This window comes from Topomyia yanbarensis, chromosome 2 (assembly GCF_030247195.1).
Source record: "Topomyia yanbarensis strain Yona2022 chromosome 2, ASM3024719v1, whole genome shotgun sequence".
NCBI classification, from domain to species: domain Eukaryota; kingdom Metazoa; phylum Arthropoda; class Insecta; order Diptera; family Culicidae; genus Topomyia; species Topomyia yanbarensis.
This window is the reverse complement of record NC_080671.1, coordinates 398,534,174-398,606,262: the sequence shown is the minus strand read 5'-3', so window position 1 is coordinate 398,606,262 and position 72,089 is coordinate 398,534,174. Positions and strand designations below refer to the sequence as shown.

Sequence of the window (72,089 nt, the reverse complement as noted above, 5' to 3'; positions counted from 1 at the left end):
CATGTATATTAATTCTAAATGGTTTACCTCGATTGAATCATTGTTATAGCGGTGATCCAATATTTCTTTACAAATATTGTGGTTAAATAAGTAACTTTTAACTTTTTTTGTGGTTAAATAAGTAAAACTTTTCAACACGTTTTGGGCGTTGCGTTTCTTACTGTGAATCCACCTAAACGTACTAAACATTTTTTCTACTGTTGCTGATGTAGTTGATGCCGAAAGAATTCGGATTGCGATTTGTGAGAGTTCTGATTACTGTTCATACTAAAGACGAATGTCAAGGCCACTCGCTTTCTGCATATTACTCACTTTTACTTTTCACCGAACTAAATAGGTATTTTCTAAATTTTGTGTGAATACCTACCTTATTTCGCTAAAAGTATAGCAACCCCTAAAATGAGTAACAAGCAGAATAAAAGTAGTTGGGCATCACACGATAATTCTAATTTTCACTAGTCAGAGTAACAATGACTATTGTTCCCAGTATTATATGAAACAAGTTGGAATATGGAATGGACCGAAATTAAAGTCGCAGGAACAGAAATTGCTTCGTAAAACCCGTTATAAATATACTAGAATGTGAAAATTGGATTTGAACTTCAAGTTTCAAAATCGGACAGGAGCTTTTCGATTAAAAATTAAAAATAAAAACCGTAAAAAAGTATATCCGGTTCTTACAAAGGATTTTTCTTTATCCATCTTAATCTTAATCATCTTAATCTTGAATGTAACGTTGTATGGAATTTCCTGTGAGCGAATTATACTTCATACTTTGTAACCCGCCAGGGTAACAATTTTGCACTGGGTGGAAATATACCCTTTTTTTTGCGTATACACTCCGTAGAGTGTATTGTTTACGTAAAATTATGCTCACCGCTGTTCGGTACCGTTCACATTTAGTTGTAAATTTTTGTTCATTTTCGCGTTTGTGAACGGTTTTATTCGTACAGATAGGTTAGATAATTTTTGTTTTATGTTTGTGAATTAGTAACATAGGGCTTAGGTAGGCTACCGCTCTCCTCTTGCAAAAATTCGTGTGTACTGGTTATGCTGCTCATCGTTGACAGCTGTGCGACAAGGCGGTTGGCGGTTTGTGATAGTCGAGTGCGGAAGGCGGCCATCGTGTTAGAGTGGACAGAAAGTGACGGACCACGGCATCAAACAGACGTCCAGATAATTTTTGTCTTTTCGGGACAGTTCCCCGCGACTAGAAAAACGATTCAGTGCGCGCGTGTGACGGCAAGCTAAGACCGTCGAAAAGTGCCGGCTCGTGGTTCGGGCACAGTGCATTGTGTGGTGTCGGTTCGCCAAAAGGGGATTAGCTAATTGCAAAGGAGTTCTTTCGCTACCCCGGCTAATTAACAAGGAACCGAACATCAACCGTTCTCGCTATAGAGGATAAGTCGAACGAGCCTAGCTCTCCTCTATAGCTAATAGCCAAGGAGAACGAAGCAGGGCGGACAAAGGTTCCCCCTGGGAAGTTTACTGCGGTAACTCCCGGGATCGTTTACGGCGAGTAGACGATCCGGCGATTCGTCGCCAACGTCGCTAGGGAGGTTCCAACAAAGGAGCCAAGCTCACCTCCCTAGCTAAACGCCAAGGACCGCTGCCGGAGCAGCCAACGACCAAAGGAGAACGCGGCCGTTGTTGTCCCGGCCGGTCGGAGGAAACCGCCCGCCTTTCCGCCCGCAGCAGTGAGCCACCCGCAGCAGCAGTGAAGTGGAGAGTTCGAGGACAATAAAGTCGGTAAATTTAGTAATTTATTTTGTTTTGTTTACCCTTTTTTTGTTGTTACGAAAATCCGAAATTCTGTAGAGGCACCTAGGCCGCCCTGAAAAGAAGGGTACGCCGGGCAAACAAGAACCCGAGTAGTGGGCAAACCCCTACTTACATTTGGCGCACAGCGCAAAACACACTGAAAAAAATATTTTCCTATTTTGGAAAATATTTTTTTCTTCCGGAGTGTGGGGTGCTTCTACTAAATAGAGGATTTTCGTAGAACAGTCGGTGAGGTTTCTTCCGCAATATTGTTCCGCGGTCGTATTATTTATTTATTTACATTTTTGGTATTGTTTTTTGATTTTTGCATTTTCTTTTTTGTCCGAATTTGTGGATTGCGTTGTTTGTGTTTGGTCTGCCGGACGAGTAGTTTGAAGGTTGTTGTTATTATTCGGTTGCGGTGGCCAATCGCCTTGAATTCTCAATCCGGTTTGAGACATTTTTGGAACAGCTTGATTTCCTGAAATTTTAAGGGAATCGTTAGTGGGCGAAAAATCGAAAATAATACCGTGTCAGTACTTACATGCTTTGTGTCTTGGTGATTTCTTCCAATATAGCGCAAGTTATGATGGCGTTTGAGAAATTCAACCAAGCGTGTGTGTTCATGCGCGTCGATCATTTGCATTTCGATGAGCTGGATTTTGAGTTGCTATCTCGAAGCATTTTTATCTCTCCTGATTCGGATCTTTCGGGTGTCCGGCGGCAGCGGCGTCTTCGGGGAATTTTGTCGCATGAGCGGTCGTCTCGGAGGGAATTAGTACGCAATTTCCGGGGTGACGTGGGTGAAGAAAAGGAGATCTGCCTTGGTAAATTACTAACAATCAAGGAAGATCTCCAGTACCGGTGCCCAAACAAGGAGATTTACCGAACACGGTTGCTTCATTTGGGGTCTAGGCTCCAGGTTATCCGAAATTATGCGGCAGGGGAGGTCAACCAGGAAATTTCGGGGTTGCTGGAGGAAGTTCTAGCAGTTTATGCCAGTCATTTCAGCGACGAACAGGCAGCACTTCCTCCCGACAACCAAGAAGGGGAGGATGGAGAAATTTTGGGAGATTTGCTGAGTACAGACGTAGCTGCAATTCCACAGGGATCCAATCCTTCCGATAACGAAGGATCTCTTTCCAAACAGCTCGTAGGAGACGACCTGTTGCGTGTCTTGTGCGAGATGAGGGACGAGATTCGACAATTGCGACAGCAATCCGACGATAATAAAGCCCTAGCGTCTCAGGGGTCTGATGCTTTTTCAAAAGCTACCGAAACGCTAATGGGCGGGATTGCTTCACTGACAACAATTTCGTCAGTTTTGAGAAAGACGGTTCAAGAAGTTGTCTCACTTCGTGAATCCGTGAATGAACTTCGGGCACTAGTACATCAGAAGGAAAGTGCTTCCGAGAAGGATCTGCAGACCGATCTGGAAGATTTGCGTTTGATGGATGTACCCGATTCATTTGATGCACCAGAGATTCCTCGCCCAACACTGGCGCCCAGTCCCGATCAATTTGTGTTGAAGCGAGGATTCTCGGGTCAACAAAATATACGCCCATCACTTCCAATCGAGAAACCGAAACAGAATACCGAATTCACAGCCCCGTACCAAACTCAGAACCAGCCTCACGTTCCTGAATGGACCGAACAGCGGACGGGACCATCCTATCCGAACTTTTCAATATCTACCAACGCGGGAAACGGATCGATGGCAGCCCCAAGGAATTACTCGCGTAACCCGCAACGCGTCGCTGACTGGAAAATTCGGAAGTATGCTGGAACTGATGAAGGAACGGGACTAAATGAATTCTTGGACACCGTAGCGAGTTACGCTGCGTGTGAGCAAATGTGCGAAGACGAACTTTTCAATTCTGCGATGCATTTGTTCACTGGCAATGCTTTGACCTGGTATCAGGCTATGCGTGCGCAAAACCGGTTGTTTAACTGGAACCATCTTGTTTGCGAGCTCAAGGTAAATTTTGTTCATCCTGAACTTGATGCTACGCTCAAAATGAAGGCTCTCCAGCGCCGGCAGATGCGTAACGAATCTTTCCAGGAATATTTCCTGGAAATGGAGAAAATATTTCGTGCTATGACGGTTCCAATGGCACCGAGCGAAAAACTCGACGTGCTCAAGCGGAACCTGAAAGCCGACTATAAACAAATGCTTATCCTCAGGCCAGTGAACACGCTCTCAGAATTGATGAGTCTTGGTAAATCGATCGACGCCTCCAAGACGCCGATTTATCAGAAAGTTTTCGGTTCTTCTCGGGAAGTTGCTGCTTATTCTGATAATCCACCACAAAACAAACAAAAACAAAACAATCAAAACCAAAAGAGAAGTGGACAGAATAACGGCAACGCAAAATCCAAAACGTTTTGGAGCAAGAATGCCAAACCGGCAGGTCTTGATTCAAACAAGCCTCCTGACAACCAGAAAAAGAAACAGCAAGGGAATCAGGATGGCAAGAATCTCGAGGGAAGCAATCAAAAACCGATCGAAACCTATGATGTGCCTAGAATATTTGGTGGAAAAGCATCGTCCTCCAGTGCTCGGCGTCTGCTACAATTGTGGCGACAAAGGACACGAATATGAGGAATGCCGGAAACCAAGGCGGGTCTTCTGCATAGTGTGCGGATTTAAAGGTTTTGATGTTTCTCGTTGCCCTTACTGCCTAAAAAACGGGATCAGAACCAACTGAAGTCGCAGTTGGCAGTAAAACAGCGCTCCAAACAACAACTCATTATTAACCCCCAGATTTACGACAGTTTTCGACCGGCTCGTGATGAGGACTATGATAATTCGTTGTCTGTCGAAATCATCGTCCTTGACGACCCGTTCGATAACCGTGCATTTGCAATTGTTGCAGTGTACGGCAAATCCTTCAAAGCCTTGCTCGACAGTGGTAGTAACGCCACAATTATAACTAAAAAGCTATACCGAAAGTTTTCGAAAAGTCCCTTGAAAAAGTTGGAACGACCATTCGAACTACGTTCTGCAAATGGTCAATCCTTACCAATCATTGGACAAGCGTATATCCCGTATACTTTTCAAAATTTGACAAAGGTCCTATGCACTCTTGTAGTAGAGCATCTGACCGTCAACTCCATTCTAGGTATGGACTTTTGGCGCGCCTTTGGGATTTCTCCTGAGATACAAAACTGTGCTCTGTTGAACTCAGGTCAGGAATCAGAAGACGATGAAGAAGATGAAGTACCGCGTGAGTCGATACTCACTTCGGAACAGTTAGTGCGCGTAGAAGAAGTAAAGAAGTGTTTCCAGGCAGTAGAGCCCGGAAAGCTAAGCCCAACCTCATTCACAGAGCACAGGATTGTCATCAAAGATGAATTCCAAGGTGCGGCACCCGTTTGCCGATATCCTTATCATATGAGCCCAAAGAAACTGTCTAAGGTCTGGGAAGAAGTTGACCGATGGCGGTCTATGGGAATTATCGAGGAGTCTGATTCGGATTGATCGCTTAATATTGTGGCGGTCACGAAACCAGACGACTCAATCCGCCTTTGTCTAGACGCTAGGCCTCTCAATGGGCGTACTGTACGGGATGCATACCCTCTGCCCACCCTGGGCGAATATTGGGCGGCTTACCCAAGGCGAAGTACCTGTCTACCATAGACTTGAAGGAGGCCTTTCTCCAGGTACCCCTGGCTAAGGATAGTCGCAAATATACCGCTTTCAGTGTTCCCGGCAGGGGTATGTTCCAATTTACCCGTCTACCATTTGGTCTCGTCAACAGCCCCGCTACTCTGGCGCGACTGATGGACCAGGTTCTAGGACGAGGTAAATGGGAACCTTACGTTTTCGTCTACCTAGATGACATCATCGTGGTAAGCGAAACTTTCGAGCTTCACATACAGTTGCTCAAAGCAGTGGCCGATTGTCTAGCAAGAGCCAATCTAACCATCAATTTGGAAAAATCCCGTTTTGGAGTCCCCGAACTAAAGTTTCTTGGTTATTTGTTAAATCGGGACGGACTCAAGGTCAATCCTGACAAAGTTCAGCCGATTCTCGACTACGAGAGACCGGTTTCCGTGACGAAACTTCGTCGTTTCCTCGGTATGTGGGGTTATTACCGCCGCTTCATTGATCGGTTCAGTGAGGTCACTGCTCCCTTGAGCGATCTGCTCAAAACGAAAACCAAGAGCTTAGTTTGGAACTCCGAGGCAGAACTCGCGTTCCTTAAAATTAAGGAACTTCTAGTCATTCCTCCAGTTTTAGTCCCACCAGACTTCTCCAAAGAGTTTATCCTTCAGACAGACGCTAGTGACGTAGCAGTCGCTGCTGTTCTGGTGCAGGAGTATCCCGAGGGCGAGAAAGTAGTTGCTTACTTTTCGCACAAACTGACCACTCCCCAAAGGAACTACCATGCAACTGAGAAGGAAGGTCTGGCGGTGATAATGGCGGTTGAACACTTTCGAGGTTACTTGGAAGGTTATCATTTTCGACTGGTCACTGATTCGTCAGCGATTACATGGATACTGAAGACTAAATGGAAAACCAGTTCACGTTTGAGTCGTTGGAGTTTAGAATTACAACTCTACGACATGTCTATTGAGCACCGGAAAGGCAAGGACAATGTCGTTCCTGATGCGTTATCCCGGGCCGTAGCAGCCGTTTCAGCTTTGTCCACCTCAGACTGGTACTGTTCCATGAAGTCAAAAGTTATCCAAAATCCTGACGACTATGCCGACTTCAAAGTAGAAAATGATCAACTTTTTAAGTATGTCAACTCAAAAGTTGTTCCGTGCGACTCGCGGTTCAGTTGGAAACTCGTCCCAGCACCCGAGTTCCGTCAAGATTTGATCCAACGTACCCACGAAAATTTGCTTCACGTGGGATACGATAAAACGATCCACGAAGTGCAGTTGCGATACTACTGGCCTCGTATGGGATCGGAAGTACGAAAGTTTATTCGAGAATGTGGGACGTGCAAGGAAATCAAAGCTCCTTTCGTCCCAGTCCAGCCCGAAATGGGTCAGTCGCGTGCGACTAATGCACCATGGCGAATGGTTTCTGTGGACTATATTGGTCCTCTTCCAAAAAGCAAACGTGGCAATCAACACTTGCTTGTCGTCCTCGACGTCTTCAGCAAGTACGTCATGTTAACCCCCGTTCGAAAAATCGCTAGTACATCACTCTGTACGATACTACGCGAACAGTGGTTCAATCGCCATGGTAGCCCGGAAATTCTGCTAAGCGACAATGCCTCCACTTTCACCTCGAAGGAGTTCAGTCAATTCATAAAAGAAACCAACGTCAAACATTGGCTGAATTCCCGCTATCATTCGCAGGCTAACCCAGTGGAGCGAACAAATCGCTCGATAAACACCGCAATCCGGGCATATGCTCGAACCGAGCAGCGCAACTGGGATGTCCACATCACCGATGTGGAGCGCATCCTAAATACTACCGTTCATTCCTCCACTGGGTTTAGTCCTCATTTCATTATACACGGGTGTGAAATGGCATCTGCCGATGACTTCAGCAGGATTTCCGGTGAGGGTGACCTAGAAACAAGACACCAACAGATAGACAAAATCCGTGAGATTGTGGTCAAAAATTTGGCAAAGGCAAGCGAGGGCATTCGACATCAGTACAACTTGCGTCATCGAAAGTTCTCTAAACCTTTTGAAACGGGACAAATGGTGTACCGTCGAAACATGAAGTTGTCGAATGCACTCGAGTCTTACAATGCTAAACTTGGACCACAATACTTACCGGCAAAAATTGTCTCAAAAAAGGGTGTATCCTCCTACGAGCTGGAGGATTTAGCAGGTAAAAATCTCGGAGTTTGGCCAGCAAATCTCCTTAAACCAGCATAAAAAAAACTTTCCGTGCCGTTTGTGGACTGACGGTATGCTTTTATATGGATTACTCACTTGGGAGTTTTCCAAAAGCAACCGCCAGTTCCCGACGGCAACAACAACAACACGGACTTTGGTCCGAATAAAAAAACAATAAACATTTCTCCGTCTTCTCTATTTTTATTGTGGAAGACCAACTCTGCCGCGAGAAGGTTCTTCAACACCTTCTTGCAATTTTTCAGAGCCACACTCACGCAGTGTGGTAAACAAACACTCGCATGAAATATATGCTCCGGCCCCGGTGACGACTATGGTAGGGTGGAATACTCTACTAAAAAAACACTAATCTTATACCGTGCCGTTCTTCCGGGCACCGGACACATCTAAATACACTACCTGCCGTGTTCGGCAAACAAATACAAAAAAATTCTTTTGCGCCCCACTCGCGCAGTGAGGTAACCAAATTATTCACTAATTTGCTTTGTTCCGGCGGTCGAGACGGTTACGGTAAACAAAACTTTCTTACCAAACCAGTACCAGTGTTTGGAAGAAACAAAACGAACCTATCATACCGTCTTTTCACCGCCGGATGCATACACATCATTCTTCTGCCGTGTTCGGCAACATAAATTTTTTTTCCAAAAACCCCTCTTCATGGGGAACACTCGCACCTACGGGTGCACAAAATTATATATAATTTCCCCTTGTTTGGGGCACCAGAACATTAAAAAAAAAATCACCAATCCCTTCTTCGGCAGGGACCGTTAATTTCGCGCCACTAGTTCCCAACCGGCAGGAATCCCGCGACACGAACGAACGGGTTAGAAACGCGAAAACAACACATCGTCCACGGCGATTTCGCAATACCGAACTTGTTTTGATTTTGGTTCATTCATCCTGTCGATGGATGACACCATTATCGATTTTGACATTTTCCCCGATGTTCGCATCAATGCTCTGCATCATGCAGGTGTAGCCCGATTTGGATCAGAGTGGTGTAAGTGGAAGAGCGAATGGGGTAAAACGGTACCGTGTCTTCGATTTCGGGTCGATAGATACAATTTTATTTCGCATAATATTGGGTTTGTGGTTAAACCTGGGATGGTTCGTTTGATTCCGGTGGGAATCATTTTGATCTGTTTAAATTATGCGAAAGACATTCTTTGGTCCCTCTCAAACGTTTCTTTTGCCATGTAGGAAGCGTTTTGAGGCGAAAAGGGACGAATATACAAACTTTTTGTCCGGAATGTCTGTGAGTGGGAGAAACGATGACGTGTTAAGCGGTATGGTATGTGTGAATGTATGAGTGCAGAATCGTATTGAAGGAATGTGTGAATGATCAGATAAAATTGTTTTGGGGTCAATTCGAAGTGCTTATCGGAATGTGAATGATCGAGTAGGCCACTGATTGAGGATGAATGAATGAGATAATTGTATGAATGTATTTGGATAGAAACCCCAACACAAGCGTATATTACTGGTACCGTTAGGACACGAAAGACATTTCTGGACAGTCGATGATAAAACGAACAATGTAATGCCGACAACCGTTCCCCTGCAAGTTGAAACATTGAAAATTGTCAATGCCACTTGCAGAATTTTGGGAATTTCGAGTTGTTACCGATCTTGTTTTCAGATTGGATTTAGGGTTCAACCCATAGCCGAGTAATGACGATGGCTGATAGCCTCTCGCTTCGCGTATGCTGTCAGTATTATCAGACCAAACACAGGCAAACTTTTCACCAATGAGGACCGCCGGTCGATTAGTTTTTTTTTGACATGAATTATTGATAAATTGCGGAAGAAATAATTAGGTGTAGTTAGTTTTTCTTTGTTTATTTATTTATTCATTTCGTTCATTATTATTGTATCGGTGTTAGGTGTTAGGTTAGAAAAAAATTGTTTCCAATTTTTTTTCCACCCGGTGTGGGCGAGATTGTAACCCGCCAGGGTAACAATTTTGCACTGGGTGGAAATATACCCTTTTTTTTTGCGTATACACTCCGTAGAGTGTATTGTTTACGTAAAATTATGCTCACCGCTGTTCGGTACCGTTCACATTTAGTTGTAAATTTTTGTTCATTTTCGCGTTTGTGAACGGTTTTATTCGTACAGATAGGTTAGATAATTTTTGTTTTATGTTTGTGAATTAGTAACATAGGGCTTAGGTAGGCTACCGCTCTCCTCTTGCAAAAATTCGTGTGTACTGGTTATGCTGCTCATCGTTGACAGCTGTGCGACAAGGCGGTTGGCGGTTTGTGATAGTCGAGTGCGGAAGGCGGCCATCGTGTTAGAGTGGACAGAAAGTGACGGACCACGGCATCAAACAGACGTCCAGATAATTTTTGTCTTTTCGGGACAGTTCCCCGCGACTAGAAAAACGATTCAGTGCGCGCGTGTGACGGCAAGCTAAGACCGTCGAAAAGTGCCGGCTCGTGGTTCGGGCACAGTGCATTGTGTGGTGTCGGTTCGCCAAAAGGGGATTAGCTAATTGCAAAGGAGTTCTTTCGCTACCCCGGCTAATTAACAAGGAACCGAACATCAACCGTTCTCGCTATAGAGGATAAGTCGAACGAGCCTAGCTCTCCTCTATAGCTAATAGCCAAGGAGAACGAAGCAGGGCGGACAAAGGTTCCCCCTGGGAAGTTTACTGCGGTAACTTCCGGGATCGTTTACGGCGAGTAGACGATCCGGCGATTCGTCGCCAACGTCGCTAGGGAGGTTCCAACAAAGGAGCCAAGCTCACCTCCCTAGCTAAACGCCAAGGACCGCTGCCGGAGCAGCCAACGACCAAAGGAGAACGCGGCCGTTGTTGTCCCGGCCGGTCGGAGGAAACCGCCCGCCTTTCCGCCCGCAGCAGTGAGCCACCCGCAGCAGCAGTGAAGTGGAGAGTTCGAGGACAATAAAGTCGGTAAATTTAGTAATTTATTTTGTTTTGTTTACCCTTTTTTTGTTGTTACGAAAATCCGAAATTCTGTAGAGGCACCTAGGCCGCCCTGAAAAGAAGGGTACGCCGGGCAAACAAGAACCCGAGTAGTGGGCAAACCCCTACTTACAACTTGTCAACTTTTTCGCGTGAGAATATTCTAAGCGATTCTCATGCTCAAGGATCTCTGTCCGATTTTTACGCTTGATGTTTATATTCGATTTTTACATGCTAATATATCTGGAGTGGGTTCTAGAAAGCATGTTTTATGCTTGCGACTTTTATTTTAGGTCTCTCAAATGTAAATGCAAGATTCTTTAACCCTCCGGAAGTCGCACTTATGGCCCACTGAACGAGCAGCCGCTGGTGCCCTAAGACGATTTCGCTAGATTTTCAGAGCAGCGTGCACTCAGTGCACTGCCGAAAAGTCAAAAAACATTAAATGAACATCATACATTCGATAAAACGAAAAAACCCATATTTCGTCCGGGTTAAAATGATTTGGGAAAAAAACCCGGTTAAAACCCAAAAATAAAAACCCGGGAAGATGGAATTTTTCCCATCGGTACATCACTGGTTAGGACTATCAGAGAGAAGGATCAGTTTTATATGATGCAAAGCATCAAAGCTTACCTAACGAAATATTCTCATCCTGGTAATATACTGGATAAAATTAACATAAAGACAATAAATAGTGTTTCTGAATGGTCCTTTGCTGCTCATGTAGAACAGGATGCACTCAGTGCAAACTTGTCTACTTCATCTGACCCGGTAGCTATGCCGCTATACTATATGGGATGCAGATTTTTACTACTCACAAATTTTACTTAGTTCTGAAGAAATTGATGTCTTTCACTGACACCAAACAAGCATGGAAACAGAGAAAGGTGCTCTATGAGGCGCAAAAAAGCTACTAGCTACTATTTAAAAACTCCTACTCGTCTTCTTCTCACTGACACTTCCCAATGAGCCCGATATATACTTTCCTCTCGTTATCCAGAGTTTCATGAATTTGAACCATGTCATAAAGGTTTTGCTTGACTTAAGATCTGGAGAGCGTTGATAGACACGAGTGGCACGATCTTCAGGAAGTCCGTCCAGCTTCTTGGCTTCGCCGACGACATTAACATAATGGCACTGAACTTTGAGGCGATGTCGGAAACGTACATCAGACTGAAAGCTGAAGCCAGCAGGATTGGACTTGCCATCAACGTTTCGTAGACAAAATACATGAGAGGAAGAGGTTCTAGAGACGACAATGAGAACCTCCCATCCCGAGTTCGGAATGACGGTGACGAAATCGAGATGGTCGACGAATTCGTGTATTTGGGCTAACTGGTAACCACCGACAATGATACCAGCAGAGAAATTCAGAGACCGATCTTGGCGGGAAATCGTGCTTATTAATGTAGAATACATTTAAGGTTTCAATATAGGGGTCCCGTTTCAAAATATCGGCTGCGGTGCCGCGTCAGATTTTGAACGTTAATAACTTTTATCATACTTAACAGAATGATTTGATTTTTAGGCCAATTTGTTGCAAATATGTTCCTCTATGCTGTATTAAAATTTGAAGTATGTATAACATGTACTAATAACAAAAAAATGTGTTTTGAAAAATCTTTCGAAAACGACTCGGAAAAGTGAAAATTTTCAGCCCATCCCGCACAGAGCCGTCGTTATGGTAGACCAACCGAACAATAAAATAATGAAAAGTTTATATATAGGTCCACTACATGTTTGTTCGTATGGTTATTCGCATTGGGTTGCTTGACGAGAGCACTTGGTGGGGGAAAGACTGCATATTCCTTTGGTTAGGCCATTAGAAGCCGGACGGAAAGGAAAGGCTCATGCACGGCACGAGAACGAGCGAGAAAGCGATAGTAGTGCATATTAGCGCGATTATATAAATATCTGTCGGTCGGTTTTTCTCATCATTCGTATTCGTTCAAGCACTAGCAAGCAGCCAATCTATCGAAGAACAGCAGTGGGCGATGACGACGGCGGAAAAAGTGCCCCAGCTACTGGTGACTCATCGCAACCCGATCAGGAACTGTCGCCCTGCAAGAATTTCGCCCCAACTAAAGGGCAACAGAGTAGGCTATCGTTCCAGCGTCTGGGTCGTGAGATTGTGCAGGACTGCAAAGTCGAGCTACGCTTACAAAGCTCAGTCGTAATGATGCCCCGAGAAGCCAACGATGCCTTCTTGGTCGGTTTGTTCGAGAATGCAAAATAGTGCTTTCTAGCTCACCGTGTCCGCGGGGAGTGCGTCTGAATTATGCTCCCGCAATAAAACAATAAACGGTTCTTTACAGGACCAATTAATTGTGTTCTAATAAGAGTTAAACTGAAATTTACATTTTATGGTGTATAACAAATAATTTTCAGAAAGCAATATAAGAAATACGATGTGTGGAAAGAAAGAAAGAGAATTTAAATTATCCTCTCTCGCTCGTTTTCGTGCACTGCTTTTCCATTCCTTTCTGCTGCTACTACCATCATAACTAAAACGAATGTGCGTGTTCCCCCACCATCTCATGACCAGTGTTGCCACAATTGCATGTCGCTATTACAATTTGAATTATTTTATTGATCCTCTCTAGTATTGATAAAATATAGAACGTGCAAAGTACACTAGTCGCATGCTTTTATTCGAACTTTTTGGCAGCCTCCGTTGATTAACTGCATAAATCGATTTGTTTGTGCAGCTCCTTGCTAGTAGCAAACTAAATAGCCTTTATCAGCGCTAACAAATAACACGAAAGAATTTAAATTTGTGAAAATCTTTTCCTTCCTTCTTTTCAAATCTGCAACATTCTTTGAAAATATTGTTTGAATGTTGTTATTGAAAAACTGAACATGCAAGTTTGCTAGCACTGGCCACTAGATTGAAGGCGATGGAAAGACAGAATATTCGTTTTGGTTATGCTAGTATTGGTAGCCAAACGGAAAGGAAAGGCGCAGGAATGGCACGAAAACGAGCGATAGTAGTGCTTTCTCGTGTGTTCATATATGAATATTGGTCGTTCGGTTTTTCTCATCATTCGTATTCGTTCAAGCACTAGCAAGCAGCCAGTCCACCGAAGGAAAGCAGTTGGCAATAGCGACGGACGGAAAAAGTGCCCCAGCTACTGGTGACTCATCGGAACTGTCGCCCTGCAAGAATTTCGCCCCAACTAAAGGGCAACAGAGTAGGCTATCGTTCCAGCGTCTGGGTCGTGAGATTGTGCAGGACTGCAAAGTCGAGCTACGCTTACAAAGCTCAGTCGTAATGATGCCCCGAGAAGACAACGATGCCTACTTGGTCGGTTTGTTCGAGAATGCAAAATAGTGCTTTCTAGCTCACCGTGTCCGCTGGGAGTGCGTCTGAATTATGCTCCCGCAATAAAACAATAAACGGTTCTTTACAGGACCAATTAATTATGTTCTAATAAGAGTTAAACTGAAATTTACATTTTATGGTGTATAACAAATAATTTTCAGAAAGCTATATAAGAAATACGATGTGTGGAAAGAAAGAAAGAGAATTTAAATTATCCTCTCTCGCTCGTTTTCGTGCACTGCTTTTTCATTCCTTTCTGCTGCTAATACCATCATAACTAAAACGAATGTGCGTGTTCCCCCACCATCTCATGGCCAGTGTTGCCACAATTGCATGTCGCTATTACAATTTGAATTATTTTATTGATCCTCTCTAGTATTGATAAAATATAGAACGTGCAAAGTACACTAGTCGCATGCTTTTATTCGAACTTTTTGGCAGCCTCCGTTGATTAACTGCATAAATCGATTTGTTTGTGCAGCTCCTTGCTAGTAGCAAACTAAATAGCCTTTATCAGCGCTAACAAATAACACGAAAGAATTTAAATTTGTGAAAATCTTTTCCTTCCTTCTTTTCAAATCTGCAACATTCTTTGAAAATATTGTTTGAATGTTGTTATTGAAAACTGAACATGCAAGTTTGCTAGCACTGGCCACTAGATTGAAGGCGATGGAAAGACAGAATATTCGTTTTGGTTATGCTAGTATTGGTAGCCGAACGGAAAGGAAAGGCGCAGGAATGGCACGAAAACGAGCGATAGTAGTGCTTTCTCGTGTGTTCATATATGAATATTGGTCGGTCGGTTTTACTCATCATTCGTATTCGTTCAAGCACTAGCAAGCAGCCAGTCCACCGAAGGAAAGCAGTTGGCAATAGCGACGGACGGAAAAAGTGCCCCAGCTACTGGTGACTCATCGGAACTGTCGCCCTGCAAGAATTTCGCCCCAACTAAAGGGCAACTAATCCGTAGGCTATCGTTCCAGCGTCTGGTTCGTGAGATTGTACAGGACTGCAAAGTCGAGCTACGCTTACAAAGCTCAATCGTAATGATGCCCCGAGAAGCCAACGATGCCTACTTGGTCGGTTTGTTGGAGGATGCAAAATAGTGCTTTCTGGCTCACCGTGTCCGCGAGGAGTGCGTCTGAATTATGCTCCCGCAATAAAACAGTAAACGGTTCTTTTCAGGACCAATTAATTATGTTCTAATAAGAGTTAAACTGAAATTTACATTTTATGGTGTATAACAAATAATTTTCAGAAAGCTATATAAGAAATACGATGTGTGGAAAGAAAGAAAGAGAATTTAAATTATCCTCTCTCGCTCGTTTTCGTGCACTGCTTTTCCATTCCTTTCTGCTGCTAATACCATCATAACTAAAACGAATGTGCGTGTTCCCCCACCATCTCATGGCCAGTGTTGCCACAATTGCATGTCGCTATTACAATTTGAATTATTTTATTGATCCTCTCTAGTATTGATAAAATATAGAACGTGCAAAGTACACTAGTCGCTTGCTTTTATTCGAACTTTTTGGCAGCCTCCTTTGATTAACTGCATAAATCATTAGATTTAAATTAACGTCTCGAAGTGAAGTCACGATGCTCCGGTTATGTTACAGACATTACCCACCCATCTTTTTTTTTTAGTTTAGTAGAGCGAATACGAACTACTATCGCTCTCTCGCTTGCTCGTTTTCGGGCCATGCGCCTTTTCTTTCTTTTCTGCTACTAATACTAGCATAATCAAAACGAATGTGCGTCTTCCCACCATCCATTTAGTGAGCAGTGTTGCCAAACGCATTTTCAGTTTTTCATCAATAACATTTCAACAATATTTTCAAAGAATGCTGTAGATTCGAAAAAAGAAAAATAGTTGGTGATGGAAAAGAATTTCCAATTAGAATTTTTAACCATAATTATAACGAATCATTTGAAAATTTCACATGCAAACGTAATTTCGTTGCATATCATTAGATTTGGATTAACGTCACAAGTGTAGTTACGACACTCCGGTTATGTCGCAGACATTACCCACCCATCTTTTTTATTGTGACCACGACTAACGGTTTAATATAGACACCCCATTTCAATATTTCTGAAGGAACAGAAGGTCGAGTTTGGAAAGTTTGTAACTTTCATTGTACTTAACCAAATTACACAATGTTCGCACTAATGATTCAGAAATATGACCAGGAATCTTCTATTAGATTTGTAAGTATGTATAATTTACATGAATAAAGAAAAATTGATTTTCAGGAATCAATTATTATCTGTTCTTCCATTGGCCAGTACTACGCGACTTCCTCATGCTAACAATTAATTTCATCGTTAGCCATCTCCCTCACCAAGGCCAACAACGCCAACAAAACCGGTCCTTTTCAGGACCACCATCATTTTTGTAAAGAATAATTTGAAATATTCCTCGCCCAAATCACCTTTTGTCCGAAAATTCCAATGAGTATCAACATATTTGAAGAACGTGTTCTTTATGTATTCTACATCTCTCCGGTTATGTCGCAGACATTACCCACCCATCTTTTTTTGACTCCGAAGGACGCTGCGGTCGAACAAAATTCGCCGCCGCGCGATGTTGATTATTTACAAGACGCTGATTAGACCGGTGGTCCTTTACGGCCACGAGACCTGGAATATGCATGAGTTGCATCAGCTGCTGGAAGCTCGGGCTGGAAGAACCATCCATCGCGCATACCGCAAAAATATGACGTTTGCGGTGGGCTGGGCACGTCGTAAGAATGTCGGACGACGACCCGGTGAAGGTGGTTCTTTAGGGCGACCCTACAGAAACAAGAAAGCGGGGCGCACAGCGAGCACGGTGGATCGACCAGATAGAGGACGACCGGCGGACCCTTCGAAGATTGCGAGGCTGGGAACCAGCAACAATGGACCGAGTGGAGTGGAGACGGCTTCTGCATACAGCAAGAGACAATAAGGCTCTAGCTTGAACGCATCATGGTTGTTCTAGATATGGAAAATGTTCACATAGAATTTGAATTTATCAATGGATAACCTCGACTATCAACACCTGCACTCTTTAATCAAGTGGTTTTCGTTCACCATCGTCTTTTTATCCAGATTTTAATCTCCGAACTTCATTTTAGTACAAACTGTAACTGGAAGATCAAGTTCTTAGTGATGTAACGTGAAATTTAACTTCTATATATTTTTCAGAGGTAGGTTGACATCCAGTGTTAGATCGCGAATACGTGCACTCAAAAAATTTAAACGTTATGCCCGTTGATTTTACACAGATTTTTGCAATTAGCTGAGGCATATAGACACTATTGGCTGGCATATAAACTTTATGTGTGTATTCGTGTATTTAAGAACTATTACACAATCTGAATAAAACAAAATTTAAAATAAATGACATAATCAATCACCTATGCGTCCATCCATTGGCTAAGAAACGCTTCCAGAAGTTGGCCACGTAATAGCCAATGGTCCCCGGAATAGAAATGGCATTATTCCAGATACCCATTCATTTTGAAATATATCCTGCATGATTCTTAGGTATGGCAGTTTTGAAAGCTATTAAAAATATCTCAATGTTTTCCTGGCACTACAACACTAGATTATGATAATATCTAGAATAATACCTCTCTGGAATAACTAAACAGCCAGAACGACCATAACTACCAAGTACATGAGATAGAGAGCATCATAACAACATCAGAGCGCCAATAATATTATCCGAAACACTAAGAGGCTTTCCCTTCCCTCTCTAACATGTGAAATGTACTTTAAAATCTATTAAAAAAAATATTACTTGGTTCAGCCTGCCATTTGGGTCTTTACATCTTCTGTACACTGTTATAGTACTAGAATTATGTCATTCGTTTAAAATTTTATTTTGTTCAGGTTGCACAATAATTATTAAACATACAATTCTATTAAAATTTTACTGTAAACCATCCTCTGGTGTATGGGGCTTTTCCGTTGCGGTTTTTGTGCTCACCTACTTCCTACCTATAACTTTACCTCACTAACATCTGAAATGTACTTCAAAATCTATTTAAAAAACTGTTTATTACTCGGTTCAGCCTTCCATCTGGGACCTTGCATCTCTTGCATACTATAGGAGTATTCGAATTATGTCATTCATTACAAATTTTATTTTTTTGCAGATAGTACAATAATTATTAAAGACATTCTGTTCGGATTAGGAAGAAAACACGTCCTGATAGCAGCTTCAAAGCTGTAGTATATTGTTGTTAGATTACATACTGTTGTAAATATAGGTTAGCTTACATTTTCGTTTTCTTCCATGCTTATCCGAAACAAATCCTCCTTTTTATACGTGTTCGTAGTGTCCTAGATTTAACAAATTCATTAGTTTTTAGCTAGTTAGAGCTGAATAGAACTTACTTGTCTCGCAAATCTGTGATAACCAGCATGAACTAGTCATTTAGCCGCACTTTTAGCATTAGTTCCTACAATAGTTAAAATACATAACAGTTCACAGTACAGTTTTCAGGAAATTCTATATTAGTTTTTAATTACCTAGTTCTGTTACAAATTCACTTTAATCAAAGATGATAAAGTACAAGAAATCCCCATGTCAAATTCCAAAAACAAACCTTTGACAACATCATTTAGGTGATTCCAGCACCATCTTTCGAGTTCTCATTTAACCAGCAGAACGCACTTGTACAAATTTCTTTCAGCGTGCAATTGCGCGAGTATGTCAGATGCCTTCGGAAATGTGGTTCTTTTCGCACCAGAATAAGAGTGAGAAGAATGGCAAATGGAATGAAACGATCTATAAGATATTGATGAAATCCATTTGTACTTGATCGGAGCTAAAATTAACTAGACCTTAAGCAACTATAATACAAGTTTTACTAACGACCAATTTCTTCACCGGTTTTCATCCAGTGAAGAAATCGGCCGTAAGACTTCTGACTGATTTTAATAGTGCAATGACGTGCAATATACGGATTGATCGCGTTGTGTCTATTCTTCATCTGGCAATTCAGTCCACGAGGGTACACGGTTAAATAAAACAACCTGCAGAAAAGTTCTTTTAACTTACTCTTGAGTTGTGCGTCGCTTTCGCACTTATTAGTGTTGTCAAAAACAAAACGAGAGGTTCGACTCAGTCGAGATCTTCCGTGGGGGAAGTTACTTTTGAGTTGTTTGGGGTGAACTCAAAATTAGGTAAATTCAACTTAAATTTGAGTATAAAAAACCTATCACTGAGTTGTAATTTTTGCCGTGGTTAAATGGAAACTACCTTCAACACGGTTTACCTAATTTTAAGTTCCCCCACGATACCACGAGATTGAGTCAAAGGAACTCAATTTTAGATAGTTTTTTGTTTCCGTGTATGTTCTGACTGGCGTTTATGTTTGCTCGGATTGACAGCTGCGGAGGGTACTGAACTGAACTCATCCATCAAAAGAGATTATAACTACTAGAGGGAACAAAGCGCTACTGTCTCCATGTATTCATGAACTGAAACATGGGCTCTCGCTCTAGCATATTGTAGCCCATTACTTTGACATGTGTGTACCCGGCGCAATGTGTCAAACTAATGGGTCTAGCACATGTAAGAGCGAGATGATAAATTATCAGCGACATGCGACCTCTAGTTATAATCTATTTTCATCCATCCGTTGAACGAATCTTACCTCTGGTTTCGTAACACATGCAAATATATTAAAATTTTAGTGCATATCATCATTTGATATAGGGGTATTTATGTGCACTGCAGTGCTGACCACCAGGTATCGTATTGTAGAAGGTAGTTTTTTTTCTTTTGGTGGATGGTGTCTTTGCTTGCTGGGGCAACTTACCGTAGTGGGGAATTTGCAGCATGAGGAACAGGGCTGTTCCGTACTGATTTCTAATTTTAACGAAACATGTGATATCGCAGTACTTTGCTGAATAACAATATTTTGTGCGTAATATTCATAACAAAAATAGTTACCAATTTTACTCGTTTTATGCAATTAACGTAAGCATAAATTTAATCTTAATGTCATTAGCCAAAGTTCAAGACGCACCCGTCGTATGGAAATATTTGAACGGACTTGTAAATGTGTACAAACCGGCGGGACTAACCGTTCAACAAGTTCGACATACAATCATTGGAAATCTATGCCGAGGTATCTACGAAAATTGTAAATAGGCGCGATAATATTAACCATTTTCAATCTAGATCTCAATCAGCTACGAGTAAGACCACCACTGCAACGAGTAGCAATTGAAGCGACTTCAGATGACAAATTTCTTGTCCGACGAACGGAAGATCTCGCAGATAACGTTTTGGTGGTTGGTCCCCGCTATCAAACAGAGGATGTAAAAGTTCGCATGAGCGCCAACCATGGCCGATTTACAAGTGGAGTGATGGGTAAGAATTTGGCAGCAAATGGTACAAATATGATAAATCTAGAATTTTCATTGCGCAGTACTAGGAATAAACAAAGGGCTCAATCTGGCGTACCGGCTCCAGCAGAATCGACCGTTGCGTGTGTACCGGATCACGGGATTTTTGGGCAAAGCGACCGATAGCCATTTCGGTGATTCAAGAGTGATAGCGAAAGCCACAATAAAGCATATCGGATCAGACAAAATTAGCAGACTGTTGGCATCCATGCAGGCGTCCCATCAGAAAAAGATGTTCGAACTTTGCGGAGTGGACATGCAATCGCAGGCAGCTTACGAACTGGCGGCCAGGGGAACGATTCGTCCCACGGATAAATCCCAACCGATGATCTATGGCATCAAGTTGATAGAATTTCGGAGGCCATTTTTTACTATTGGTAAGTTGGTTGGAGACGAATGATGCAATGGTTTTACTTGATGGTTGACGTGCAAACAACTCTAGAGTTAAGGGCCCAAAAAGCAAAGGATCTATATCCTTAAGAATGCACTGAGATAATAATGCTAACTTGTAGAGTGGTGTGTTTTAAAAACAAACATTGCAATTGGTTTTTGAGCATTTCCTCCACGAATCCCTCACTAATTAGTGTTCTTGCGCAATATTTTTCTAGAACTGCATGCCATCAACGAAACGGAAGCCTACATAGGAACGTTGGTGCACGAAATTGGGCTGAATTTAAAATCAGTGGCACACTGCGTTGGCATCCGATGTATCCGTCATGGACACTTTGAACTGGAACATTCACTGCTGCGAAAAGATTGGAACTTGCAGTCCTTTTTGAACAGCATGGCTCACAGCAACCAGCTAATCAAGCAGCACCCTGAAATGATGAATCAAGTAAATTCCGAACTCGTGGATATTGGTGATGAACAACCGAACGAAAACGAGGAATAAATATATCGATAAGCGATTCAGTGTTGCATTGTCATTCTACGTGATCATAACACGTCCTTTTTTATACACCTCGTCTATACGTTACGTTTTACCAAGTTACTTACTGACCGATTCATTACTGCTAATTACGAAGAAAGAATTTTTTGCAGTTTTTTTTCAATTTAAGGTGGTTGACTATTTTCCATTAAGTTTATCGTGTTCACTAAAACAAAATCTACATAATCATTAACCCTTCCGGCACTGGCGCTAGTGCACTGAGTGCACGCTGCTCTGAAAATCTAGCGAAATCGTCTCAGAGCACCAGCGGCTGCTCGGTCAGTGGGCCACAAGCGCGACTTCCGGAGGGGTAAAACAATATTTCACATTATTTTTATTCCATCATTCACGCTTTTGTGACAGATACTACATTTTCTACCCGTTCCTGCAGTACTTGTCTAAGTTTACTAATGAACCCATCCACTTCCTCGCGACTTATACCGAGTGCTGCGCTCGCCGTTAGGTACGGCACTCCAGCAAGGCCATTATGAGAACCCCATGCTTGGAACGTGTGGCCTCCAATGGTTTTTGATTCCCTTCCGCTTACCACTCGACAACCGGAGACACCTCTTCGGTGCAACATGGAACCAATCATCTGCGGATTTGTTGCGAAATTTGTTAGCGTAAGCGCTAACGAAATTGGGTTCTTCCCGGACACCACCAACTCAGCATATGTTTTCGCTAAGGTTGTCATTTGGCTCAGAAGGTATTGATGAAGCTCCTTTCGTTCGGCGACCAGTCTGCGATAACCATTCTTTCCCAGAGACAGTAGTGTTATAAGTACATCTAATGTTTGAGAACTGGATGCTCTTCCTGGATAAGACTCAGAAACCAGGTTGATTACGTTTTCGTCAAAACCTGCTATGATTGCTCCTCCCACCGGAACCAATAAATTCTTATCTGTACTTTGAACGAACGCATCCACTCGACCTACTCGAGCTGCTTGCTCTAGCTGATGTGTCAGGTAAGTACTTTGTAACCCATAGGCATTGTTAACCACATGTGGAATGTCATTGTCCCGACACAAGCTGGCCAGCTCTACAATACTGTCGCACGTTCTTGGTGCGAAACAACTGGTCGTCGAAAGGGCACAGCAAATATTGCTCGCATCAAGTTGTTCTATTTTGTTCCGAAATTCTTTCAGATCGGTTCCAAACATAGCATCGCCCTTTTCCTCCACTGGAATGGTATCAATGACGACAGGTATAAGGCCTGCCGTCTGAATGCTTTTAAAGCACGATTTTTGGTCAATTCTTGACCACAACACGTACTTAGCTTGTGGTCGTTTCGCCTTCAGCGAAAGTAACGTCATCATTACGGCCATTCCCGTGGCCAGTGGAACGAGAATTGCTTTCTTGCAGCTTCGGATACCCACTTCGTGGATCAAATCCAGCACAAGGCTATTCGTTAAATTATTCATGACCGTGGATCCTGTTGCTTTGGGCTGAGCCTCAGTTAGGCTGCCAGATCGTCCGATCCCGTGAGCAAAGTTGTAGTGTCGTTGGCGAACCATATCTTTATAAATTTTCAAACTGGTTAGCCTTTGTTATCTTTATAGTAGAGGAACTTACCACAAACTATTCTGGCCTCACGCTCGCCTACACCGTAACGATTGGGAAAATTGTTGCTGTCCATCAGAGAAAGCTCGCCGATGAAGTACTCTATGGTAGTATTCTCCCAGCCATCTTCCGGTATTTTTTTCTGAGCAAGGAAATAATCGGGTAATTGTCTTATTACGAAATGTTTCAATTACCTTTTCCAAGAGAAGTTTAATAAGCTTGTCGCGATGTACACGGGCATTGCTCGCTACCGACAAATAATTAGCCGGTGCCAAGTCTGCAGCTATTGACTTTAGGGTGAAATCGTTCATAGTGCAAAACTAATATCCATTCCAACAGCACAACATTACTTTCACTTATTCCATCAGCAATTATGATCTTTGGCTTAAAAAACACCAGATTGTGATAACGCATTTGTGATATTCATTGATAATATTTTTATTTCTGATTTCGTGAAAGTAAACAAACCAACATATCGAATATACGGTAACAGAGCTGCGCGACATTTTTGTTTATTGATAGGAGATTCGTTAAAATTGCAGCGTGACAGCTTACACGCTACCAAAAAATACCTAGAATGATGACTAATAAAAAACTTTAAACCGCACTGCGTCACCTGTGTTTCATTTAATGAACCAAGAAATATTTTATAAGGGTAGGCTGTGGTTGTCAAATCACATATATTTTGCGTGTTATATTATGAGTTTGATCAAACACAATAAGAAGAAAGATACCCAAATTCAGCAAAAAATTGGAGACAATATTTTGAACATGCACCAGATAGGGTAATAATGGTATTTTGGCCCACTTTAGGACATAGTTTTTAAATTGTGCGAATAAGACATATAAAGACTGCAAAGATTGGTAAATATAGTCATACACAACATCGGCTTACATCTGACCATCAATACAGATCTCTTAAAAACGAATCATTTACTAAGAAATCAATAAAAATTTAAATTTCCATATACTTTTTTTGACCCGTGGAGGAAATACATTTTGGCCATGGATAAAATTCTGCAAACATATTATCGCCCACTTCGTGTATACTCGCGCAGTAATTTAGTATTGTTGGAGTAAACTACGATCATAAGAATAAAGAATAGAGAATTTTTAAATTCTATTTTTTTCTAGCTTTCTCTTTTGATTCATCTATGGTATTCCTATTAATGAGACTGAATCTCTGAATAAAGACTCGCCATCTCAATCGTTTACCATGTATCTGTTAAGTCATTCCAATCGCATAAGATACCATTGTGCCATTGACACGTCTCATTCCCGACACAGACAGGTAAATGGTAAACAGACAATTGAAATGACAAGTCGTCATACTAGAGATTCAACGTCTTTAATTCCTATGGACCATTGCAAGATGACGTCAATTGAATAAAAATGCTCGTGTCTAATATACATGCTTATTTTTCTCGTAGAAGGCTATTTGCACAAATTTAGTCGATTTCTAAATCTTACATCAGTTTCAAATACTGACCTACTATTCTGCCCATATAAGCATAAGAGTCCCATATGGATTTTTGTCGAAAATGAGATATCTGTTGGATTGTATTCTGTACCACCACTGAATCATAATGCACAAATAAGATTACCAGGCTTGTTTAGAAAATATCGGAAAAAATACCAAAACATGGTTGTCCCATCCATAAGGCTCAATGAAAAACGTAAATCTTGAACAGCGTTTTTCTCGGCTTGCTGTTTTTCAATATGGGACTCTTATGCATATATGGGCAGTATTGTGTAAGATCAAATGGATTATTCAAAAGTATTATCTTTTGACTGTATTGACAGCTTATACTGCTAGTTTGGAATATATTGGTACGGCAGTAAAAGTTTTTCAACGAGATTTCATTCAATTGTTTACAGAAGTGTTTTATACACATTTTCTCAAATATGGGAGTCCGTTCTATGCAACAACAGTATTTATTCGAAGGGAAACTGTACTGAATAATGCCGCGGGCAGCAACAAACACGAGATCAACAACGATCGGGCCCAGCGCCACTAAACAAACCGCCATTACCAAGAGTGAAGTAATATCGATTACATAAAATGCCTCTAAACCAACACCATCAATAAAGAATCAAATGCCGATGGAAATGGATTTACAACAGCGACTTGTAAGTTCAAGAAGCAAAAAAGAACATCCTACCGTGAGCATCATGAATGCAGTAACGATGACGACAAGGACGTAAGCAAAAACGCGAGACAAGATGGACCGAATGACCTCCAAGGTGCGGGAGACAACGCAGCTAATGTTCCACAGCCAACGAAGAGAATCTTAACACACAGCGGCAAGCTTCGGCAACAATACCTGATAGGCAAGCATTTTCAAACTTAATTTTAATTTTTACATGATATAAAAATCATAAAGGTCCCACGGCTCAGTTATGCTAACACATCGAGCCGTGTTATATAAACAAGAAGGAAAAATATACGAAACAACAAGCTTTGCACCCTACACTCTACCTTGAGTGGCAAAAATGTCAAGAAACGGATGAAAAGGTTAATTGCAGAAGAGATGGCAGAAATGTGTTTTCCCCTAAATCGTACAATATTGTATTGTGCTTATTGTATGATCTGCGATGCAATTTTTCGTGTAATTTGCGCAATTTTACTTTCATCAATTAGTTGTGATTACAGTAACATAATTTGGCCAACAAAACATGGCGTATTTTAATTACAATATGTTTTGAAAGTAGTTCGCAATATTGCTACTTCCTTTATTTTTTCTTCATTTCTGTATAGGGGTTGATGAGGTTGGGTGGCCCAAAATATGTGAGGTGTCCAAATTACCTCTGTTACCCTAATACCCGCCACCTGTTGCTGCGACTTTCAACAAAATGGGAGTAAAATACAATTTGTTCCGAAGCACCATCTGGCAGGCAGATAACACTAGTTTACAAATTTTGGGTTAATTGCATGAAGTTAAGAAAAAAAATGTTTTCTGAGTCAATTTTGGGTCGCTGAGCACGAAAATCATATCCATTTTCTTTTTCAAAGAACCATTTTTAAAAAAAGTGTTTTTAAGCAGTTTTTGGTCAATATCTCAGGAACAAATCTTCCTATTAACACAATTAATTTGACTCACCATTCGAAAGGTATTGATGTGCCCATTCCAAAAATTGATGAGCCCATTTCAAAAATGTATAACATGTTAGGATAAAACATCAACAATTTATGGTTAAGAGCAACCAAAGTCAAAAAAAGTAGTGTTTGGTAAAATTACTAATTTTTAGTTGATTTTTCAAAATAAATTAACAAAAAAAATCTTTTAAAATCTTATGTGACAGGAAAACTACTCGCGTGAATTTTAAGCCTAAGATCACGAAAATCCGACAAAAAATGGTGATGTTATTAAGCACCGAGTGAAAATGGCTCTGTTTTTCACATATCTCTTTTGGTCTTAAATAAGATTACACTGGTTACGCTGAGTACGAAAACCAAGTCCATTTTTTTTTCAAAGGAGCATTTTCAAGATTTCTTTGAAAAAGGTGTTTTGGGCACTATTTTAGTTATTTGTCAATATCTTGTTCAAATACGATCCGATCGAAACAGTTCGAAAGGTATTGATGTGCCCTTTCCGAAAATGTATAATATGCGTAGATCAAATCTCGACCAACATATGATTACGGCTTAAAAGCCAACTGTCAAAATTCTCTTTGAAACGAAATTTCAGACAAACTGTTACCCACCAATCACAGATGTTTATAGTAAACAAAAGAAAAAAGTTTTCTCTTGCATTAACTGCTATGAACTGCGTTTAGCCAGTAACGGTTTGTCCGGAATTTCCTTTCAAAGAGAATTTTGACAGTTGGCTTTTAAGCCGTAATCGTATGTTTGTCAAGAAATGTACATTTATTAGGGCATGTTCAGGAGCGTTTTATTTTGTATAGGAGTTTCAAAGTAGAACTGGAACTGAAACATTCACATCCCCAGCAGAGCGTTGTGTTTTATAATTTCGAACAGTTTTGTTTCAAAATTTAAAACTGTTATACGACTCCGTTCTATTTGTTGCTGGTTTTAAAATACGTTTAGAACTGTGTTTTAAATACATGCAAAGTTTTCAGCACAGACACTTAGACCCGATAGACTAGGGGGAAATAATTTTGAATGCAGTAACGCTGAAGGAATGGCGAGACATGAATTTTAAACTGAATAGAACATCCGCTAAAACTGCTGCTGGGGACAGCAAGTTCTAGTTTTAAAATTTTCAGTTTCATATAATAGAATTGTCGAATCTAGAACTGAAACACTCCTGAACATGCTCTTATGATTACAATCGACCAAAGTAAAAAAAAGTCTAATGCTCGACCTTTTTTTTTTTTTTTTAAAAAAAAATGCATATTTCTAGTAAATTTTTTATAATAAATCATGGACAGAAGAAAATTCTTTTAGAATCTAATGAGATAAATAATCTTTTTGCATAAATTTTAATCCAATGGTCACAAATGTCGGATGAAAAATGTAGATGGTATGAAGCACTGAGTGAAAATTGCAACTTTTTATTTTTCGCACAATCATACTTTCGATTGAAATAATCTTCTATACTTGATAGTTATAGTTTGTGTTGGGTACTGTCTTCTCGAGCTTGCATCCATCCATCCTGCTGCATTTGAATGGTTTTGGATATTTCATTGTACAACTAAGTGTTCTTTTTAAAATGTGAAAATATCGTTGGAAAAGTTTTGTTTTGTCTGTGGTGAGTACATATTTTACGAATTAAAGGAATTTTAGCCTTCTCCTTCAACAGGCTTCACAGCAGATTCTCAGTTCACAGAATATTACGTGGCTAGCGGTACGATCCCACTGAGACTCCTTCCCGATAGTGACTAAAATATTTGACGACTGGCTTATGAGACCAGTGCTACACCCTCTAAACCGCTCCATCCGATGTTAGTGATATTAGGCTTAAAATTAACGTAAGGATATTATTTGTCATCTTATATTCTAAAAGGTCCGAAAAAAAATGTTTTTCGGTAAAAAAAATCATTTAAAAATGAGTAACTTTTAAAAATGGTCAAAAATGCACTTTTTTAAACATTGGTTGCTTGCAGCACTAAAATTTTTACATATGGTCGACACATATTATATGTTTTTGGAAAGAGCATCTCGGCACCTTTTAACCTGCATATTGACTAAATTAATTGAATGATTTTGACACGAAATATTGACTAAAAACTACAAAAAGTCCTCAAAAACGAGTTTTTTTGAGAAAGTCACAAAATTGCTTCTTTGAACAAAAAAATGAATATTGTTTTCGTGTTCAGCGACCCCAAATTTGTCTAAAAAATACTTTTTCTTGAAGCTTCATTTTTCTTGTAAACTAGTGTAATCCCCAACCAGGGTAGACCAGGCAATCGATTAAGCCGTTTGGGAGTCCATAAATCACATACATGCAAACACTGACTTTTATATATAGAAGAAGATGACTAGAACTATTAATCTTGGAAGGATTATATAATTTTGGTACTACCCCTCTCATTCTTCGTTCTTAACAATCATCAATCCAGTTACTCAAAAATCCACAAAACGCAAGCGCTGAGAGTGATTTAGAATGAAATTTGCTTTGACGTTTGTTTTCTTTTATTTTCAATAATTCACAATAAAATATTCATATTACTAATGCTATCAATAATTGGATTGCTGTTAAGCGTGTAATATACCCGCGTAAAAATCAATTTGAGCGTCCTTCTAATGTATAATTAGTGCTTCATACATTTTCATTGTTTTCAAATGTTGATTGTTGATAATAGAAGAAATATTTTGCATTGAGTTTAGTATTCTGTATTATGATGTGTTGATTTACTAACGCCCGTTCTATAGATACTGTGAAATATCCGTATACAGTAAAAATGCATGTAAACTAAAAAACCCGAAAAGTCCGGATTGTTATACTTCGCTTACATATACTACATAACATGGAGAATCTAGTCATGCTGAGTTTTGGTTCACAAAGTTTCACAATTTTGAGAAATTTTGTAATTTTGTTATTTTGAAATTTTGAGCATTTAAAAAGAATCGATTTATATCCCGATACACATGTCATACATCATTGAGCTTTATGTCTAAGAACATGGAGGCCATTTGTCCTTTTTTCCCTAAAACAGTTGTATTTCTGACGAAAGTAGCACAAGCCAATCATTCGTTCCCTTTCCCCTTCGAAAATCAACCTTGGTATTTCAATACTGTCAAATTTCCTATGGGGTATGCTATATTTCTCCTTGGTGGAGGAAACTTACCCAGGTAAAAATTTATTTTTTCTCCTCTGAGGAGAAAATTGTTTTGAACTAATTTTGTGATTAACGGACACAAAACGTATACCTAACTAAATTAGTTATGGAATTTGCGTTTTGACTTCGACTCATCAGAATCCGACACAAACTCTGTGACTAAAACTTCAATCATGCCATATTTATTCGATAACACATGAAATGTTTTCTATTAATTTGTTATTGCAATACTTATCATACATTACCGTTAATAGGTAAATAAATATCAAATATTTTCCTGAATGTTATCACTTCTTATTTGCAGTTGATCATGAACAATTTCATGTAGGGGAACATGGGGAGACTTGACCAGGTTTTCAGTTAAACCTACTTAAAAACGTTTTCAATCCTTCAAAACTCATTTAAACATAATGCGCGGGGGTGGGTGTAGCGTAGTTGGTAAATCGATTGCCTTGTACACAGCGCATCTGGGTTCGAGTCCCGGCCCCGCACATAGGGTCAGAAATGTTTCATAAGAGATTTTTCTAACCCGAAAAGGCGAATGATCTTAAGGTTAAAACCTCTATAACCGAAATAAAAAAAAATAAAAAAAAAACATAATGCGCAGCAGTATTGTGCGTATTCATGATTTTTTGCAGAATTTTACATCGTAGGATAATTTTTCCCAAAAATTTCCTGATGTAGGAGGATAGCATTGCAATCGGTCGATACGAGTTATGGTCGGAGGCTGGTTCTCCCGGTTTTGGAATTTTGATAACTGTCACGTGTCTCCAGTCATTCGGGACAATATTCTGATTAAGAAACTTGTTGAATAAATTCAACAAGCGTTTTTGCACGCACTTGCGTGAATGGTTCCTCGAATGAGCAGCCGCTGGTGCTGAAAGAAGATTTCGCTAGATTTTCTGAACGTGTTGCACAAAATACAACGGCACGAGTGCCGGAGGGTTAAATCATGCCATATGTATACGATAACACTAGAAATGGTTTCAAATAATTTTTTTATTGCAATACTTATCGTACATTAACATAATAACACATAATAATAAATAAATAATAAATAAATAATAATAAATAAATATCAAACAATTGATAATGTTATCACTTCTTATTTGCAGTTGATCACATATAATTTCATATATGTTTTAATAACTACCGCAGAAGAAGATGGTAAATTCCACATATTATTAAGCTTTGTAAGATAAAGAAAAATTCCTTTTATTTTGGATCGATGTTGGTCTACTCAGCTCATTCGCAAGCTGAATAGACTAAACAAAAACCTGTATCAATTATCGAATTTTTAAACTGTATTACTACAGAGAACCAATTCATAAATCCAGACAGCTGCTCTTCCAAAATTTTGGAAAGAAAACAAACACTTGAACCAATGGCTTCCACCATGCGGGACAAAGCTGTCGCCAGTTGGAGTAAAGTAGCTACATGTTTGGAGATCAGATAAATAAAAACAATATCGATGGCCGGGTACAGCCCTCAGCTCAGTATTCTCCGTCCTACCTGACCGGTGTCTTTTCCGACTTAGCTTATTCAGACAGGATAGTCCCAAATTGGTGTAATTGTATGGCAGCTGATCGGTCCCGCTTTCCTTTCGTGGATCTTCGCTAATCCTGTTTATCTATATGCTTTCCCAATCACGATCACATTCCGAACATCTGGTGCACCACCGGGATTCGATCTGATTGTTCTGAGGAGATCGAGTGTTGCTACTTACGGCTGCATCCTCCTAGCAGGGATTGAACTGTTCTATCGATTTTCTATTTACAAACCTGATTTCAATCCCTGCCACGCCGGAAAAACAATAAAATTTTAAGTAGAGAATCGACGGGGCACAAAACCTTCTCAAGTTTCCAGGTGTTTCCTTTCCTCGGATTTACTCTTTGTTCGGCTGCCCGTTTATGCGTGTGTACCTGAATCTGAACCCGTGATTCTTCCCATTCCTTCTCTGTGCTGGTGGGCAAGGGCATCCTGTTGGTTGAAGTGATTGAACAAAGGAGAATTTGTCGGATGCTGCAGCAGGGTTTCTTTCGTACGATTTTCAAAGCAAAAGCGAAAACTCCTCATGGACAAATCCTTGAAGCTAAGATTATGTGCGGTAAAATGGCTCAAAATCGTGCAGTTTGGTCCATCAGCCCGCCGTACCGTGGAAGATATTTGGCGGAATGACGGGAATCACTGCCGGGAATGCCCGTAGGGAAATCATATCGTTTGAGAAAATAAGGGGGAAATTGCTCGCTTTTCAATATTTCCTCTGAATGTGTGCGTGCTTTCCGCGCGAATTAGCTAGCATTAAAAGGGATTTCGTATGGTATGGCTGTTATTGTGTTTGCTCATGTGCGTTTGTGGCGTGGCATGCCAAACTGGTAGTATCAGGGGCGAACAGGCCATCAACTGCTGGGAGCACCACGTTGACTCGATGAATTCCGGTCGAAAGAGGGGATAGTTTTTCAAGGACACGTTCATCCCCTGTGCGTATAAATAAATAAAATTAAACACAATTCTCTTCTATGTACGTTATGTATTGCAAAACAGTAGCTTAGTTCAACTGTTATTATGTTGCCACGTGCGATATTTTTCCACGATATCTGTTTATTTGTCATGAATTTGTCAATTCATCCAAAAAAATTTGTATTCATACGGAAAGAATGTGATGGATTTATAAGTAAATTTTGGAGCCTTTCAATACTGGATATTTGAAACGATAATGAATAGATATGTTACACTGTCACAGTGAACAGTGTTTGAACCAATTAGTATTGTAGTGAGGACCATTTGAAATGGAAGGATAGGAAAAGGGAAGAAGGACCGTTTGAAATGGAAGGATAGAAAAAGGAAAAAAAAGGATCGTTTGAAATGGTAGGATAGAAAAACATAGACGTCACGTAGAGATGAGAGAAAGGTATAAGAAAAAAGAATAGATAGAAATTGTTGGAAGTTTAAGTAAATAGAACGTTGAATTCGTGAAGATATAAGCAAACATTTATTTCCGTAAGTAGATCCTATGGCAGCACGAATTTACATGAGTACAATTTCTGAATTAAAACCTAAACAGGTGCCGGAAGGCCAAGAAACGCACTCAACCGTTCGAATTGTGCACGATTGAGGTTAGGTGATACGTGACTTGCGTATTGCCCTGTAATCTAGCCGTAATTGTTGGGAATTAACGAGATACAATAATTGACCGATGTAAATAAGCTTGAATATTACTCTAAGCATAATATTAATAAATTACATCAGCTTTTAGCTGATACCGTTTGGAATACATTCCTTAGGGTGTTGCTGAAAAGCCTCTTATTTAATCCACCCAACAATCTAAAAGATCGTCCAAGATAACCACGAAGCAATGCCGAATTGTACAGGAAGTGCCCCCACCGTGGAAACACACTGTAACCAGTGTAATGAACCTGACACGGATCGGATGGTAAGCTGTTGTCACTGCGATTCGTGGTGGCATTTTACCTGTGTGGGTGTGAACGACAGCATTGATGCGACAGACCGACCGTTTACATGCCCAAACTGTCAGAGACCGTCGGCACAGATTCCGGTGATTGATGCACCCGGAAGCAAGGCTAACAGCAAAGCAGGAACGAGCACTTCAACCTGTAGTGCTGGAGCAATAAGGGCTCGCCTACAGCTCGAGAGACTTGAGGCCCAGAAGGCTTTGGCGATGAAGCGTATAGAGTTGGAGCGCCGGGAGCACGAGCGGAAGATGGAGCAAGAGAAGCAGAAAAAGGAAGCAGAGTTTGAGCGGAGGCAATTGCAGCTAGAGCAGGCGGTAATGAACGAGTCATTCCGTTTGAGAGAGGTGATTGACCTAGGTGGGGAAGGCGATGAAGACAACCGGAGTGTCGCCTCAGTGCAGAGTTCCTTCAGCAAGGTACAGCAGTGGAAGGCCGCCCATTCGACGTTGGTTGTCCCGACGGAGAAGGCTCCAGCTATTGGTACGAGTAACGCGACGACCGCAACTGGAATACAAGCTAGGCAGGACGGCATGCAGCAACCAACTAGCATTAACGAGGGTATTCTAGAAGCAGCGTTGGCAGGTATTTCGTTAGGGCAGTCAGGGTTTGAGCCAACGTTAGGGGGTATTATCGGTCGAGCCGAAAGCACAACAGCGCCAATAGTTGGTAGAGGTCAGGCTAACATTTTCTCGGTTACCTCCGCGCTCGCCAGGCCTAGCAAAGGCATCGCAAATGTAATCCCCAAGCAGCATGCTTTCCAAAACTATCCCTTTCCTCTCACCCAGCCTCCTCCAGCAGGCAATTCGTTTATCATTCCGCGAGTTGGTAATCCGAATTTTGCAATCGCCGCGCAATCGACCGCAGTGAATAGAGATAGTGCAGGCCCGATTAGAGGTCCAGTGACAGTGGAAGAATTACTGGGAGGAGAGTATTCCCAGTCGTACGCCGGCCAACCGTTACCGTCTGTGATCCCCACTGAGCAAAGGTTTTCGAGAAGGCAGACGGTGCCACCAGGAATCCAATTGGGACCGCAGGAGCAACCACGGTTTGCGGAGTTCCAGGCTGGTGCGCAGCAACCTCCGTTGCAAGACGAGCAGGCGTATTGGGGACCGACACCGCGACAATTGGCGGCAAGACACGTGATGAACAAGGAGTTGCCAATCTTTTCTGGTAATCCGGAGGACTGGCCGCTATTCATTAGCTCGTACGTTAACTCTACTCAGACGTGCGGGTTTTCGAACGAGGAAAATTTGGCGAGGTTGCAACGGTGTTTGAAGGGGCACGCACTTGAATCGGTGCGGAGTCGACTGTTGCTACCGGCGAGCGTCCCAAATGTTTTAGCTACGCTGGAGATACTTTATGGTAGACCGGAATTGTTGATCCATGCGTTGTTGCAGAGGATCCGAGGGGTGCCTGCGCCAAAACAGGAAAGACTAGACACGCTAATCGGTTTCGGTATGGCGGTGCAGAATTTTTGTGATCATCTGGAAGCCGGGAGGCATGAAGCGCATCTCAACAATCCGATGCTACTGTTCGAGTTGGTAGAGAAGCTTCCAGCACATATGAAACTGGACTGGTCGCTATACAAGCAGCGCTGCGGGGAAGTGAACCTGCGTTCTTTCTCGCAGTATATGCAGACGCTCGTGCGAGCGGCATCCGACGTGACCGTGAACTACGATCCTAGGCCGCAACCTGTACAGCAGCAGCGAATAGTGAAGGAGAAGAACGGAAAGGACAAAAACTTCTGCGGAACTCACTCAATGGAGGATTCTTCTTTGATGGCGACGAACAAAGAAGCATCTGGCGTTACGATGCGCCCATCAAGCCCAGCGTGTTTCATTTGCAAAAACTCGGGGCATCGGGTAAAAGACTGCTCAGAGTTCGACAAGAAAACGGTCGATGAACGCTGGGAGACAATACAGAAACTCGGCTTGTGTCGGCTCTGTCTTGGAGCACACGGAAGGCGCCCCTGCAAGAATCGCAAGCAATGCGATATCGACGGATGTCAACGGCGTCACCACCCTTTGCTGCACTCCAAACGGGACACAAATGAAGCCCAGCAGGCCAGGGAAAACGGAAAGACGCCAGGAAATGGCTGTAAGAAGTTTGGGAACGACGGAAATTCGGCGAAGAATGGGTCCAGGCAAGAATCGAGTGAAGCTAAGACAAGTAGTTCCAAAGCGGTCACCAACCATCATTCCGCTGGGAAGACTACGCTTTTTCGTATTATTCCAGTGACTTTGTATGGGAACAATCGATCTGTGTCCGTGTATGCTTTCTTGGACGACGGCTCGGAGAGAACGCTGATTGACGAAGAGTTGGTAAAGGACCTTGGGGTTGTAGGAGATCCGCAACCATTGTGCTTGCAGTGGACGGCGAACGTGAAGAGGTCAGAAGCTAATTCTCAACGGGTCGCATTGGAAATAGCAGGACGGTCAGGGGCATCCAAACATTCTTTGTCGGACGTGCGCACCGTAAGAAAGCTGGACTTACCACGACAATCCTTGCGGTACGCGGAACTCGCAGAAACCTTTCCGTACCTAAAGGGCCTACCGATCGATGATTACGATCAAGCGGTACCGCGCATCCTCATCGGAAACGACAACGCTCACGTTACATCGACACTCAAGCTACGAGATGGCCGACCGGGAGAGCCGATAGCAGCAAAATCACGTTTGGGATGGACGGTTTATGGATCCAACCAGGACAAGTCAGGGGATATCGTTCATAGTTTACACATATGCGAGTGCCAGGAGGCCGAGCAGACCCTACATGAGCTCGTGGAGAAGTTTTTCTCAGTCGAGAGTCTGGGTATAATGGAAGTCGCCCATCCTGAGTCCGCGGAAACTCAACGAGCAAATCGGATCCTGATGGAAACTACTAAGCGGGTCGGACAGCGATTCGAAACTGGGCTTCTCTGGAAGTACGATAGCTTCGAGTTCCCGGACAGCTACCAGATGACGGTTCGACGACTGCAGTGTTTGGAAAGGCGTATGCAGAGGGATTTACTCATCGGCGAAAGTGTGAGGAGACAGCTTTCTGAGTATCAAGCGAAAGGGTACATACACAAAGCGACCCGGAAGGAGCTCGATGATTCAGATCCACGGCGTACGTGGTACTTACCTTTAGGAGTGGTCATCAATCCCAAGAAGCCGTCCAAGGTTCGTATCTTCTGCGATGCAGCGGCCAAAGTGGATGGAGTCGCACTCAACACGATGCTGTTGAAAGGGCCGGATCTGCTAAATACGTTGCTCAATGTTCTATACGGATTCCGGGAGAAACGGGTCGCTCTGTGCGCGGATCTGAAGGAGATGTTTCACCAGATTCGGATTCGACGAGAAGATCGACATGCGCAACGACTGCTTTGGCGAGATGATCCTATACAAGCCCCCGATGTGTATTTGATGGACGTCGCAACGTTTGGTGCAACGTGTTCACCGTGTTCGGCACAATTCGTGAAGAATTTGAACGCTAAGGAGCATTCAAGACAGTATCCAGTTGCAGCCGACGCAATTATCCGGAAGCACTACGTGGATGACTACTTGGACAGCGCTGACGACGTTGACGAAGCGGTGAAGCTGGCACATGAAGTCAAACTGGTCCACTCTCTCGGCGGATTCCATCTGCGGAACTGGCTTTCAAATTCCACCGAGGTTCTCGCACGGGTCGGGGAGAGAGACCCAGTCACAGAAAAGTGTCTCCAGCTGGACAAGAACAGTTCAACCGAACGCGTGCTCGGGATGTACTGGAAGCCGGTCGACGATGTCTTCACGTTTACAACGACGCTAGCGGTGGGTGCGGATCATCCAACTAAGCGCCAGGCACTGCGAGTAGTGATGAGCCCATTCGATCCGGCAGGATTGTTGTGTTTTTTCCTCATACACGGCAAGGTACTAATCCAGGAGCTGTGGAGGGCGAAGACGACATGGGATCAACTAATTCCGGAGGAGTTACTTGGGAAGTGGATGCGGTGGACGAGTTTGTTCAAACATCTGGACCAGATTAGCATTCCGCGTTGCTACTTTCCGCAACGTTCGGTGAAAGATATCTTGTCGCTGCAACTGCATATCTACGTGGATGCTAGCGAAGAAGCTTATGCGTGTGTCGCTTACTTTCGGGCGGTATTTCCGGATGGGATTTCTGTTGCGTTAGTCGGTGGGAAATCCAAGGTGGCTCCACTGAAGGCACACTCCATCCCACGGTTGGAGTTGATGGCAGCGGTAATCGGAGTACGCTTGATGAAGACCATCCTCACTGGGCACTCGCTCGTAGTCGAGAAGACAGTGTTATGGTGTGACTCTAAGACGGTGCTGGCTTGGATAAATTCAGATCATCGAAGATATCGCCAGTTCGTAGCTTGCCGAGTAGGTGAGATTTTGTCCAAGTCGGAGGCGAAGCAATGGCGTTGGATATCATCGAGAAAGAACGTCGCCGACGATGCGACAAAGTGGGGAAAAGGGCCGTGTTTGTCCTCAGGCGGCCGTTGGTTCCGTGGTGACAACGATTTATATTTGCCAGAAGATCAATGGACCATAGATGCAGATTCAGTCGGCGCGACGACCGATGAAGAGCTGAGGTCGTGTTTGGTGCACAAGGAGGTTATCGTACCGCCACAACTTGTGAGGTGGGAGCGATTCTCGAAACTGACGCATTTGTATCGATCGGTAGCACATGTTCATCGCTACGTACAAAATCTACGGCGAACGGTAAAACGAGAGACTCGACTGGACGGACCACTCACTCAAGAGGAATTAGCAACAGCCGAAACCACAATCTTTCGTTGGGTGCAGTGTGAGCAGTATCCGGACGAGGTGGCGACTTTGTCAGTAATGCGGGACAAGCAGCCAAAACAACAGGCGCGGCTGGAGAAAACCAGCAAAATATACAAACTGTCTCCGTACTTGGACGAAGCAGGTGTTATTCGTTCTGATGGAAGGATATCTGCTGCGACCGTCGCCGCGTTTGACACTAAGTTTCCAGTAATATTGCCGAAAGCCCATCCAGTGACTAGACTGCTGGTTGAATGGTACCACCAACGATTTCTTCACGCCAATGGCGAGACTGTCGTGAACGAAGTGAGACAGCGTTTCCACATATCGCAGCTGCGCCCGTTCGTGCGTAAGGTGGCTAAAGAGTGCGCCTTGTGTAAAGTCAAGAAGCCAAGTCTGGCGACACCCCGAATGGCTCCACTCCCGGCGGCCAGGTTGCAGGCGTACGTACGTCCATTTTCCTACGTAGGCGTCGACTATTTCGGGCCGATCGGCGTGCGGGTGAACCGAAGTATTGCAAAACGATGGGTAGCTCTGTTCACGTGTATGACCACACGAGCAATCCATCTCGAAGTCGCTCACACACTTTCAACGGAATCTTGCAAGATGGCGATCAGGCGTTTCATCGGACGCAGAGGAGCACCTGTGGAGATCCGCAGCGACAGGGGCACACATTTCGTGGGATCGAGCAACGAACTTAAGCAGGAGATGGGCAAAATCGAGCGCCAGCTTGCCGAAACGTTCACCAACGCGAACACGAAATGGGTGTTTAACCCACCTGGATCACCTCACATGGGTGGCGCCTGGGAGCGTCTAGTGCGGTCGGTGAAAAACGCTCTTGCTGCAATGGAGTCTTCTCGAACGCCGAACGAAGAAACGCTGGCAACGTTGCTAGTGGAAACTGAGAGTGTGGTCAATTCGAGACCGCTAACATATATTCCTCTGGAGACGGCGCAACAGGAGGCTCTAACACCGAACCACTTTCTTCTAATGAGCTCGAGCGGCGTAACGCAGACTCCGAAGACGCTTACGGATCCAAGACAAGCCTGCAGGAACGACTGGAATCTATGCCGTACAATGGTAGATCAGTTTTGGCGCCGGTGGGTGCGGGAATATCTTCCTACCATCGCACGTCGTACCAAGTGGTTTGAGGAGACGAAACCGATCGATGTAGGAGATTTGGTGATCATCGTGGAGGAGAAGATACGCAACGGATGGATTCGAGGACGTGTAGCCAAGGTCGTGGTGGGCCGAGATGGGCGAGTTCGCGATGCCGTGGTGCAGACTCCCGACGGAATGGTGCATCGACCTGTAGCAAAGCTGGCGCGGATCGACATAGAAAAGGTGGGGCTTCAGCCGGGAACAGCAGAAGGTAAAGCTGAACCGGAGATATCTAACCAGCCTTACGGGTCGGGGAGTGTTACGGTATGTCCCGCTGACCCCTTCCAACTCCACGGTGGACCACCTGTCGGTGGACAATTTTGATGTAGTGAGGACCATTTGAAATGGAAGGATAGGAAAAGGGAAGAAGGACCGTTTGAAATGGAAGGATAGAAAAAGGAAAAAAAAGGATCGTTTGAAATGGTAGGATAGAAAAACATAGACGTCACGTAGAGATGAGAGAAAGGTATAAGAAAAAAGAATAGATAGAAATTGTTGGAAGTTTAAGTAAATAGAACGTTGAATTCGTGAAGATATAAGCAAACATTTATTTCCGTAAGTAGATCCTATGGCAGCACGAATTTACATGAGTACAATTTCTGAATTAAAACCTAAACAGGTGCCGGAAGGCCAAGAAACGCACTCAACCGTTCGAATTGTGCACGATTGAGGTTAGGTGATACGTGACTTGCGTATTGCCCTGTAATCTAGCCGTAATTGTTGGGAATTAACGAGATACAATAATTGACCGATGTAAATAAGCTTGAATATTACTCTAAGCATAATATTAATAAATTACATCAGCTTTTAGCTGATACCGTTTGGAATACATTCCTTAGGGTGTTGCTGAAAAGCCTCTTATTTAATCCACCCAACAAGTATAGCAGATTTATGATTGAACGAATATCCGTTAAACAATAGAGCCGCCGTACCAATACATCTCAAATAAGAGCTACACCAACTTTTAAATGGCCTATGTTAAGCCAAAGAGAACCAAGGGCCATTTTGAGACACATGGCTTTCACACGCGATAGTGTCTAATACAGCACAAATAACTTTAATTTCGAAAACTCGACTAGTACTCGAAAGCAAATAAGTATCCCGGATGAAAATTAACATTAAAATTTATCCTATGAATGCTAATGCTCCTGAAAAAAAAGAGTTGTGTTCAGTAGCGGACCACGATGACATTAGAAATATAGTTTTTAAGACCATCCACAATATAGTTCGCTTTAGTATTGTGGGCTGTGATGTGGGGTAGAAACCTACGCTCGCCAAGAGATGAACATAGGTTTGATCAATACCGGCGCCTGCCAGGCCCGCACGTAGATCGCGGAAGGAAGGAAGACGTGACTAGGGACCATCCATAAATGACGTAGCATTATATGGGGGAGGGGGGAGTTTTGTATTTTGTGATGATGTGTGACGACAGGGGGGGTAGGGGGTCATGTCATGCTACGTAGCTTTTTTAAAGGGGAATAGGGGTTGACCTGATGTCACGACAATCTTACCCGTTTCATCTAACTAACATCGTTTTTAAATTTTACGGGGACAACGAGGGGGGTGAGGGTTACTGTCAAGCTACGTGATTATCAGGGGGGGGGGGGTATATAGAATTTTGTGACGAAATGCTACGATGGGGGAGGGGGGTGTTAAAAATCACTCAAAAAATGCTACGTCATTTATGGATCATCCCCTACAGATTTTTTCACCTCAGAAAAATCCCAACGACCTCGGCTGGAATTCAACCCAGGCCAATTGGAATGAATGGCCGTCACGCTTACCACTCAACCACCGGCGCCGTCCGTATTCAGCTTGAAACTGAAACAGTGAACTTAGTGGATGTTCTGTGGTGTTTTATTTTATATACGACGGCGCCGGTGGTTGAGTGGTAAGCGTGACCGCCACTCATTCCAGTTGTCCTGGGTTCAATTTTAGCCGAGGTCGTTGAGATTATTCTGAGGTGAAAAAATCTGTGGTCACGTCTTCCTTCGGAAGGGAAGTAAAGCCGTTGGTCCCCGGTCCATGAGTTGATGAATCGATATCTCGTCCAAATACTGGATCCACCTCTCTGGCGTCGGTAAAGAAGAAGTAGAATCGAACTTCTATACTTACACTAATAAATATCATCCTCCCGTGATACTTGTGGGGTGCGCAGTGGTATATACGGTAAAGTGACCAGACGTCCCGGATTAAGCGGGACAGTCCCGGATTTCGAGATCTTGACCCGCATCGTAAAACGTCCCGGAAAGTGTCCCGCATTTATAAAAATGATGATTTTTGTTCCAAAATACCCATATTGTACATTCATATTGTTCAAATAACTCATAAAGCTTCCGAGTCGTGCTGCCAAATCTCCCAATTACGTGGGGAATGTGCAAAATGAGCCAATTTATCCTGATTGTCACAGTGCCCTTTTCGAATTCTAATATGACCCAGGTCATGAATCCTTACGAAAAGTTTCTCAATCTTACACAAGTTGTGCAAATATTTGAGAAATGTAAGGTTCTTGAGCGCGTCCCGCATTCGTCTTGAAAACATAAGGTCACTTTAATATACGGCCTCTAGCAAAAGCAAGTATCGAATTAACAATTCCTTCCCTTTCCTTCCGCGATCTACGTTTGGGCCTGGCCGGTGCCGGTATTGATCAATAAACACTTTAGGATTACCAGGAGTTGATCATTGAAAGATGTTTCGCTACTCCCAAGCATAATTATCTACTGATTCCCTGTGCAACTTCAGCTAGTCCAGATCGATAACGTGTGTACCTACAATCCGCCAAAAAATTCGGTCTGAGAATTCCCTCCGTATCATCAATCCAACGCACACATAAACATTGTTATTGGTATACATCAGTGTGCAATCGGGCTGTCTCATCAACCTATTTCTGCAACCTATGTTGATTAGCTGTACATAAACCGTCTCACCGTTGGTATGTGCAGTACTTTATGGTCACACCTGTAACCGAGCAGCTGGCTTCCAATGAAAGTTATGGCGTCTCAGAGGCTGCCATTCTATGTTGCTCAGGAATACACACATATACATATAGGCATACATTCATACAGAGGAACTTAAATTCATACATTACATACCAACTATTTGGTACAAGCTTGTTTCAGAGAGCGTGTAATGTCGTGTCATCTAGACTGTCCAATTCTATGGAAAACATGCTACGATCGCGTTGGAGTCTACGTCATAGTGGTCTGTCTCTCCCTAAACTCCTTTTTGTCTCTCAGGTTCGAAGCGGATCAATCGTCTATTAACCCTAGAACGTTGCACTGGGGTATAAATGTACCCCACGCCTTCTTTGGAGCCGTGTGAAGACGAGTGATTTACCGACCTGGGACCCTAACCATAATTCAATTTAGAGTTCCTAGTAAGAGTAGGAAAAGGTGGTATAGCCAGTTTGCTTATAGCCTTCGTGGAGGCGGCTGTCAAAGTTGGCATGGGGTACATTTATACCCCAGTGTACGGTTGCCGTTAGGGTTTCGTTCTGTCAGTGGAAAGGTGACTTGTGACAATACCTGTGGTTGTTTTACTACGTAAGTGACAATTAGTATTATATAATCGTTTTTAATCATTTATTCAATTAATTTAATTTAATTTTGAATTAGAAAAAGAATCGCTCTCATTTTTGCTGATTTTTATTGTTTTATAGTTTATTTTTTATAGTTTTTCAAAACAATAGTTCGCAAGCATAATTTGCGCACAGTAAATGCTGTAACAGTAACGTTGTGTGTTACCAATGCATTACTGGTCAAAAATATTTTTTTCGCCCCATTTCGTGGTATTTTTCAAAACCCGATTTTTAAACTTTCACTCTTCCAAATAATTGCACTTATTCAAATATAGAAGTTCCATTTTGATTTTTTCAAATCTGTTGAAAATTCGCAAAGTTATAGTGATATTTGTGAAAAAAGTCAAAGCAGCGATTTTTTGACTTTTTTTGTTCAAGCCAATTTATGTATCATTGATTCAGGAAATTCCGTACTTTCACTTACACAACTGGTTTCGCAATAAAAATACGAAGAAAATGATGTATTATACAATTCTTTTGTTTGCATATTTACCTGCAAAAATTGCGATCAAACGCGTGGGGTACGTTTGTACCCCAGCGCAACGTTCTAGCGTGGAAAACGCAAGTGAAACGTTCTAGGCTAGGGTTAATGAGTACGATAAAAATACTAGAAAAGTTAGTCCTTACTCGCGAATAGTTTTTTTACTAGTAAGTATTAGTAGTTATTAGGATGTAAATCAGGCAAATCCTCATTTATTCTGTTATCATTATGCTGAGTAACTAGACGGTTGAAGGTACTTTAAACTTTCACAAAAAGAATATCTGCCCATAAAGAATATGAGATATTCTCCACGATTCCCCGTAAAAAAATTTCTCGCACAGAGAGTCCGTCTGGTTCGACTCGAACAGATCACGCCGGCTCGAAAAGGCTATCAGCATTTCTAAGAACCGGTGTCCTTGGCCGAGATAAATACTCATAAATCAAGTCCTGCGTAATTAGCCTAATACCTAAGGTCAAAAGATTCGACAGCTAGCAGGATGCTCGTGTCCCCCCACCCAACTAAATTTATCTATACACTTGCTAGTAAGAGCACACGTCTACTAGCCAATCATGAAGACATCCGAACCAAAGAGAATGGACCATGTCAGTCGAAGGCCACAGGCTCTGCGCCATCCTAGTACAGTGAAATTCTATATGTAAGGTATATGTGCTGGCGCTATTTACATAATTGATTTCAGTATCTCATTTTCTCTTTTAAAACTCGCGCACTCCTACAAAATAGCAGCTTACCGTGGCTCATCATTTCCGGCATTTCAACACCGTTGACCGATCGTCGCATAGAATCGAAATCTCTGTCATCGAATAGGCCTTTTCCTGAACTAGTATATGAGACGCTCAAGGAGTTATACTGGCTCGAATATCAGCTATCTGAAGCGAAAAAGACACTACACACTGACAGTTTTGTCGATTATTAGAGAGTTGACACAAAAATCTGTAGCTGGTACTGTCAAATGCAAATGTCCGTTTGACAGTACGAGTTACCGATTTTTGCGTCAACTCTCTAATAATCTCTTCTATATATTTTTTTTAAAAATTCAAAACAGTTTTGTGCGACTTAGTGGAATGTCACAATTAATCTGTCATAACAGGATTAATAATTCATGCCAAATCTAAAAATAGAGTGTCATGCCAGATTGTCGGTGCTGAGAACAATCAAGAATTTTTCAGATGAATCTGAAACATTGGCAACGTTACTATTATATTGAAACAGGTAAAATTAGAGAATCACTGTACTCATATCATATATGTAATGCAAATTGGCAATTCCTTAATTGATACCCCTCGGCCAACAATTCACAATCATTTAAATGATTTATAATCACAGGTATATTCCAATTTAAAAAAATTTATTGCGCAACCGGTCTTCACACAGAAGAGTCTGAAAAAGATGCACCATTTTTCCCTGGTTCAAAAAGTCACTCAAAACCGTGGCGCAAATAGTCATCAATACACATGAATCTTCCAGTCGAAAAACAGTGTAGAACGTGCTATTCCTTTTCCTGGGGCGACACTGTTCGGTTATCTGAGTGTCCCAAAAGGACTACATCTTTCACAACCAATGTCCCTTCAATTAAACTGCCGTTCCGTATTTGGTGCCAATTTACCCTTCTTATTTCCTTTCTACCATATTTTCACCCTTATAAACCCTGGAGCGAAAACTGCTCTGTTGACAATCATAAATTTTAATTCAGTGTGCAAGCGAATTGATTTGCCCTCAGGAAACATAACTGACTAACGGGCGCATTGATAGGTCTCTGTCCAGAGCCATAAAAACAGGTGGGTGCAAAAGACTTTGAATATGAATATGAACTCCAATAAGGGGCCATGCACAAATGACGTAGCATTCTGGGGGGTAGGGAGGGTATACCAAATTTGTGACGAAGTGTGACGAGGGGGCGGGTAGGGTCAGAAGTTGTGCGACGTAGCATTAAATTTAAAACCCATTGTTCAGAGAAAACAATTTAATGATCCTCCATTCCCAAGAGAAATAAATTTAAATTCAAACAAGTTACTTTTGATGCGGTTTTTCATGAGGTCAATTTTACGATTCGCGGAATTACAAGTTCGCAAAAATACGAAAAGATTTTGTATGCGGATTTAACTTGCCTCATTAGTTAGCTCAGCGTTGCCATAGTTGCGGATTTTTCCGCAATCTTGCAGATTTTCCGCAATTTGAAATGGAGTGGCGGATTTTTCTGCGGATTTTCTGCATTTGCGGATTTTTCATGAATGAATCAAATGGTTGGCCTCAATTTTTCATAAATTTCGATTTTTAAATGTATTTCCTTTTAAGGATTATCTGTACTGCTTACATTGCATGTTCACACGTTACGAAATAATCCATATTACTGTTAACTTTGACTACTAATACTAAAATATATAGACTGGTATTTTAGGTGGGATTTTTGTGTGACCTGATTAACATTAACAGTAGATACCACAGTGTAGTAAATATCAGAAATTTATTAATTACGGGATATTTTATATGAGGAAAGGATTTTTTATTCCAAACATTTAAAATTTCCTTTTAATATTACGAAGCGTAGAAAAAATTTTGGAACCTAATAGAATTCGTCATAGCCAATAATGGAATTCTGCGCTTGGTCAAGTCCCTCATGTTCCCCTACTCACTTAACTCAGCTAGGAAATTTCCGGAACGAGTAAACAATTGATTTCGAAACGGCAAAGTAAATTTTGGTTGCTGAAAAATCTGATATTCGCAATTATCGTGGAATTGCCATTCTGTCTTGCTTTCCCAAACTTTTCGAATCCATCATAAATAAAACCATTTTCAACCAAGTCAAACATAAAATAACAAATTCACAACATGGGTTTTTTAAAGGCCGTTCAACTAGTACAAACCTTTTAGAATTTGTTGATTACTCGTTAAATGCCATGGATAAAGGAAATCATATAGAAGCTCTTTACACTGACTTCAGCAAAGCTTTCGATAAGCTGGACATTCCCATGTTAATATTCAAACTTGAAAAGATGGGTGGGTAATGTCTGCGACATAACCGGAGAGATGTAGAATACATAAAGAACACGTTCTTCAAATATGTTGATACTCATTGGAATTTTCGGACAAAAGGTGATTTGGGCGAGGAATATTTCAAATTATTCTTTACAAAAATGATGGTGGTCCTGAAAAGGACCGGTTTTGTTGGCGTTGTTGGCCTTGGTGAGGGAGATGGCTAACGATGAAATTAATTGTTAGCATGAGGAAGTCGCGTAGTACTGGCCAATGGAAGAACAGATAATAATTGATTCCTGAAAATCAATTTTTCTTTATTCATGTAAATTATACATACTTACAAATCTAATAGAAGATTCCTGGTCATATTTCTGAATCATTAGTGCGAACATTGTGTAATTTGGTTAAGTACAATGAAAGTTACAAACTTTCCAAACTCGACCTTCTGTTCCTTCAGAAATATTGAAATGGGGTGTCTATATTAAACCGTTAGTCGTGGTCACAATAAAAAAGATGGGTGGGTAATGTCTGCGACATAACCGGAGTGTCGTAACTACACTTGTGACGTTAATCCAAATCTAATGATATGCAACGAAATTACGTTTGCATGTGAAATTTTCAAATGATTCGTTATAATTATGGTTAAAAATTCTAATTGGAAATTCTTTTCCATCACCAACTATTTTTCTTTTTTCGAATCTACAGCATTCTTTGAAAATATTGTTGAAATGTTATTGATGAAAAACTGAAAATGCGTTTGGCAACACTGCTCACTAAATGGATGGTGGGAAGACGCACATTCGTTTTGATTATGCTAGTATTAGTAGCAGAAAAGAAAGAAAAGGCGCATGGCCCGAAAACGAGCAAGCGAGAGAGCGATAGTAGTTCGTATTCGCTCTACTAAACTAAAAAAAAAAGATGGGTGGGTAATGTCTGTAACATAACCGGAGCATCGTGACTTCACTTCGAGACGTTAATTTAAATCTAATGATTTATGCAGTTAATCAAAGGAGGCTGCCAAAAAGTTCGAATAAAAGCAAGCGACTAGTGTACTTTGCACGTTCTATATTTTATCAATACTAGAGAGGATCAATAAAATAATTCAAATTGTAATAGCGACATGCAATTGTGGCAACACTGGCCATGAGATGGTGGGGGAACACGCACATTCGTTTTAGTTATGATGGTATTAGCAGCAGAAAGGAATGGAAAAGCAGTGCACGAAAACGAGCGAGAGAGGATAATTTAAATTCTCTTTCTTTCTTTCCACACATCGTATTTCTTATATAGCTTTCTGAAAATTATTTGTTATACACCATAAAATGTAAATTTCAGTTTAACTCTTATTAGAACATAATTAATTGGTCCTGAAAAGAACCGTTTACTGTTTTATTGCGGGAGCATAATTCAGACGCACTCCTCGCGGACACGGTGAGCCAGAAAGCACTATTTTGCATCCTCCAACAAACCGACCAAGTAGGCATCGTTGGCTTCTCGGGGCATCATTACGATTGAGCTTTGTAAGCGTAGCTCGACTTTGCAGTCCTGTACAATCTCACGAACCAGACGCTGGAACGATAGCCTACGGATTAGTTGCCCTTTAGTTGGGGCGAAATTCTTGCAGGGCGACAGTTCCGATGAGTCACCAGTAGCTGGGGCACTTTTTCCGTCCGTCGCTATTGCCAACTGCTTTCCTTCGGTGGACTGGCTGCTTGCTAGTGCTTGAACGAATACGAATGATGAGTAAAACCGACCGACCAATATTCATATATGAACACACGAGAAAGCACTACTATCGCTCGTTTTCGTGCCATTCCTGCGCCTTTCCTTTCCGTTCGGCTACCAATACTAGCATAACCAAAACGAATATTCTGTCTTTCCATCGCCTTCAATCTAGTGGCCAGTGCTAGCAAACTTGCATGTTCAGTTTTCAATAACAACATTCAAACAATATTTTCAAAGAATGTTGCAGATTTGAAAAGAAGGAAGGAAAAGATTTTCACAAATTTAAATTCTTTCGTGTTATTTGTTAGCGCTGATAAAGGCTATTTAGTTTGCTACTAGCAAGGAGCTGCACAAACAAATCGATTTATGCAGTTAATCAACGGAGGCTGCCAAAAAGTTCGAATAAAAGCATGCGACTAGTGTACTTTGCACGTTCTATATTTTATCAATACTAGAGAGGATCAATAAAATAATTCAAATTGTAATAGCGACATGCAATTGTGGCAACACTGGCCATGAGATGGTGGGGGAACACGCACATTCGTTTTAGTTATGATGGTATTAGCAGCAGAAAGGAATGAAAAAGCAGTGCACGAAAACGAGCGAGAGAGGATAATTTAAATTCTCTTTCTTTCTTTCCACACATCGTATTTCTTATATAGCTTTCTGAAAATTATTTGTTATACACCATAAAATGTAAATTTCAGTTTAACTCTTATTAGAACATAATTAATTGGTCCTGTAAAGAACCGTTTATTGTTTTATTGCGGGAGCATAATTCAGACGCACTCCCAGCGGACACGGTGAGCTAGAAAGCACTATTTTGCATTCTCGAACAAACCGACCAAGTAGGCATCGTTGTCTTCTCGGGGCATCATTACGACTGAGCTTTGTAAGCGTAGCTCGACTTTGCAGTCCTGCACAATCTCACGACCCAGACGCTGGAACGATAGCCTACTCTGTTGCCCTTTAGTTGGGGCGAAATTCTTGCAGGGCGACAGTTCCGATGAGTCACCAGTAGCTGGGGCACTTTTTCCGTCCGTCGCTATTGCCAACTGCTTTCCTTCGGTGGACTGGCTGCTTGCTAGTGCTTGAACGAATACGAATGATGAGAAAAACCGAACGACCAATATTCATATATGAACACACGAGAAAGCACTACTATCGCTCGTTTTCGTGCCATTCCTGCGCCTTTCCTTTCCGTTTGGCTACCAATACTAGCATAACCAAAACGAATATTCTGTCTTTCCATCGCCTTCAATCTAGTGGCCAGTGCTAGCAAACTTGCATGTTCAGTTTTTCAATAACAACATTCAAACAATATTTTCAAAGAATGTTGCAGATTTGAAAAGAAGGAAGGAAAAGATTTTCACAAATTTAAATTCTTTCGTGTTATTTGTTAGCGCTGATAAAGGCTATTTAGTTTGCTACTAGCAAGGAGCTGCACAAACAAATCGATTTATGCAGTTAATCAACGGAGGCTGCCAAAAAGTTCGAATAAAAGCATGCGACTAGTGTACTTTGCACGTTCTATATTTTATCAATACTAGAGAGGATCAATAAAATAATTCAAATTGTAATAGCGACATGCAATTGTGGCAACACTGGTCATGAGATGGTGGGGGAACACGCACATTCGTTTTAGTTATGATGGTAGTAGCAGCAGAAAGGAATGGAAAAGCAGTGCACGAAAACGAGCGAGAGAGGATAATTTAAATTCTCTTTCTTTCTTTCCACACATCGTATTTCTTATATTGCTTTCTGAAAATTATTTGTTATACACCATAAAATGTAAATTTCAGTTTAACTCTTATTAGAACACAATTAATTGGTCCTGTAAAGAACCGTTTATTGTTTTATTGCGGGAGCATAATTCAGACGCACTCCCCGCGGACACGGTGAGCTAGAAAGCACTATTTTGCATTCTCGAACAAACCGACCAAGAAGGCATCGTTGGCTTCTCGGGGCATCATTACGACTGAGCTTTGTAAGCGTAGCTCGACTTTGCAGTCCTGCACAATCTCACGACCCAGACGCTGGAACGATAGCCTACTCTGTTGCCCTTTAGTTGGGGCGAAATTCTTGCAGGGCGACAGTTCCTGATCGGGTTGCGATGAGTCACCAGTAGCTGGGGCACTTTTTCCGCCGTCGTCATCGCCCACTGCTGTTCTTCGATAGATTGGCTGCTTGCTAGTGCTTGAACGAATACGAATGATGAGAAAAACCGACCGACAGATATTTATATAATCGCGCTAATATGCACTACTATCGCTTTCTCGCTCGTTCTCGTGCCGTGCATGAGCCTTTCCTTTCCGTCCGGCTTCTAATGGCCTAACCAAAGGAATATGCAGTCTTTCCCCCACCAAGTGCTCTCGTCAAGCAACCCAATGCGAATAACCATACGAACAAACATGTAGTGGACCTATATATAAACTTTTCATTATTTTATTGTTCGGTTGGTCTACCATAACGACGGCTCTGTGCGGGATGGGCTGAAAATTTTCACTTTTCCGAGTCGTTTTCGAAAGATTTTTCAAAACACATTTTTTTGTTATTAGTACATGTTATACATACTTCAAATTTTAATACAGCATAGAGGAACATATTTGCAACAAATTGGCCTAAAAATCAAATCATTCTGTTAAGTATGATAAAAGTTATTAACGTTCAAAATCTGACGCGGCACCGCAGCCGATATTTTGAAACGGGACCCCTATATTGAAACCTTAAATGTATTCTACATTAAAAATTGGGAATCGAGATGAGACTCCTCAATTGGATTAAGTCGTATTTAACAGATCGTCAGCAAATAGTAAAATTCTATGAGATGAAATCTGATATAATTAAAGTTACTTCGGGGGTTCCGCAAGGTTCACACTTAGGACCTCTTCTTTTTATTTTATATGTCAACGACATCTCTCTTATTTTAAAAAACATTAATATTCTCATATATGCGGATGATATGAAGCTATTTTTAGAAATCAGAAATAATAATGACTATAATGTTTTTCACGATGAAACACAAATCTTTTATACATGGTGTTGTAAATGTTTACTGGAGTTAAATGTTAAAAAATGTAATCTCATGACTTTTAGCAGAAAACAAATCACGGCTTCCGTGTCAATTACATTAGGTAATCAAACCGTTCAGAAATGCGATAAAATAAGAGATTTAGGAGTTATCTTAGATAAAAAATTAAACTTTGTGGAACATTACAACACAATTGTTCATAGAGCTAGTAATATGCTTAATTTTATAAAACGCTTCGGATATCACTTTCAAGATCCTTACACAATTAAAACTCTTTACGTAGCATATGTTCGGTCTATTTTAGAATATTGTAGTATTGTTTGGTCACCATTCATAAAAAAACACGAAGTGAGAATTGAATCAATCCAAAAACAGTTTCTATTATATGCATTACGCAAGTTAAGATGGACAGTATTCCCTCTTCCATCTTATGAAGCACGTTGTATGTTGATAGATATTCAAACATTAAAAGAACGTCGGGACTATGCTATGATCTCGTTTCTAAACGATATCGTCATGCAGCGTATTGACTCATCTTACATTTTGTCAAAATTAAATTTATATGCTCCTACTCGTCAATTACGCAATAGAAATTTGTTCGCGATAGGTCATCACCGTACAGACTATGCTAAATTCGGACCACTAAACCAAATGATGGCTGTGTATAACGAGCATTGTGAAAGTATTGACCTTACCATGCCCCGAACAAGTTTAAAACAGTTTTTCAACTCTTTACGGCATCATAGTACATAGAAATAGTTTACAGGATAGTATATAAGCAATTAATATTTATATAATGTAGTCTACATTTGATTGACGAAATAAATAAACAAGTATTTCAGCGAAATAGTTTCAGCAACCATTGAGAACTCAATAAAAATACATTAAGTGTTGATTATTTTCGACCGTGTTCCTCATCAGCTTGCTGTGGAAAAGCTAAGGCGGACTAGACTGCCGGACTGGCTGACTAATTGAATCTTCTCGTACCTTGCGAACCGTAGCGCCTCGGTGCAACTTGGAACTATACTCTCGGATACTTTCCACATTTCATCTGGCGTTCCTCAAGGGAGTCATCTCGGACCTCTTCTATTTGTGCTCATTGTGAACAACCTCTGCAGTGAATTATCGTCTTCTAAAGTCATGTATGCTGATGATCTGAAAATTTACCGTGTCATAACAACTATGATAGACTGTTGTGTATTGCAAATGGACGTCGATAGGATCATTCACTGGAGTGACAGAAACGGAATGAGTGAGAATATTCAAAAATGCAGCACAATCACTTTTACACGAGTTGGACTCATCAAACGCAACACTATGCATTACACTGGTACGCAGTATTCTAGAATATGTCGTTACTGTTTGGGCTCCTTATCACACCATACATATTAATCGTATCGAACGGGTACAGAAGAACTTTATCAGGTTTGCACTTCGTTGGTTACTCTTGCAAAATCGTTTCCAGCTTCCTCCATATGAAGATCATCAATCTTCCGACGTTGCGAAACAGAAGGATCTTTCTGCAACGACTTTTCATTTTCGACCTTCTGACAGACAACATAGACTCTCCTGCGCTTCTAGTAAAACTTGACCTCAACGTTCCTGAAAGATCTTTCCGAAGTATTGATTTTTTCCTACGCTCCACACATTGCACGCAGTACGGCCAGAATAATCCTTTGGATGTTTGCTGTCAACTCTTCAACAGTGTCTATCATTTGTTTGATTTTAATATTAGTAAAGAATCGTTCAAATTAAAAATAGGTTTAAGTTAATGTGCGATGTAACTTTTTTTAATAGTCGACAATACGATACAAGTGTTGAAGTTCGACTAAAAATACTATAAACTGAGATTGTTTCTTCGACTCCGCTTTTCTCGTTGTTTCAACTATTCGCTAAGTATTACTTTAAATTTTTAAACATTTAAATTCAAAAACGCTAAAGTTTTAAAACTTTACAGATTTAAAAGTCTATAATTTTGAAAGCATAATGCTTTAAAATCAAATTTATGAATATTTAATTTTTTTGTTTTAAATTTATGAATATTTTTCTTATTGATTTTCAATTTATTACATTTCAAAATTCATGGATTCTCAAATTTTTATATTCCTGATTTTTAAATTTTGAGAAGAAATGGAACTTTAAAATCTTTGAATTTTAAAGTTTTTATTGTTTAATCCTTTAAACCTTATGTTTTTAAACTTTTTAATTCCCAAATTTTGATATAATTTATACCACAAAATTTTCAATTAACAAATCTTCAAATTTTAAAATATATAAATTTTTAAATGTTTAACTTCTGGAATTCTCAAATATATTTACTTTTGAATTTAATTTTTTTTAACAATTATATTTTTTAATTTTTATGCATTTCGATTTTTAAAATGAAAAAATTCAAATTAAATGTTTAGGCCTGTAAATTTTTAAATTTCCAGTTGAACCTTCAAAAAAAATTAATATCTTAATTGTTTATTAGATTCTTAAATCTTCAATTTTTTAAATTTTAACTTTTTAAATTTTTGAATCCTCAGATTTTAATATTTTTTTAAAATTTTTATATCTTTCAATTTTCAATTTTTGATACCTTTAAACTTTTAAACTTTTGAATTTTGAAATGATTTTCTTTTTGAAGTTTTAAATAACTTTTTTTTAATTTCATAGTTTTTAGATTTTTAAAATATTTAATTTCTAAAATTTATATGCAATTTTGAAGCATTTTGATTTTTAAATTCGTGAATTTTTGGGTTAGATTACTTTTATTTCGATTATAGACGTTTTAGCCTTAGGGTCATTTGACTCCTTTTTCAAGATAGAAAAATCTCTTTAGAAAACTCTCTAACTCTATGTGCGAGATTGATAATTGAATCCAAGTGTGCTGCGAACGAGGCAAACGATTTATTATCTACGCTATGCCCGCCCCTTTGAATTTGATTGACGCATCCTTAAATTGTTGTGCTTTTTGGTCATTTTTCAGCTCAGGTTTTTTTTTAATTTTTCGATGCTTTTATTTTTTAATCTTCATTGTTTTTTATTTTTGGAATTCTTTAGGTTTTAATTGTGATTTTTCGATCATTTAATTTTCAATTTTTATATTTCCAATTCATGATTTTTTTAAATGTTCCTTTTTGAAAATTTCTGGTGCGCAGAACTAATTATGCGTCTGGTCGAATTTCCGCAGCTCCTTTAGTTCATTGAGAAAGTGGATTTTCTCCCACATTCAGCGGCGAGTGTGGAAAAAGTTTTCAGTCAAACATTTGAAAATTGAAAAATAAAAGTTATTCATACAAAACGATAATAGATTGTAAAAAAGCTTAAAAAGCCCTTAATAGTGGAAAAAATGGGCTTTTATTGCTTGCGGATTTTTGCGGATTTTTACGTCAGCCAGTGATATCAAATTTGCGGATTTTCCAAAATAAATATTGGCAACGCTGATTGCTAACTAGTAGACTTAGTTTGGAAGCTGAATTAAATTTTCACTTCGGATTCAACCAAACAAAATTTAGAAATTTAGATTAACGTATGCTTTTTAGAATCATTGGCAGCTGCAGAATTGTGAATTGAGAGAACTTCTCTTCATGCTCCCCTTCACATATAAAATTCAAAACTAAACTATCAACACTATATTTGTCATAAAATGGGCTCATTTTGCACGCAATTTGCTGTTATAATGGAAATGTTGATAAAAGTCGTCAAACATTTTGAAAGGACATGTATTTAAAATCTTTGAAAAACATATGTAATTTTTTTCATCCCCCGGCCACTTTGCATGGGACGAGGGGGAGGGGGTAGGTAAATGCTACGTTATTCACGAGGGGGTGGTTAGAATTTTGTGACCAAATGCTACCAGGGGGGAGGGAGGGGTCAAAAATCGCCGAAAAAAAGCTACGTCATTTGTGTACGGCCTCTAATGAAGACGATGGGCAATTTGTGACCATAGCTAGGTACACTGGAGTTGGCCCAATCAACTAATGTGTCGAACCGGACCTCTAAATGTTTAGTTTAACACTAAACATCAATTGCATTTCCTTTCTACTTACAGGTTGACACAAGCATCAACTTAAGGCAATAATCCATTATTTCGTCCGCCATTAGCCTTTTACCCACACTGATAAAAATCTAAACGTTAATTCTATTTCCATCAAACCACTTAAATCCATATGAAGAAGAAACGCTAATGTTATCTCGCGCACAAATACCTAACTGTATAAACTATGCATGCACACTAGACTGGTTCAATTTTTGACTCTTAGCTCTACCAGGCTTTATTGATTCCTTTTATGACCCTTAGTAATTGTGCAAATTTTGGTACTGATCGGTTGTGTCTACGGACCCTCCAAAAATTTTAAAGTTTATATGCAAAATAATATGGATAATCGATTAAAATTGAAAATAAATTCTTAAAAAATCACCTCATCAATCAATTCATGAGAATACTATATATTTCTAAAGGTATTCTTCAACTGAACACACTCGTGGAACATTTGAAGTTTGTGAAAATTCGCTGAGAAAAGTTATTAACTAAAGAACAGCATGACATCAAAACAAGTGGATTTTATTATTAATCATGGCATAGTCCCTAATGGGGTCAAAATTAGGTTTTTGCCCTGCTTACCCATTTATAACACCTGAAAAGAGAAGAATATACAAATGAAAAGAAATCGGACGAGAAACAGGCACCTGAAAAGGAAAGAATTTAGCGGCGAAAAGGAAAATAAGTGGAACTCAAGGATCAGAAAAAAAAGATAGCCAAAAGTAGCTGACAACTTCGATAACACACTTATCTAAATAAAAAAAGTATTGTTATTATAAGAAAATTAAAATTAAAGAAAGTTCACCGATTACTAAAACTAGCAATAAAAATAGTATAATATTTCTAGAATTCAGTGAAGTCGAATGGCTAGAAGGAAAACTAGGGTAAAACCGTTCATTGTGAGTCGTGTGAATTATAGTTTTTAAAATTTTAAAACTTCCTTAAAATACCGTCCACAGTTTGAGATGATGACAATAAGCGGTAACGAAACGGGTTTCAGTTTTATCCGAATATAATAATACAGTCGTGATTCGCTGGTTGGGCCACAGCCTTGTCCGACTAACGAATTTGATTCGCTAGTTGGACCGACTGACAAATGTCAAAAACTCTCCAAAGGAGATGTTGGCAGTGTAAATTTATCTGTTCACATCTCTAAATATTGTCAGATTAATTGTCAAAATAAATTTCACTTCAGATTTTGACGTTCAGATGCTTTTTAGTTGGACAATGGTCCAACTAGCGGAGGTCCAACTAAAAAGCGGTCCAGTTAAAAAGTGTCCAACCAGCGAATCACGACTGTAGTGGCGAATATGCTAGTAGTTACGGTAGAGTTGCTGTTTTCGTAATATAATCGAATTCAACGCCCGATTATTTAAGACGGTTTTTCATTCAATCTGTTTAGTAGCGTAACGCTAATCGATTATTTGCGATAATCGAGTAAAAAAAGACATCACTAACAGTAATTTGGACGGCAATCAGACAAATTACATTAGATTTACGCTAATATGACCTAAATCGATAGGATTTAAATCTTTATTCGAGCGCACCATTTGGGGTTCGAACTGAACATTGGGTTAATCAGAAATAGGAATGGCATTAAGCGAAACACATTTGCCTTAATAGGGTTAATTGTGATATTCCGCTCGCAAAATAAGTATTGCTTTATAATTTATAAAGTTTTTTTTACATCGTATTTGACAGTGTCGATAAAGTAGTTATACACTAGAGTGGCCGAAAATTTGGTTTTTCGGTGCGACTATGCCCCAACCGGATATTGAAAATATCAACAAAAAAGTTTACGTTGTTCCTAAAATTAACATTTTAAAATAGCGGAGGTCCAACTAAAAAGTGGTCCAATTAAAAAGTGACCAACCAGTGAATCACGCCTATACTGGGTAGAATCGAATATTTTCTAAGTCCAAGTAAACAAGCTCTTTCAACTGTCAGAAAAGTGAGGTTAAATATTTTCATGCAATGTTCTATTCATCGAATTGATTTCGATTAAACAATGTCGCAGTGATTCCATATAAGAATTAAATAATAATAATTGTGTCCAATAAAATTGCCACCGTTATAATGTATCATGTTTCGATACATCGAACAGATGAACAGTTTTTTTTCCGATCTGCAGTTGCAAACTATTTCTACCGGCAATGTAGCCATACGCAACCGGTTGCACAGCCACCTCAATGTTTTCCCGAAAAGCTGTATTGTTCGCGCGGATCATAAAACAGTAACGATTCTGTTGCTACCTCAGTATTCTAAACTAATGATAGGGTGCGGCCATTTATACATCGGAAATCTCAAACTGTGCCCTGTCCCATCCCGAAGTCGTCTGATATGAGTTTTATTGCGTATTATGATCATTTTTATTACTTTTCAATGCGGTTCGCTCTTCCAATGAAATGGATTCGACGTTGTTCGATTACGTACTGAATGTTAGCAATGACAATAATAATTGTTTCATTCGAATGGTTTTCAAGTGTTTACTGGTAGAGTGAGCTAAAATGGTTGTAGGGTATACGCTATATGTAGCTATACGATACTCCAAATTCATTTACCGCGTACCAAATATATGCGAGCGAAGGGAAGCAGTAACTGAATTATATCAGCTACAACAAACAAGGATCACTTGAGGGCATTCTGCTGGGGAAAAGCTGCATGTGGTGTGGATTTTCAACACGAGAAGTGTGATGAAAAGCCACGCGTGAAAATTCATATTTGCTTTAAGTCATCTCGAATGACATGACAGCTATTATGGCCGGACGCCAACCAAGCTGCTCGTCAAATCAACTGATGGTGACAGCGTGGAGGAGGGAAAAGATTTAATCCCAGACTCGGACCTAGAAGGCACGATCGATCATTTTTGAAGGCGCAGTAAAAAAGGGGTGCAATCTATTTACGTGTTATCTAACCGTTACAATTCGGTTGATGGTAGGAGTAATTTTGAACTGGAAAATACGAGGGTCAATGAAAAATGAGTTGTAATTTGTATCCTGGTGGCTTTACAATGAACGAACACTTTCCCACATTTTGAAGGTCGCATATATTGAAAGCAGGCGAATTGAGTCCATAATAAAGTGTGAAATTACGTTTTACATTGGAATGATTAATCAAAAATTAGAACAGATAGTATGGAAGAATGTATTGAGGTTGAATAGTCCTGGCGCATGTTATTTTGTTTTTCCGTTAGTTCATGATATTATGCTTGTTCTTCCCCTTGTATACACATTGATACTGTATATACTTTAATATTGAATTACCTTTGTTTTATTTGTTGTGTCTCTTCTAACCTAACAAATACAAGCAGCTGGTGAATTAAAGTTGTTATCGGAAAGTATTCGAAGTAGTTTTACATTTTTTCCGTGCCCTCAAATTCTCACGGTCATTACAATGCTCGACTCAGCTTTTCACAGCTTTGATCCCCGAGTTTTACGTTCAAGAAATAAGCGGTACATTGCTATAAACCGACAGAATTGTTTATTTTTTTCGAAACATCAAAAACACAACATGAGTTCACATGAATTTTCATGTGTCTATATGAATCTAAATACATGTCGGTACTGTCAGTCACATAATCATAATGATGTAGACACACTTTAAATTTCAAAAGAAAAGGAATTTGCCGTTAGAACCATAAATTGTTAGAGTGCGATAGACAGCAGAAGTTATTTCGAGATGGTATATTTCCTAGTAACGGTCTTGGTAAATTCCCATACGGCGTTTTTGTATCTCCTTCAAAAGTAAACGAATTTTTGAAATGACATATTGAAGATGAGTTGGTAGTTTCGACTACTTATCTATAATATTACGTCTGTTAGTTTTATATTTGAATTGAACAGGTAATGTTATACAAAGGGCCAGTGGTTGATATTATCACTGTTAATCTGCTCCTGACAAACCCAACCTAGAGGCCGTGCGGCACCCGTTGGCAAAAGCCAACAATTGATCAACTGGGTTCCTGCTCCCATGTCGTAAGTAGTGACAAAAAATCGATTTTCAGAGCAATTGCTTTACCTTTCTATTGAGAAAGGCAAGACAGGAAGCGCATCCTCATTTCCTGCAACTTTTAGACTTTCGATAATTAGTATTTGGCAATCGTCAGCAAACCCGTAGTTTGGCAATCCAAGTTCATTAAGTTTTCTCAACAAGCCGTCGGCAACCAGGTTCTCTAGCAAAGGTGACAGAATGCCACCCCGAGGGCAGCCCCAAATACTCAGCTGCCTTATCTCTGTCTGTTTCAGTGACGAACAATGAATTCGGTTACTAAGCATTGCGTTTATCCAACCCGAGATACATTCAGATTCTTCATGACCACCTGTCGCTTCCAGAATAGACTGGAAGGACACATTATTTAAAGCACCCCCAACATCTAGGAATACATCCAAGCTAGATTGCTTGAGCGAGAAGACCTTTTCAATGTTTTAAATAACATCGTGAAGCAGAGTGACCGTGGATTCCCTATTTGCATGTTGCATTTTGTGCAGCGGATATTCAATTAAGCTAAGGTTCCTGATGTGATGATCGATTATCCGTTCCTTAGCTTTTAGAAGAAAAGATCTTAATCTGATAGGCTTGAAACTCTTGGCTTCTTCATAACTTGAACGCCCCCCTCCCTTGGGAATAAATCTAACAGTTACTTCTCGCCGTGCTTTCGGAAGATAGCCGGTAGAAAAAGCGCATAATTTTTTTCAAGACATGTTTGAGAATAATAAACAGCAACACGCAAAAGATTCATTTGTAACCAATGTGCGTACACCCAAAACTAGGCCGTAAAACCTTTGCGATAATTCTAATACTTAATAATAAATACTAAAACCACAGACAAACAGACGTAACAGCTTGAAGAAAATTCTAAAGAAATCATCACACATGGTATACTAGCGACATCTGTTGAACACATTACACAAAAATGTAATTTTGGCGACCATGACAAATACTTTTTTTTCGACCGAAGTCCCTGCAACAATGCCCAAACCGCTTGTCAAATGCAAGATGATAAATGAAAGGTAGAAGCATTGTTGCAGTTGTTAAATTTGAAGAGCAAAATCGCCTATGTCACGTACTTCAATTTTCCATGGGATAATGATTGCAATCGGCAAATTATCGAAATCGTGATCTTTGTTCATGAATTTATGAACGCATTTTTTCCCGTGTAGCTTCAATATTGTGCTTTGATGCTACTTAAAAGCCACTTTTGGCGTAATATTCAGTTGATATACTGCCTACTCATACTTTTTCCCTCGCGCCTATGGAAATATGTCAAAACAATTTGTGTGGTGGGTAGAATCCACTGATTGAAAAATAAAAACAAAACAACAACCAGAAGGAAAATGTTATTTGTTCTCGTTTTTTCTTTCAGGGTTTTTCTGTTTCATGCGCCGTTTGATTTATTTTTTTCAGTACGGAGTACATTGCAGGATCGAACTTGTGGCTGCAGGAGATTTGGGGGTTACTTTGCTCCAGCGCGCTCGCCGTTTGATCTATTTGGGTTTGGAAATTTAAATGGTATTTATCATTCCTTGAAAATGGTATTATCATTCCTTGAAAGATTTCTGTTGTGATTACACTTATTAACCTTCATCTGTTCTATACAGGGTGTTTGGTTCATGGTTAAGAATCTCTCGGGGATGATAGACTGCTATATTTGGAGAAAAAAATTGTTCTACACATATCATCAAATCTCAACCGATACAGAGTTATTGAACTTTTTGTGTAAAAAACTTATTTGTCTTAAAATACATCTAACTTTAAAAGTATACTTTGTATTGTATTTTCGAAAGATGAGAAAATTTCCTATTGAATGGCGTTCTCATATCTTTTAAGTAATTAGTTTTAATTACCTTTTAACTGTAAAGTAGTTAAAAGTTAGTGTTTTTGAGGAGGTTTTTGCTAATTTTCTCGAAATAATGAAGTATGATTATAGCAATATCCATTATCCAAAAGTTGGGTTTTAGGACGATTCATAATTTGTTCTTGGACGTCATATTTCTATCTCTTCTCATTTCTTTGTAATTTCATTACTATACTTTTCCTGTAACCGACTTGCAAGTGCTTAAAAGACTCAAATCTAAAAAATATGCTTTATATCGTTATTTACAAGGTTTCATTGGAAAGCTGAGAAAATGTCCTATCAGTGTATGTACAAATATCTTTTAGTTAAGTGTACTAAATGATTTTTTACTAACGAAATAACTCAAAATTTGTGTATTTTGGAGAGTTTTTTAATTATTCTAATTATTAATCAACAAAATTTATCGTTACTATTGTTCATTTGATGCCCCTTAATGTTCTCTATAACTTTTTATTAGACACTTTGTCTATATCTCTTTTCATTTTGCTGCTATTTAATAGTTAACACAGCATGAGCTCGCCACAAATGTAGTGGGTTCGAAATCGTTATTTTTGCATATGAAACGATGTGATAAAAACGATTTTGCGTCGAAACCAAAAGAGATAATTGAATGGAGTCAAAGAAAGAACTGTAGAACTTGCTGAGATGCATTATTTTCATGATAATAATGGTGATGTTTATTATTTACTATTTTAAGAAAATTAACGAAAATGCTAATAATAGCACTAACTTTAAAATAATTTACTTTTAAAAGAATACTAAATTCACTTAACTGGAAGGTATTAATACATTTTTCACTGTAAAATTTTCCTGGCTTTCGAATAAAAAGAAAAAAAGTACAATAAGTGCCGTAATTTTTCAATTAGAGCTGGTACTAGTGAATATGAGATAAAAATATCCAAGTTGAAGAACCCAAAATCATGAAAATAAGAAAAGGTAAGTGTATCATGTCAAAGAACAAATTAAGTAGCTCATCAAGACTAACAATCTGAATTATTAAAATGATGAGGTTAACTATTAGGATTTTCAAGAAATGAACGAAAAATCGTTTAAAATTGTTTAAATTTCAATAAATTACTTTGAAAAGGCTACTTAAACTCATTAGCTGAAACATGTGAGGGCATCACTCAATGCGAAATTTTCTCACCTTTCGAATGGAACTAAAACATTTAAAATACAAAGTATACTTTTAAAGTTAGATGTATTTCAAGACAAATAAGTTTTTTACACTAAAAGTTCAATAACTCTGTAACGGTTGAGATTTGATGGTATGTGTAGAACAATTTTTTTCTCCAAATATGGCAGTCTATCACCCCCCGAGAGATTCTTTACCATGAACCAAACACCTTGTATAAATTGAAACAAATTATGGCAATGCACAATATTTTTTATGCCTCGAAGGCTTCGTGCTTTTAATTTTGTTCACGACGACATGCCCAAACCTCGGACGCTGATAAGGTTTTCAATGCTCATATCATATTCGTTTTGATCTGGAATTTATTGTTTTAGAGTAATGGAAATGTCAGTCATAAATGCATTAAAATGGCATCGGTGACTACCTACCTGGCTTAAAGCTACAGAGTTTTTAAGCTTTACTGTAGAGCTTCATACATCCATATACGACCGGTTTAATGCTAGATATTCATAGTGCTTATAAGCATTTGCAAAGCTTCTTTAAAGATTATAAGCATTTGCAAAGGTTGTATAGAGCCTATAAACATCGAAATGCTGTTATATAGTGAATATAATGCTTGCTTTAGTGCTTAGTTGTTTCCTTGGTGGTACCATTAACCGAAGGTCTCACCAAACCCCCAACCAACTGGAGTGTTCACCTGGCTTTTTCCAGGCCAAACCCCTCAGAAATTTTAACCAAAGCACTGGTTGCATGGTTTTTACTACCGGAACAGGTAGTCCGTAGTGTAATTCTTAGCCGACACTTAGTAAACCACTACCGACACTACACGGCTTATCTCGGCAGTACGAAGAAAGAAGCTGACATTGAAGGACAGCTTCCATAAGGATTAAGGATGTCAATTCTCATTCACGTGCACTTCAGACTCCACTGCTTATCAAAAATATTGCACATTTAAGTACCATCGAAAAGTAAGAGATTGTCGTATAGGTTGGGACAGCTCAATATTTTCGTTCCTATGAAGTGTTGCTATCTGTTATTTTTAGCACATACTACACTCCGTCGTAGCTCACTTTTGATGCCAAGTTGAAGTTATAGTTCATTCTTGTCACAACTGCACTGAGCAGTGTCAAAAAACGAGCGAAAAATCATTTGTTGTGCTGATTTTTGGGCTATCTTAAATTGAAACTTTTTCATCGAAATTGCAAAGTAAATAATTTTAAAGCGTTAAGATGTAACTGAAATGTGATTACCAATCAAGGTTTTGCGTTTGCTTCATTGGATTTTTATTTCTTCGAAAAATAGGTTGGGACAAGCGTGTCGTACAGGTTGGGACACCATGCACTTACGCATGCGTACAAGATTGCGTACAAGTTTTACATGTAAAAACTGTGAGTCAGATTACCTTTGTCTTTCAGTTACTTATTCCTATTCTAAAATACCAAATAAATATTAACCGAAAAATAAATATAGTTCATTGAAGTTTGAATTGTCTTTAATTATTTAAATTATTTGAAGTGTCCCAATCTATACTACACATTTTTTGGCCATTTTGCCGTCATACAGAAAATTTATCCTGAGTCTTATTTAAAATTTCAAGTATACATCTTCCATTCGCAGACATTAAATCGCATAATATATGTTTTTAACGACATTTAATTAGCACATAATATATCTGCAAAATGGTGTACTTCAAGCTAAAAAATATTGTCATGGAAACAAGATATCAGCCTCTAAGTAAACCCGTCCCAACCCAGATTACATTCCCTTACTGTATATCAAAGAAATAGTTAAAAATAGGTTCAGCACATTTTCTTTTAAATCTCTGTGTTAATGATTTATATAACCGTTCGTTGAGATCAAATTCGATCTCCTACCAGGAAGGATGCTTAGTATTATTAAAACCTTAATCCTGTACGCTGATAATCGGCTATTAAGTCCGCAAAGGGATTGTAGTACAAAGCCTTTGCGTTGCTTTCCTGATCAGAATGAAATAACAAAATTATAACAAAGCACAATTTTTGTTTCAAACTGCGTTAGTAGTAAAGATAACAAAAGATTATAACAAATATCAACACGAGGTATAGCTTTGATAGATTTTGGTTATGAGCTTCTGATCGGGGTACGTTGAGATGATGATCAAGTTTCGATTGGAAAACCGAGGACTTGCTGTTGCTACGCTGTAAGTGGGGCTCCTGCAATCTAGCATGATTGTAAAAATATCAGATTCCACGTGAGCGATAACAATATTCAGTTAAACCGTTTCGAGCTTTCTTTCACCTTAGCATACCAATTCTCGTACGCAGAACTCTCAAAAATTAACGATTTTGAAACATCTGATGCGATTAGGTTTATGGCATGTTTTATTTTTATATATGAATGAGTCGGAGATGGCTACCTGATAACGCTTCAGATGGTTTGAAATCATAAAAAAACCTAAAATAATTAGCCATACGAAGGGCAGGTGTTGTAAATTATAATGATGGATTTTTCAATTTCACTGCTACCGGACAGTGGACGCGCAGCGCAGCAGTGGTAAAAAGCATCGAAATTGCATCACTGGGTACAGAAACCGCATCGTTCTGTAAGGTGAAATGTGATGTGGCGGCATGCCTGTTGCTACTTTTATACCCAATATTTTTAACTGCGCAGAATAACTGATGTTAAAGTCCGAGTCGTATGTAACCGATGCGGCCGTTGTTTATATCGTGACCCTACCACATTTGAAACTTGTCGACCCAGCGGAAGTTTTTTACAACACAGCACGCACAGCAACCAGCAGCCGCTACAACACAAGCAAGAAATATAACCAAAGAGCAACCGAACTGCCCATTGGGTATCCCAATGATGAAGATGGATTGAGTATCTGGTTCATATTAATAAATTGAAAAGAAATTTGTATACGACATCCAGTGCGAACCTTGGAGATAGTTGAGCGATAATTAAATTTCTTTCGGCTATGCTTTTGCCGGAAGTTTGCTGTTCTGTTTTATGGCGGGAGATAGTTTACAGCTTTCTTTTCCAAATAGGGAATGGGGCAATATTCCAGGAAAGTATTTGGAACCGAAGCATGGGATATTTCCAGTGTTTTAGCTTCATATGAACCGAACTAACTTTTTAGTAATTTATATTATAGATGCGTATTGTATGATAAATTCCATTCAAATTAGTTTTGCATAATTTGAATCCAGAATTGAGTCCCTGTACGTAGGTAGAATCGGCGAAAACTGAAGTCCCTTCTAGATGTCAGTGATGCCAAACTTCAGACAGATGGGAAAACATTGCTTCACTTGAACTCTTTCAGAGAGGTATCACTATTTTAGAAACATCAAAATTACTCGAGACTAGAAATATAAACCGTACAAAATGATGAAATAGAAAGCACGTCAAATTAGTAAATATTTTCAATTGCTTAAACACTCTTGTGAAATAGCAGTCTTTGCGTTAAAGTTTTCTAAAAAGGTAGCCTGATATCAATAGCTTCATTATTACAGTGAAAATTTTTTTGATTTCAGACTTGACCATAATAGTTTTGTGATTCAATTCGCAAAAACTGCTTTCATCTTTCATTTTTTTTATATTTTTTATTTCCAATTGCTTTCCACTGATCTGATTTATTTCATATTGAGTGCAAACACCTTGGTGTAACTGAATCATTTCATTGAACATATGAGATAACGAAATACGGAAATTATTAATGAAATACAATTCTGTACAACAGCTGAAGTAGATGTGATAGTTGTATCATCTCAATCGCATCTTAATTTTGATAAAGCGGGCCTTACACGTTCAATATTTTTGTCAATACTAGACAGTGTTGGATTCTGATGAGATGAAGTCGAAACGCAAATTCCATAACTAATTTATATCTATTATGAAACATTCGTTTTCGAGCGCTCGGTCGAGACACAAGTGTTTTGTTGCCAGTCCGTGCAGTGTATAGCGACAAAGAATAGTGCTAATCCGCGTTCAAGGTTATTTTGCGCACTCTACGCCTTGTCGAGGTTTCAGTATTTTTTCCCTTCTTTTGTGTTTCTGTTTCTGAGTACCGTTAGCCGGCCAGTGACCAGTGAAGTAGTGTTCTTCTAGTAAGCCGTCTGGATACCGTTACATACACAAGCTAAGTATTATTTTACGTTTCCTCTTCTTGGTTCTCCTTCTAACGTGCACTGGGCAATAGGCAAAAATGACTTCCCCAGACGGCGGTTCACCTTAAGGTGAGATAGACGTCGAAACAAAATCGGCTCCCCGGCTCAAAGTATATCCAAGCTCGGCCACCGTGCCCTTCGTGATCTTCTTCTGGACCAAAGACAAAAAGTGTTTAAATCTGCTGCAGATTTCTCAATTTCTGACGGATCGGTTTTCGGCCGTGACTGAAATTTCGAAAATTCGCCCTAATAAGCTTCGGGTGGTTGTAAACAGTTTAAATCAGGCAAACGATATTGCTGGCTATGGACCCTTTACGAAGGAGTACAGTGTGTATATACCAGCTAACAGAGTTGAAGTCTGTGGGGTCCTTTCCGATTCGAGTCTGAGTTGCGAGGACCTGCTGAAATATGGGACAGGCTGTTTCAAAGACCCCATGCTTAAGCCGGTGAAGATACTGGAGTGCAAACGTTTGCATTCAGCATCAAGCGCAGCTGACGACAAGAAAACATACGTCAATTCAGACTCTTATCGGGTGACCTTCGACGGTTCTGCTCTACCCAACTACCTCCTCTTTGACAAGATTCGTCTACTTGTCCGCTTCTTTGTGCCGCGGGTATTGTATAAACTGCAAACAATTGGTACACAGCCTCCCATTGTAGCAATAAGGTCCGTTGTGGGAAATGCGGTGGGAATCATAAGGATGATTCCTGTGGAAGGGATGTCGAAAAGTGTCGCTACTGGGGGAAACTCACATGATCTCCCTTCATGACCCGCGTACAAACAGCGCGAGGAGAATCTCAAGCGTTCCCTTCAGGGACGCTCTAAGTGATCCTTTGCAGCAATGCTTAAGATAGCTACGCCAGCGGCCTCTACGAACATCTATACCAACTTGTCTACTGACAAAGGCGACTGTGATGATGTGCCTAAAAGCAATAGCAAAAGGAGGAACATTTCCGCTCCCAAGTTTGGTCGTAAAGACCAGAAGGTCTCTTCATGGCCCCCCTAAAATAACTACTCAAGGAAGTACTGGTGCAAAACCGAAGCAAGTTGCTCCCGGTCTCAGAAACCTGAGATCAGAAAAGGAGTTCTCAGCACAGGAACATCAAAAACCCCAAGTGTTCCCATATCTCAGCCAGAGAAAGAAACCAGCGTTGACTTAATAAATTTCTCTGATATTGTGGACCGTATTTTAACAGCGTTAAATATATCTGGCCATCTTAAAAGCATTTCGATAAGCTTTCTCTCCGCAGTAAAAACATTTTTGATGCGGTTCACTGCAAAATGGCCCCATCTTTCTGCGATTGTATCCTTCGATGGCTAATTCATCGAACGAGGTCACGGATTTAATCACTGTTCTACTGTGGAATTGCAGAAGCATCATCCCGAAAATCGATTCATTTAAAATCTTACTAAATAACTTGAAATGCGATGCATTTGCACTATACGAGGCATAGCTTACTTCAGAAATGGACCTACACTACCACGATTTTAATATTATTCGCTTGGTTCGAGAACGGAGGAGCACTTTTGGGGATCAAAAAGTGCTATTCATTCAATCGAATCGAGCTCCCTTCGACACTAGGCATTGAAGTTGTTGCTTGGCAAACCATAGTTAACCCTCCGGAAGTCGCGCTTATGGCCCACTGAACGAGCAGCTGCTGGTGCCCTAAGATGATTTCGCTAGATTTTCAGAGCAGCGTGCAATCAGTGCACTAGCGCGACTGCCGGAAGGTTTGCATTGCTTCCACCTACATCCCCCTAGAGCCCCAGTTAGCAACCGACGGCTTTGCGATATTGCGCAACTCCTCCCCGCACCGAGGCTAGTTTTAGGTGACTTCAACTCCCACGGTACAGCATGGGGTTGCCTTAATAACGATAATCGATCTACTCTACTCCATGAGCTTTGCGATAACTTCAATAAGACCATTTTGAATACGGATGAAATGACACGGATTCCTGCCCCTCCTGCCTTAGACCTGTCCCTCTGCTCGACATCGCTGCGGTTAGATTGCATGTGGAAGGTAGTCTCTGATCCCCACGGCAGCGACCATCTGCCAATCGTAATTAATATTGCTAACGGTTCAGGGCCACCGAATACAATCAATGTTTCGTATGACTTCACACGAAATATTGATTGAAAGAGCTACTCGTCCGCGATATCCGACAAAATCGAGTCCACTCAAGAGCTTCCTCCGGAGGAAGAATACAGGTTTCTGGCTGGCTTGATTCTCGATACCGCGATACAAGCTCAGACTAAACGCGTACAAGGCGTCCTCCCAGTCCATGGTGTGACAAATAGTGCTCAGACGTGTACGCGGAGAAGGCCTTCCGGGATGACGGGCTGCCAGCCAGCTACCGACAGTACGCGATGGCGGAAACGCGCATGAAGAGATTGAAAGCCAAAAAACGTAGCTACTGGCGCCGGTTCGTCGACGGGCTAACGAGAGAAACATCGATAAGCACTCTTTGGGGCACGGTCCGGCGTTTACGAAACCGAAATAGTACTAACGAGAGTGTGGAATATTCAAACCGTTGGATATTCGATTTTGCCAAAAATATCAATCTTATTATCCCAACCGTGTCAATATCCCCTTGCTTCTGATTCAACTGTATTCTTTGACACATTCATGAAGGACGAGATTCGTGGAATCCCTCTTGCTTTTGATTCAACTGTATTCTTTGACACATCCATGAAGGACGAGATTCGTGGAATCCCGGATCACACACTTCCGCAAGTGATCCCAAGCATCTTTCATAGTAAATTTCGAAAAGTCGATTGCAACAAGATGTTTTACTCCGACGGGTCAAGCCTCAACGGCTCCACTCCCGATCAAAAACACATAACAAAAATATTCCAAAACTATATCTCACATTGTTACTTGCTATAAATTTGTGTTATTTTAACTACTAACGAGACCTAATTTATATCACAATATGTCACAAAAATTGTGTTCTGTTATAATCTTGTTATTTCATTCTGATCGGGCTGGCTTCGGTATATTCAATCAAAATCTCACCGCCGCCTTCAAACTCAATGATCCTGCTTCAGTCTACGTTGCAGAGCTTGCTGCCATTCAGTACACCCTTGGGATCATTGATACTTTGCCCACCGATCAGTACTTTATTGTCTCGGATAGCCTCAGCTTAATCGAAGCTCTCCGTTCAATGAAGCCTAGAAAGCACATTCCATATTTTGTGGGGAAAATCTGGGAGCGCCTGCTTGTTTTATCTGTAAGATCGTACAATATTACCTTAGTTTGGGTTCCCTCGCATAGCTCCATTCCAGGTAATAAAGAAGCGGACTCTTTAGCTACGGCGGGCGCTTTAGAAGGTGACATATATGAAAGACCAATTTGTTTCAGCGAATGTTTCAGTATTACTCATCAGAGAACCCTCGAAAGCTGGCAAACTTCATGGAGCAATGGTGAACTAGGAAGGTTTTGATAATCCCTAAGGTATCGACGAAACCTTTGATCAAAGGGATGGATGTGGGTCGGGATTTTATTCGTGTGATGTCTCGGTTCATGTCCAATCACTACACGCTGGACGCTCATCTCCGACGTATTGGGCACGCAAATAGCGGTATTTGCACCTGTGGCAACGGTTATCATGATATGGAATATATTGTCTGGGCATGCGCCTAGTACTGGTCTGCCAGATCTAAACTATTGGATTCCCTTCGGGCCCAAGGATGATAACCCAATGTCCCGGTTCGAGATGTACTGGCACGCCGCGATCTCCTCTACACTGAAGTCTTTTTATGCGGTTTTTTATGCGACTTTTTTATGCGGAATTTCAAAGTTATGCGGTTTTTTTATGCGGATTTTCAAAGTTATGCGGTTTTTTTAATGCGGATTTTCAAAGTTATGCGGTTTGTTATGCGAATTTTCAAAGTTATTCGATTCTTTTTATGCAGCTTCCTTTTAATTTCTAGGGCATCACCTGAAGCGACTTTTATCGAAAGATAGATCCTCATGAATGCACATGCTTAAACAAAAGACATAGAATGTTCATATTTTTATTTTAGGTTATAAATTACCAGTCTTTGGGTTAAGGATATGAGAAGCATTCTTGATGCAGTGAAAATAAAAACAGAAAATGACTGAATACCTTTTTAACTTTCTCATAATAAAACTTATGCAATCGGTCGGAATTTTTACCGAGGCCCGCAGAGCCGAATCTCTTATACCATTCGTCTCAGTTCGGCGAGATCGGAAAAAAGTCTCTGAGCTTGTATTTTTTTCAGTTGGTGATAAAGCTTGTACGCCGACCCGGCACACGTTCAGTAGTTAGACCATACTACCGATTTCGTCCATCGTGTGCCAGAGTGAGGGACTCTGAACAGAGAAGATAACTCTGAACCCTATTCCTCGAAACTCCACCAAGAAGTCCGACATTTGCATGATCTCCCGGATTCCATTTGAAATGACTACTTTGGGGAGAGGCGTGCTAATGCACTTCACTTGATTCCAGGTCTAGCTGGTCGTGCTAGATTTCGCTTGTCTCGTAACCGCCATATCAACCCTGCACGGCATGACATTCTACATGCCTTCCTCTCTACGTTGACCAGTTATATGCTGTGGTCGATCTGGCGATTCCGGTTGGATGGTGGCTTCCGGTTCACTGGTGCCCCAACGACCAGGGTCTGTCGCGTTCGGTGCTACTCGGCGTAGTTCCCGACGGTGGAGCTAGCCTACCTCGGCGGAGAGTTCCCCGACGAAAGAATGTCTCCTGCAACCGTTGATGGACACGTTATTCTTCCTTAGATGCATTCCGGCAGAATGTCGAAGTCAGTCCAGCGATTCCCGGTGGAGGATTGCGTCCGGTTCACTGGCGCCCCGATGATTCAAGCCAGCGATTCGCTACGGACTACTCGGAACAGTCCCAAACGGTTGATCTTTCTTACTCCGACGAACAGTTCCCCGGCAGTGGAAGATCTTCCGAAACCGATACTACCCGGGCAGATGCCGAGGTCGGTCCTGCGATTCTGGGTGGAGGGTGACTTCCAATTGACAGGCGCCCCGACGAGCATCTGCCGGAGCTACTTCCCGATCTATTCGAACTAGTCCCCGGCGGTGGGCCTAGTCTACTCCAACGGAGAAATTTCCCGATGTTGAAATTTCTCTCAAAATCGTTATCTCGATGCTGGTCGGTTAGGTGCCGAGGTCAGTCTTGCGATTCCTTGCAGAAGAAAAAGAGTTAAGTAGCCGGGAAACTCTAAGCTTGCTTATATGACCCTACTCCACGCTTTTCTCTAAACTTTCTTTCTTCAAATCCTTGCCCTTCCTTGACTACTATGGCTCGTAATATTCAAAAATATTTCACACCTTTTTATGCGGATTTTCAAAATTATGCAGTTTTTTTATGCGGATTTTCAATGTTATGTGGTTTTATTTTATGCGGATTTTCAAAGTTATGCGGTTTTTTTATGTGGATTTTCAAAGTTATGCGGTTTTTTTATGCTGATTTTCAAAGTTATGCGGTTTTTTTATGCGGATTTTTTATGCGGTACGTATCCTCCGCATAAAAAAACTTCAGTGTATATGTTGCCCGTAAGCACCTTCCTAAAAAACCATCAATATTCAGAATTAACTGCCCTTATTATTTTTCTTATCATTCTCAGAAGTGCCCTCTTCCGCCTACCGTACCCCAACGATGGTCTGATGCGACTCCAAGATGACACAAAACATCTCTGTCGAATGACCCAACAAACACGAGACCTACAGCACAACATCACATGCGCAACACGGTGTGTTGCCGATGCGCATCTGAGCCGCAGGGGAGACCGGGGCTAGTTGTCGGTATTTTCAGTTTTAATTTTTTATCGCTTTGATGATCTTGCAAAATAGAACACGCGGCATGAAAGAGCAAACTGTTGGCAACATCTCTGATTCTTTTGAAAGTGTTTGATGCATTGTCTCCATTGTTAGAGAAAAAAATATGTGACGCGGAAAACCCGCCAACTTACCCCGGCCCCGAGGTAAGTTGGCGGTATGTGAGTATACGCCAAAAACTAAGAAATCAAATGTATATTCAATTACTTCAAGGGTACTTTTGGAACGCGCTGAATGTCTTTTCGAGAAAACTGTATATTAACCGAAATTTGCTATTATATTTCAGTTTCAATACCCCGACTTTGACGCGTACTCCCTATTCAAAAGAAAATTTTCGAAATTCTTCATGCAATTTGCCGGAATAAATGTCTCCTACATTGGCGAGATACACAAGAAAAAGATGTTCTTACTTTAGAGTGAATTCCAGAAATAAAATTTTTTGATGACTTTTTTGCACTGTAAATAGTACCGCCAACTTGCCCTGCGTGCAGCACCGCCAACTTACACCTAACCGCATATTTTATTAAAAACTATTTAAAAAATAAGTTTTGTTTATGGATAGATATAATATCTATACGGATACTGAAAGCTCTTTTCACGCGTTATCGAAAAATATAATCATTCGGGAAATAGATTGAAAGTCACCCTAAATAACGCAAAGTATTTAAAATTTAGAAAATTTACTTGGTATGCTCGAAAACACAATATCACCCACAACTTCCACCAAACAAATCGTTTTGCAACAAAACCACATTGGATAACGGGTTTCATATAACTTGAGGTACACAAGAAGAGGCAGTGCTATATGTCTAATAGAAACAGAGAAAAAGGGATTCCGCCAACTTGCCCCAACCGCCAACTAGCCCCGGGCTCCCCTACTACGAAATCGTCTGGAGGAACCCATG

At 40.5% G+C, this 72,089-nt stretch overlaps 3 protein-coding genes across 4 annotated transcripts; 2 read left to right on the top strand and 1 right to left on the bottom strand.

Annotated features, from left to right (window-relative positions):
* The first annotated feature begins 19,737 nt into the window (after nt 1-19,737).
* On the top strand, nt 19,738-21,158 carry LOC131684886 (pseudouridylate synthase TRUB2, mitochondrial). Its single transcript, XM_058968129.1, has 4 exons — nt 19,738-19,966; nt 20,020-20,211; nt 20,270-20,623; nt 20,855-21,158. The coding sequence occupies exons 1-4, from the start codon at nt 19,837-19,839 to the stop codon at nt 21,136-21,138; spliced, it is 960 nt and encodes a 319-aa protein (XP_058824112.1). The 5' UTR covers nt 19,738-19,836; the 3' UTR covers nt 21,139-21,158.
* Nucleotides 21,159-21,253: 95 nt separating this feature from the next.
* On the bottom strand, nt 21,254-23,235 carry LOC131684882 (O-phosphoseryl-tRNA(Sec) selenium transferase). Its single transcript, XM_058968125.1, has 3 exons — nt 22,928-23,235; nt 22,746-22,875; nt 21,254-22,689 (listed from the first exon to the last, which is right to left on the bottom strand). Exons 1-3 carry the CDS (start codon nt 23,042-23,044, stop codon nt 21,521-21,523), a joined length of 1,416 nt encoding a protein of 471 aa, XP_058824108.1. The 5' UTR covers nt 23,045-23,235; the 3' UTR covers nt 21,254-21,520.
* Nucleotides 23,236-36,270: 13,035 nt separating this feature from the next.
* Nucleotides 36,271-39,253, top strand: LOC131684879 (uncharacterized). Of its 2 annotated transcripts, XM_058968121.1 has the most exons (3): nt 36,271-38,934; nt 38,999-39,132; nt 39,184-39,253. In XM_058968121.1, exon 1 carries the CDS (start codon nt 36,286-36,288, stop codon nt 38,701-38,703), a length of 2,418 nt encoding a protein of 805 aa, XP_058824104.1. In that variant the 5' UTR covers nt 36,271-36,285; the 3' UTR covers nt 38,704-38,934; nt 38,999-39,132; nt 39,184-39,253. The 2 variants fall into 2 exon arrangements, with proteins under 2 accessions (XP_058824104.1, XP_058824103.1); XM_058968120.1 differs by having other exon boundaries at nt 36,271-39,132.
* The last annotated feature ends 32,836 nt before the right edge of the window (nt 39,254-72,089 follow it).

Excerpts from the sequence above, each read along its gene's own strand:
- LOC131684886 (XM_058968129.1), top strand. The coding sequence starts at position 19,837 with ATGTCATTAGCCAAAGTTCAAGACGCACCCGTCGTATGGAAATATTTG. Across the intron at positions 19,967-20,019 it reads CATTGGAAATCTATGCCGAG|ATCTCAATCAGCTACGAGTA; the intron begins GTATCTACGAAA and ends TTTTCAATCTAG. Across the intron at positions 20,212-20,269 it reads ATTTACAAGTGGAGTGATGG|TACTAGGAATAAACAAAGGG; the intron begins GTAAGAATTTGG and ends TTCATTGCGCAG.
- LOC131684882 (XM_058968125.1), bottom strand. The coding sequence starts at position 23,044 with ATGAACGATTTCACCCTAAAGTCAATAGCTGCAGACTTGGCACCGGCT. Across the intron at positions 22,876-22,927 it reads TTAAACTTCTCTTGGAAAAG|AAAAAAATACCGGAAGATGG; the intron begins GTAATTGAAACA and ends TTCCTTGCTCAG. Across the intron at positions 22,690-22,745 it reads TGAGGCCAGAATAGTTTGTG|ATATGGTTCGCCAACGACAC; the intron begins GTAAGTTCCTCT and ends AAATTTATAAAG.
- LOC131684879 (XM_058968121.1), top strand. The coding sequence starts at position 36,286 with ATGAGCCCATTCGATCCGGCAGGATTGTTGTGTTTTTTCCTCATACAC.